Source organism: Clytia hemisphaerica, unplaced genomic scaffold (assembly GCF_902728285.1).
Source record: "Clytia hemisphaerica strain Z4C2 unplaced genomic scaffold, Clytia hemisphaerica genome assembly, whole genome shotgun sequence".
NCBI classification, from domain to species: domain Eukaryota; kingdom Metazoa; phylum Cnidaria; class Hydrozoa; order Leptothecata; family Clytiidae; genus Clytia; species Clytia hemisphaerica.
The window spans coordinates 56175-125874 of NW_027104462.1; the positions used below are offsets into that span (position 1 = coordinate 56175).

The following is a 69700-nucleotide window of genomic DNA, read 5'->3' on the forward strand; positions in this document are numbered from 1 at the left end:
AGAAAAAAATTTACCACCACTGTTGAGGATATTGTTTTTTCCAACCCCCTGGATATCCTCTCTTATAAAGATGCTTACTTCCTGGATATCCTCTCTTATAAAGATGCATACCCCCTATCGTATTTTTTACTTGAAAAGACACTTTACCCCTGGATATACGATATCCTCAACAGGGGGGCACGGACTATTTATGGAAAATCCTAATTGTACACATACCCAGCCACTTAGTTTAATAGCTGCTCTGGGTACGAGACTTACCTGAATTCATATCATGGGACAGGCGTCCGATTTGCGCAAGATGGTCGGCCCATTTTTGCGATTGCGTTTCCAAGGAGACATCGTAAACAAGGGGTGACGTATTCTGATGTAATGATCGTAATTTGTTATGCACGTTCAAGCATAAGTCTGAAGGAGAAAATTCAAAAAAAAAACTTCTCATGAACAAACTAAGCAAAGTTAGACAAAATGGTTATAGATCTTTGAAACGCGCAAAACTGAAAAATACTACAATTACAATAGTACAATAGAATGATTCCATGTGACGTTATTTTCACCCCAGGATCAGCCATCTTTGTAAGAAATGGTAGAGAGAATATGTACAGGTTGATTTAGTAGTACCTTGATTGCTCAAAGTTTTCAAATATTTCCGTTTGGGCCTGTGCATAGTTTTTTATTCTTTTGTCAGTTAGGAACAGATAGCTAGCTTGAGATTTGGTTGAAGATAGCCCCTAAGTGGATTTTGCTGAATCAGTGTATACTCTTATCATATCTGTCAAAATTATCAGGGTTACATTTTCAATGTCACTGCGATAAAAATTACTCAGAGTTTTTCATGGAAATCGTCAGAAATATCTTACTTCTTTCTTGTTGTGTAAGTTGGTAGGAGGCTGAAAAAGTAAAATAAAAAAGAATAGTGAGAGAAAAAGGTAGAGAGAGCTAGGTAACTTTTCCCATCCCGTATTCCTCGGCAATTCCATATAATCAGACATTTTATAGATCAAACAGACCATTAATCTAGATCCTTTAGCATAAAAATTGTTGAGTAAGAATAGAAACGAACTAGACGGCCCCCGTCGCCACAAATTCTGGTTTAGCTTGCTCATCAAAAGCTCTTAGAATGATAAAGATATTAATTTTTGATGCTCTCTAACTTTATTTTGACGTGGAATTTGAATAAGTAATTCCATCAATGACGGGGTACTAGTGTCTTTTTATGCTTTAAATGGAATGGAGAGAATGGGATTTAAAATCTTCACCAAAAACCGAGAGCGTCAACCGTGTGCATTTCCGATGAAAAAAAGAAGATTGTATTGCTTTTGCTAGCCTGAATGATCTCGCCGCCACGGGCATTTTTTATATTTTGAAAAACTTGACGTGTGTCGAAGAAGAGTTCGGTACAGGTTTTTGCTTTTGCAAGATCAGTAGACAGCTTCAGACCCCCGGTGGGGGGGGGTAGCCTAGGGGGCATACTTAGGCAAATGGAGGGTACGGTATGAACCGCCCTTGAGGGTACCTTTTTTGGATTTCCAAGGTCCCGCTAAGGGTCGGAAAAATCAGAAAATCTAATTCCAGTCCCACTAAGGGTAGGAGAATTAGGAAAATTTCAAATTTTTGCCCCCAGAAAGATCGAAATTTGGTAAAAAATGGTCAAATTTATCCCGGTAAGTGTCGTAAAATTCACAAAATTTTCTTTTGTTTTCTCCTTTTTAGTCCCAGTAAGGGTCCGAGGGTCAAAAGTCGGGCGGCACCCCCCCCCCCCCCCGTGAGCTCGCAACCCTAGTACCCCCGGGCCCCAGGGGCTGTAACAAAAAAAGGCAGCAGTACGAACCTGAAACAAGGGCCAACAAGAGTGTTAACACCAAAGCACAATCCATGACTGGTCGAGGCTAATCAATGAGATAATATGTGAAAAACCTTGGGAACTCCCATTTATAGCCTTTTTAAAAACACACTTTCAAATACAGCATGTTTAAATTGCTCGAAATTGTCAAGTATATAGTTGATACAGAATACTTTAAATAAACACTTTATTAAAATATGATTGTATTTTGTCAAATATTTGAAAATAATTGATTTATGTGTGGGTTGTATCTTAATAAAGTATAAATTTCAACGTCTTTTATTTGCCTGGTACTTAAATACAGCTGGCATCAAAAGTGAAGTTAATTTTTTTTACAATTTAAATTTGCTTCTAATTTGTTACACTTTCTTTTATAAGAACCAGTAAAATTCTTTCTGAGACTCAGCTATTCTTATATTTTTGGCACTTTGAACCTCAAATTGTTCTTATATCCTTTTCTTATTTATATGGTGTAATTGAGGTATTTTAGGCGTTGTACCCTACTACTTTAATGCCTAAATTGCTTGAAATTGAGTAATTTCAGGCTCAGCATTGTTCTTAAATTTTTCTTATAAAAAAAGTGTATCACATGAGTAATGACTAAGGTTTCTTGAATACAGCCAGGCACATCCTTGCAAATGAACGGGGTATTTTTCACTTGTGATTGGTGGCAAATGCAAGGGGTCGAAAACAAAAGTGATGTAATAATGCTGAATACCCCACGCAATTGAACCGGGTTTGAAATATTTTGCTTCATTTTGAAGAACTGCATAGATGAAATTTTTTTTCCATGGGTCAATTTTTTCTTCGAAGATTGAAGAAACTTTTAACAAAAAAATAAAGTTCCCAGTTTTCTTCCTTTTTTCCCATTTTCAGTTTGAAGTTCATTTTTATTCATTTTCACGCTTTTAGCCTGAGACGTCCTATCTCATTTACACTGGGTGACGAATACCCCATGCAAATGCTCACCCCGTTCATTTACCAGGATGTGCCTGACTGGAATAGACCCAGATATCAGACTCTATCACAATAGATAGCATAAAATATCAGTCCGTTGATGTAGTTTGACTAAGTTTACTTTCTAGGCTGTTAAATACCAGCGAAAAAATTTTTACAGGTTGATGGGGGTCGCCAACACCAAAATACCGATGTTTTTTCCTGAATCACCGTTACAACAACAGCAAACATTTCTGAAAACCTTATTTTGGCATGGGAAAAAAACTTCATAACGACAAAATAGCCCTTTCCGACTTGTTTCAGTCTTAACTTGCATAACCTATTTTGAATAAGTTACATAAATTTTGAAAATAAAATTCACATGCCGAAAAAAGGGCAAAATAAAGAAGCACAGAAATTAAATCCTCCGAGTTATAAAATTTAACGACCACCTACGCTGTAGGCTTTGGCAGGGATAGAACAACGCTCTCCACCCCACAAGGCCTACTTATGTTTGTGAGAGATTATTCCATACCAGACCTCCTTAAACTTTTGCTCAAAGTTGGAAGCAAACTTTCCTTTTCTATTGCAATCGCAATATGTTTCACAAACCAAAAACACATCTGTCTCAATAATTCAGTGGGACACATCCCCAGTGGAAGAATTTGCCTGTTTTCTCAAAACATTACTACGATTTCGAGAATGACCAACCCCCTTCTCAAAAAAAATACTTAGGCTAAACACGACTTTTGCATGAAAAAAAGACCTAGCAAATATATACAAATATAAAAAATAGGGAAGAAAATCAAGAAATTTCTGAATTTTTTTTACACATTTTTCTTGATGTATATTATCCCTTCCCATCTGGCACACAATGTTGTTTCAACGTTTATCTAACGTTCACAACGTACATATAACGTTAAATGAACGTTAAAACAACGTTGTGTGCCAGCTGGGTTATATGATAAAAATTGTGAAATGGCGAGACGAGATAAACAACTACTACCATACTGTTACTTTCTAGCAAAGGAAACGCGTTGTGGTTTATATGACCGTACACTATGAAGTTATGTAACCGACTGAATATACTATCTTTCAAATGTAATATATACGTAACATAATAATATGCACCGTGTTAGCTATGATACAAGAATATAGAAATATGCGACACTCCCCACCACCGAATGAGTCTAAAGATACCGAAGAAATAAAGTAACAAAACTAAGTTTCTAATATAGATCTATATACCGTAAAAACCGAAATATAAAGGACTGTATAATAAACTACTCAAAATTTTTAATTTCTTCTTTGGCGTTTTGTACGAATTAGACTAGTAAACTAGTCGTTGAAAACAGACCCATATACAAAAAATCAAGCTCTAAATGAAAAGAATCGAAGAGGTGAAGTTGCCTCTCTTTTCTGAATTTCAACGACTAGAAGCTACTTCCCTCAAAAAACGTTGTTAAATTTTAAAACTTTTTTTAGGTTTTTGAGAATCCATTCAACTTTTTTGACTAAATGATATTTCAAAGTAACATTGAACATGGGAACATATAAATAAATGAGAATTTCTAAAAACGCAATAAACAGAAAGAAAAATAAATGCAATCCCGCACGGGTCAGACATACAGAAATCTGTATGTCTCTCCTTACGATTTTAGGTGAAGAAAAAAGGCGTTGGAAGTAGCTTCTAGTCGGTTATTTTCCTTTTCTCTCACGCGCGCTGAATATTTAATTAGTGTTTACATTATTTGATTGACAGTTTTATTATAAGGTTATAAGTAATAACCGACTTAGTTTACTAGTCTATGTACGAATTTGACGCCTTGTAAGTCTATCTCTTGTTTCTCACGCAAAGGGCCATTAATTGTCTTTACGACTGCTGCACGAACTTGATTGTCTTTACCACTAATAGTTTCTTCGACACGACCCATTTTCCAAGTATTTCTAGAGCCCGTGTCTTCGATCAAACAAACGTCACCAACTTTGATAGTGGTATCAATACCACGCTTGCTTTTAACATAGTCCCGTTCTCGCAAGCTGGTTATATATTCGACTTTCCATTGTTGCCAGAAGAAAGTTAAAATACGTTTTAAATTGTCACATGTTAATAGGGGGGGGGTTCATGGTTGGCGGAGGAGCGGAATCGGTCCTTTTTTCGGACGGAGTGGCGGAATTTGGCGAAAATTTAGACGGAATTACGGAAATTGGGTTCTCTGACGGAGACGGAAAATTAGACAATTTTAGTGCGGAAAAACGGAATTTAGCAAAAAAATTTGCGGAATTTCGGAATTGTTAAAAAATATTCAAAATTTGCGGAGTTTTCGACAAAAATATTGAATTTCAAAGGAATTTTCGGTGACGGAATTTTGGTTCAATTTAAGACGGTTTGACGGAAATTGGAGAAAAAATTGGCGGAATTGCGGAATCGGGTACCCCCTGAAACCCCCCCCCTTAATACGTCAGCGTTGTCGTTGATGTCCGTATTTACGTTTGTTGTTTCGATCTTACGCCCGTAAATGAAATGGTTGGGCGTTAATGGTGGATGTCCAACTTCAGAATCGTAAACGTAAGTCAACGGTCTGTTGTTCAGAATGTTTTCAATTCTCTTCAATAACGTTAACAGTTCGTTATAAGTTAGTATCTCTTTTCGTAGAGACTTCTTCAAAATTCGTTTCGTGGATTGAATCATCCTTTCAAACATACCACCCTGCCAGGGGGCGGCTTCGATGTTGTACGACCAACGAATCATTCTCGATTTTGCGAATTCTTTCGTTGCGTTTGACGTGAAGTTTGATCCATTATCACTTACGACTTTGCTTGGAGCACCATAACGATTAAAGAAGCGCTCAAGCATTTGAATAAAGGCGTCGGAGCCGTAATCTTCAGCAATGTCTAAATAAACAGCTCGTGTCGTGGAGCATGTGATCAACGCGATCCATGCTTTGTATGTAGCTTCGTCGGTACCAAATGTGTTTCGAATATGGACGGGACCGGCATAGTCCACGCCAATGTTTGTAAAAGCAAAGTTTTGATCAAGACGTTCTCTTGGAAGAATAGGGATATCAGGATAACGACACTTTTGTCCTTCAAAGATTTTACAAAGTTGACATTTGTTAATAACAGTTCTTACGAGTGAACGTCCTTTTGGAATCCAGTACGATTGACGTAGGTGATTCAAAGTTTCTTTCGTCTTGTTGTGACCAACGCTAACGTGGCTGTCACGAACGACCAGTAGTGTGAACGGATGACGTCTTGGAAGTAGGATTGGATACTTTGTATCGAACGGAACAGGAGCGTTGCCAATACGACCATGACAACGAAGGATGCCGTTGGAATCTGTGAATACGTTGAGTGATTTCTTCGTTTGATCAAATTGTTTGTCATCAAAGTCTTCTTGTACGTCCTTGAGCAAAACAAGTTTTGCTTGGACCATATCATCAATTTCATTGCTATTATTAGTTTCAATAATTGTATTGGTTAACTGTTTTCTTCTTCCTTCTTTCTTCTTTTTAACTTTTTCTCTTAGCTTACGTATGAAGCCAATCACCATGGCCATCACACGAAGCAATTTTGTTAATGAACTAAATCTCTTATATTCGATTATTGCCTGTAAAGTCGGCTCATCGAATTGTGTGTTTAAACTAAAAACCCCTTCCGTTTCTTCTTGTTCCATGTCGCCCTTATACTCACGAACGACATGAAACTTTGTAATGGGGATCAAATCAATACTCTCATCACAAGTTAAACAAGTAATTTTCTCATCAGTTGTCAAATCAGTAAATTGACAACTCCCAGAATAAAAGCTAACAGTGTTCTCAGTAAGTTTTTCAGTAAATTTATCACCAGGCTTCAAGTCAGGCCAGGAAGATTCTGGACCAGACAAGGATGGACCATGGAACCATTTTTCGTTGTTCTTCAATTGTGAGAAGAGAAGTCCTCTCGAATTGTCATCAGATGGATTGTTCGAAGTGTCTACAAGTTTCCAAACTTTTATCGTATCATTTTCACGAATTTCATTAACGCGATTTTGTACAAATTGTTTGTAGAGTTTCTCATTTTTTCAGCCAGCAATAAACAATGCTTGAATCAGTCCAAGCGTAACACGTATCAATAATAATTTTACTTTGTAGCTCGGAGGTAACTTGTTTCAATAATCGAGAAAGTAGTTGGGCCCCTAAAAGTTCGAGTTAGGGCATTGTCTTTTTCTTGAGTGGAGCAACTCTCGATTTGCTCGCGACGAGTGACGGTGTAGCAACGCCCGAATCGACAGTGGGCTTCAGGTAAACACAACAACCGTAGGCGTCTTGCGACGCATCGCTAAAACCGTGAAGTTCATGGGACGTAACATTTCCATTGTTGGAATCATAAGCTCTATTAAAACGAATTTCACTACATTCTCTCAAATCAGTAATCAGTTCTTTCCAAATTTTCAACGAGTCGTCAGGAATGGGCTCATCCCATTGTAAGTTTTGTGTACAAAGTTTTTGAAATAACAGTTTAAATTTCACGACGAGTGGATTAATCAACCCCAATGGGTCAAAGATTGATGAAGCGAATTGTATAACGTTTCTTTTCGTAGGATTTTCGAAATTCACTTTACGTAGAATTTCACTCAAACTAATAACCAGCGAGTCATTAGTTTTATCCCAAGGAATACCGAGTACCTTGGTCAAATTGTGATCAATAGTTTCAAGATCACCCATGTAACAATTTTTAACTTTTGCTTCTAGATTTGCACAGTTCGATTGTAATTTTCGTAAGTTTAAGCTCGCAAGAGCAAAATGAGACTTACAGTTCTTGTAGAAGTCGAAGGCTTCTTGCATACTGTCGAAGCTCGTAGAAAGGTCGTCGACATGAAGCGAATTCAATACCGTGTTTCGAAACAGTTCATTTTCGTGTTTGTTGACGTGATGACGTAATGTTGCGTTGAGCAGGAACGGCGACGATGTCACTCCAAAGAGGACACGACAGAAGCGATACGTCACGAGATCATTGTTGTAGAAATTGTCGAAATTGATGTCATTAATGTTCTTAATCCAAAGGAATCGTACGTAATCACGATCTTTCTCGTTGAGTCAAATTTGTAGAAAAGCTTTCTCCAAATCTGCGATGATACCAATCTTTTTGGCTCGAAATCGAAGTAACGTCCCAAAAAGTGACGAAGTAAGCGACGGGCCAGCGTGTAGACAATCATTCAAAGCTGGACCATCAAGAGAGGAACTGGCGTCGAACACCATGCGTATCTTGGTTGTTAACCTGTCCAATCGTAGATAGAACAGGTCGGTTGTGGGCATTTTTGATAGTACGTTTGCCCTTTTCAAAAAATAGATGTTATCAGAGGGGGGCGACTTCAATGATGCCTTGTCGAAGTTGATCTTTGATGATTTCATCATAATCGTGTAACAATTGTTCGTTAGTCTTAAATTTCGTAAGCAGACTGTTCATTCGACGCGTAGAGTTGTAGAGATTGTCCTTTAAAATTTCATGTTTCTCAATGAATGGAAGCTGAACTTCATAACGATCTTGTTCGAATTTAATTTTACTTTCGAACTCTTGTAAAACAACTTCCTTTGGGCTTTCAGTTCTACCCACTTCTTCGATTTCCCAAAACTTTCTTAAAGTTGAATCAACATCACATGTCTGACAGTTAAGCGTGTGTGCAGACAGAGTAATAGAAGCTTGGGTTGTTGAACAAACTGTGTCAGTAGTGAGTGGGCCTGAGAAAATATAGCCCAGCTTAGTATCCGTTCCAACTACGAACTACGAATAGTTTTATTCTTTACAAATTTCCAGAAGTTATCTGCACCGATAAGAAGATCAACGCGTAAAGACTTTTCACAAACAAGTCCTTTGTCAGCAACTTGTAAATTTTGAATCGGTGGAATACTATTGTTCTTATCAATAGCTTCAGTGAAGGACTCGATAAATGACTGGTATTCAGAGGGTTCACCAGAAAACTTTTTGATATTTAAGGTCGGCAATTTGACTTTCACACCCGTGCTTGAAGAAAATGAGGGATTCGATTGAGAGATGGGAGGAGAGCTTTCAATTTGAGGTGCCACTGAATTTGCATAATGTCTAGCGATAAAACTGTTAATTGAGGTTAATTTAGTTTTAGTTTTTACCTCGTATTCCATACTTTGCTCAATTGCTTTGGTGTAGTCTTCATCTTCCTCACATTGATCAGCTAGATGTTGATCGATTTCCAAAACTTTCTCTAACTTCACACTCAAAGTTTCATTTATTGTTTTTAAATAATCCAAGCTATTTTGGTCACAACTTCTTCCAGTGACATGATCCTTTTTATTTCACCATTGAACAATCTGTCCATGTAGTTCATGAACCCTGCTCTCTGCCTTTTAACATTTTTATCTGCATCTGTAGACATTTTGATTTTTGATTTTTGTTTTATTTCTTATTTATTTTATATCTTATTTATTTGAATTACTAATCTTCACTCACACCACCAGCGAGCACAAGTTAAGGCGAGAGAAACAGAGTCAAGAACCATACATACAGTCAATGAAATTCAATATTGATAATAATCCACAATCCAGGAACATCAAGTTCCAAATAAACAATATAATCAATCAAATTACTTAATTATATGAACTGTCCAAGTTCAAAACAACAATGTGTAATAAACCAACAATTTTGACCATATGAACATTCAAGTTCAAAATAAGTTCACCATACATAAGCTACCAAGCTTACAAAAATCAAAACATTGAACTTCACCCGAGTTCAAACAAGCTACCAAGCTTATAAAAAATCAAAACATTGAATGAACTTCACCTGAGTTCAAACAAATAAATTCTTCAGTGAAAACACGGTTTTCACAAAACTAATTAAAGAAAAACAAATACATAACTTCTCAAATTTCATGTATTTCTAACATCCGGTTCGATGTGGACCATGTGGTTTTATATGACCGTACACTATGAAGTTATGTAACCGACTGAATATACTATCTTTCAAATGTAATAGAAACGTAACATAATAATATGCACCGTGTTAGCTATAATACAAGAATATAGAAATATGCGACACGCGTGTAGGAGGCACAAAACTCAAGAACCATACAACATAAGGCAAATACCATATGTTGGTGAAGGTTTAACTTAAACTTTAGCTGAAATGAGGTGTTTCCGAAATATAGTGTTTCCGGAAAAAATTTTTTTTCTGACCCGGCCGCAGATTTTGTGAAATAGAGGTCAAGCCATGATTTAGACTTGAATCGCTATCAAACGTTGTTTGGTTAGATATTCCCGCCTGTAAATCACGTTTTGTTCGTTAGTAGTTGATACATTAGTATCCAGGGCTTACTTCGTACTGTTTGTACTTAAAAGTTATCTTTAAAGTTCTATTTCAATGATTTAAGTTAACAAAAATAGCAAACAAAGATTTTTTCCAGCCGGTCGCATGAAAGATTTTTTCCTTCACCGGCATTCCGGAAACACTACGTTTTTTTATTTTTGCCTGAAATGAAATTTTTAGATGCATCGTAAGGATCGACTTTTTGCCAAAATTTACTCAAACTTGGCTAAGTTTTCTTTGCACTGTGAGGGCTGGATTTCAAAGACCTAATTTTTGGCCACACAAATACGGTCGTTCTTAAAGTAAGGGTTCTCTCCCAGGCGAATGTGATCTGACCTAGTTGTTCAGCTAAGACATTCAAAATCGCGTTGCCTTTTGCTTGAAGATGAAAGAGAAAGGGACTGGGTTATAATGTTTATGTTTAATACCGGTGTTTTATTTTGGTGCGATTAATTTTGCTCGGATTTATTTTAACCAATCGACACTTCCAAAACCATCCAAAATCTTGATGAAAAAGATCAAAGCTGGTTTGTACGGGCAGATTCTCTTGGAGTTATGGTCTTTAGAGTGAATACGTAGCAGTGCGTAGTAATCAGAATCTGCTCGGAGATATTGTATATTCTATTAAGAATAGGAAACAAATACTCTGAGGTATTGCCCAGCTCTTTAGAATGTATGATCTATTGACTATTCTATACCAGAGTGTATCTCACGATTATCGTAGCGTAGTACGGCAGCACGTAAGTACGTGGTACGTGTACGTGTACGTCTAAAGTTTGAAAAGTTTAGGAAAAACTTTTGAAGGAAACACCCCCTTCTCACAGACCCGGTAAGATCTTTTAAGCCAGTGGGGATAAAATAACGGACTGAAACTCGATTATGATTGATGTTCCCATATTTGTATAGCTTTGTATTTAAATTCCATTGTTTTCGAGCTAGAAAATTCATTGGGGGTAGGAAAAAATAGCATAATATTTTGCAGTGAGGATTGATTTATTTGCTTATTTTCAGTGGGGACAAAAATTGAACTATAATTTTCCACTGGGGACGATATTTTGGCCAAATTTTCGAATGGGAAGGGGTCCCAGTGGGTTTGTGAGAAGGGGGTGTAAGGAAAGAAGTATTTTTTTCTCAGGAAAAGGAAAGACTATAATAACACTTAAAAGACGCTAAAAGGATTTTGATGAAAAAAAAACTTGAAGAAGAAGAAGAAGAAGAAGAAAAAATCAAGCCACTAAAATATTTCCACAAGAAGATTAAAATTATGCAAAAATATTAATAATTGATAAAAATCTTCTATTGTGTGTGTTATTATATATTCCATTGTCTATTCTTGTCAGTGTGAATACGATTATTCCTGAAAAAAAAATAACAATATTATTACAATGGAGAGCAAAACTTGCCAAAGTAGTTATTCTTCTAAAAAAAAGAAAAGAAAAGAACACAAAAATAGGAACAATATATAAATCATACCTCTCTACATCAACAAATGAAGAGTATACCATAAGGTAGAAAGAAAAAAAACACATTTACAAAAAAACAGGGAGGAACCGAAGTCGCAGAGAAGAAGCAAGCTTTCAAAAAAGAAAAAAATTATTTCAGGTGATTGCTAATTAGATTTTCGTTGATAAAGAAGATAAAGGAAGAATTGCCTTCAGGTTGATCTAATTTTTCATACAAAATAGAGAAATTTGTGTACAGTCTGTACGTGACTTTTTTATACCAGCGTGACAACTCAAGGTAAGATTTTTCAAAAATATATTTTTTAGATTCTTAGATTTCGTTTTTACATTAGATTTATTCTTATCTTCGATGGAGCGTTTTTTCATTTGCTTTACATATTAAGCCCCCTGTTGAGAAGATCTAACCTCTTTAAATAAATTCAACACTTTACACGTTTTTTTTTTATTAGAACCTAGTTTATAAGAACATATAGGCTGAATTTCGTCGAAAAATTAAGAACATCTTAAGAACATGCCCAGCCTCAGTTTGGAAAAAAATGACAAGAAACTACAATTTTTTCCTCTTTTTAAGCAGTTTTAACCGAATTTAGGGTTGGATCTTCAAAAGTCGAGAGTCAAATATTGTCCAAATTTTGCCAAATTCAAGTGCTCTTTATTTTGTATCATATTATCGATTTAGAGTAGTCTGAAAAATTAAGAACGCATTTAAGAACATTTTAGGCTGAAAATTGCTAAGAAAATAAGCACATCCAGGCTCAGTCAAATTTTAGGTGTTCTAATAAAAAAAAAAACGTGTATTATTGTCAAAAGTTTGTCTTGAAATTCAAATTCAAATTGAATTCAAAAACATTGAATGTGTTCAAAATGATATGAATACCTTGAGAATAAATAGAAAGTCAATACAAATTTTCTATTGGTATTGACAGCAATGCATATTGAGAATCTGAGAGAGGGATCCAGAGCTTGCACACAAAGTCCATTTAACGGCCATAACGTTTATATAACGTTTAGTGTCAGCTGGGATTGACATGATCTTGTTATACGACAATCAATATATATTTACTTTTAGGCTGCGTGAAAAATCTCTGTGTGCGGTGCAAAGATTTACAAACTCGTTATAAAATTCGAGGATTCAGCAATTCAAAAACAACATTGAACATTATACCACGGTAACAGTATCAACGCATTAACTTAAAAACAATCAGACAGAAAACCTACATCAACATAGAGCACTGATATACCGATGTCGATTCTCAAGCAATATTAATCTCAGCATCGAAATAACTACTTGCAGTACTCTCTGGAAACATGCTTCAAACAGACGTCAAATGGGTCCTATTCTGTCCAATTCAACTCATCATATGTGCAATTGGCATACCGTGTAACATCATCTCTGCAATGGTTTGGTCACGACTTAAAAAAAAGGGACGAAGTAAAAATAAATCGGTATGCAATAATTTCATCTTACTCTCCATTGTTGATATTGGTGTCCTCATCTTCTCTGTTATCTCCGATGCTGTTCCTGTCATGAACAAGAAGTTGATGACCAATGCAGCTAAATGGTTTGGTAAGCTCTATGTCTACTTTATCCATCCTATGCATTTCTACCTGTTGTTTACGTCTATCTTTTTGGTCACTGTTTTATCTATTGAGCGTCTTAAATTTGTCATCAGACCATTATCCAGTCTGACCTTCTCCAAGAATTGGGCTAGAGCATTATGGATGCTTGTTTTTGCTGTCTCATTCGTGGTCAATATACCATCCTTCTTTGAATTTGAAATGGTAACAATCAATGGCACAACTATCGTCAGACCGTTAAGCTACGAAAATAACGTCGCTTTTCGTGATATAGTCTTCATCTCACATTGCATCTTCGGGCTAGCTTTACCATGGTTGGTAAGTCTAGTCTGCAACATCCTCTTAGTCACAAAGAGTTTTAATCGTCTGAAAACAGTCTCAAAGAATTCTGTCAACGCTGATACCGTGCATATTCTGAAGACCACAACAGCCTTAACCTTCTCCAGTCTACTTTTGTTGTCAATTCAATGTATTAGCCGCTGCTTCAAGATGTTTACAATGTATTCTGAAGAATCTTGGGCCCTCGTTAATAAAATCTCAGATATCGGTCATTTAGCTATACCGTGTAATTCTGCTGTCAATTTCATCATGTTTTGTCTTCCTGGTTCGTTTTTCCGTAAGGAAATGTTGACCATGTTTAAAAGAAGAAAAGATCAAATCAATGTCAGATTTACCAGTAAAAGCCCGGTGAAAAAGATTTGCAGCGAAGAAGGCAACTCGATGGAAAAATGAAAAAAGGGGAAAATGGAAAAATAAAAACGATTGTCTTGGTCAGAAGCAAAGTAATTAAGAGTGACAAGAAAAACAATTAGTGAGATAAAACTCGCCATATGAATGATGAAGTAAAATATATAAACAGTTTGAATTATAACTAATTAAAGTATGAACGGACAATGAATGTTGGGGAAAAATTTCATAGTTGTTATATATAACATATCATGGAATGAAATGCAGACATAAATAAAATAAAACTATCGAGTAATATAGAGTAATATCAAGATCTTGATTTCACCCGGGGGTACTAGGGTTAGCGGACGAGGGTTATGTGCGGGCGGGACCTCTGAAAGCCGACCTTTAGAGAGACTTGTTTTTGCCTAAAAAGTGACCCTAAGACATTTTCACAAAACTTTCTTCAATTCTCAAAAGAATTCTCCAATACTTTTGAAAGATTTTCTTAACTATCTTAACTTTTCAGTCTTCTTTGATTCGAGTTTGTGAAAAAACCGACCCTTGGAGAGAATCATTTAAAACTTTCTGGTTTTTGAAACCCCCCCGGATTTTTGATTTTTTCTTACTTTATTGAACGATTTAGCTTGTGATCTGAGTGCGTACAAAGATACCTGATTTGTTAAAAGCCAAAGATTGAAAACCGTTTTTTAGGTCCCTGAAAGAAATAAATTCAAGAAAAAAAAAACTTTATTTAAAATTTTATTGTAAATATTTTAAGAACTTTTAACTTGCATGATTTTTGAGAGTTCTTTAAAAACATTTAGTGTTTTTTGTTAACTTTGAGAAAAAATTTGAGGGTTAGATGCTATGAGTATAAAGTTTAAACCCATTTTTTCTAAGCTAGCCACTGTACCAGACTCTAAAGAACTACGAATTTCTGATTGTTTTGTTAAGGTTTAGCAAAAGTAAATTTTCCAGAAGAGTGTAGTTTGAACCTAGCAGGACTGGGTAGATTATATCCTTCTTGTATTGTAAATTAAATTTATTGTAATTAGATAAGGGGTTATATATGATTAGCTTTTTTTATAATAATTTTCAATTTTACAGACTCAAACTAAAACTTTTAGTTCTGTTACATAATTTGTTGCATTGATCTTTCTCTTCCTGAAACAGCAGACTATTGGGGTATACCCGGTGGGTGGGGGAATCGATTTTGAAAACGACCGTACGTTCGGCCAAAAATCAGGTCTCTAAAATCAGACCCTTTCAGTGCAGGAAAAATGTGGCTGACAATCGACCCTTATAGTGCAATTTTTCGGAAATTTTTGCCCTTTTCAGGGCCAAAACTTTTTGAAATTTCTCAAATTGTACCTCAAAATTTGGTATTTTCTCAAATTTTACACCCTTACAGTGCACTTTTTCCCACTTGCTCACAAATCAACCCTTACAGTACTCTTTCCAAAGTCCGAAAAAACTACCCTTAAGGGCACGCGTCCGGTAGGTCACTTACCTGGAGTCCCCCCCCCCGGGTATAGCTAACACAATCGGACCCAGTTCCTTTGTTTCCCTTTTATGATTTTGATAGCATTTTGACTGGTATTTAATAAAGTGGATTTTGCATGAAACTGCCAATTTCTACAAGATTTAATTTTGACAAAGTTAACCCTTAGACCACGAGGGACGCGTATATGCGTCCAAATCAAGCCAAAATACTGATTCTCAGACTTGAGGCCATAACTCCTGACTACTTGAATTAAATTAAAAAAATTAAATTAAATCTCTTTAAAAAGAGTATAAAAAGAGCTTTCCAATGGTACCAACACCATCTTCTAAATCAAAAGCTACAAGCTTTTATGACACCATAGTATAAGAAAGCCGCGGCTGGAATATGTACCGCATTGTCTTTTCAGTTACACGTTTTTTTTTTATTAGAACACCTAAAATTTGGCTGAGCCTGGATGTGCTTATTTTTTTAGCAATTTTCAGCCTAAAATGTTCTTAAATGCGTTCTTAATTTTTCGGACTACTTTAAATCGACAACATCATGCAAAATAAAGAGCACTTAAAGTTGGTAAAATTTGGACAAAATTCGACTCTCGATTTTAGAAAATCCATCCCTAAGTTTGGTTAAAACTGCTTGAAAAGAGGAAAAAATTGTAGTTTCTTGTCATTTTTTTCCAAACTGAGGCTGGACATGTTCTTACGATGTTCTTAATTTTTCGACGAATTTCAGCCTAAATGTTCTTATAAACTGGGTTCTAATAAAGAAAAAAACGTGTAATCTGTCTCCGATCTTTATAAGAACATCAAGTTGCTCAGTTTATTATTGGTAGATAGTTTTTGAAATTTTTGTCTTATTTTCCTTCACAAAAAGTTTTTTTTTTGCTAGATATCTTTGAATCTGTACCCAATAGAACACTCGAACTAATTTTGGACATATTTTATGGGTATTTTGTGGTAACAATAGTTTTTCGCCAAAATTGAAATTATAAGAACTATATTCAAGATGACAACTTTCCTGTCAGTTTAAATGATAAATTTTGAAGGTGCTGGCTTGAAATTTTCACAGTATTATCTTGATGTACTTTTTCATTGATTTCTAAAAAGATTTCACTGAAATATTGTGAAGGCATTTCGAGGCACCTCATTAATTTTTGAGTTCTTTCAGCCCAGCCATTTTGTGCTTGTTTGAATTTCTTAGAATTGATTTTTCCTTTACATTGATTTTATAATACAAGTGTCTTATCAAGGGCATATCATTAATGTCTAAAACGCACTGAGAAGTAAGTAATAACGACAAACTAATAAAATTTACCATTAAAGATGCTACATTACTGATTTCTTGATCAACAAATAGTCATCAAATACGTCAGAGATAGAACAACAGAAATTCAGATGTTATCATTCCAGCCGCGGCTTTCTTATACTATGATGACACTTTAAAGTTTTGAGTTTCAAAAAAAAAATCAGAAAAATTTCAACTTATTTAAAAAAAAACAGCGCGCGCAAAGGGTTAAGTACTTCAACCCACTGGATACCCCTGTGAAACGGACCCGGTGGGTTCTACAAACACCCACTGGAAAATCTGGTCAAAATTTCGTCCCCGCTCTGGGAAGAAACTGTCCTACAATTTCAGCAACACAGGGAAATAGACTTTGATTTCATCCCCATTCAAAATTCATTGTACATAATTGCACTCTCCAAAACAATCCCACTGGATTTTTTAAGCTTGGAATAATAGAATTTTTATCCCCATTTTGATCCTTATACCTGCTGTAGAAAAAATAAATACCAAATATATTGGCAAATAACACATTGCAATTTTTCAGGACTATTTCGTCACCACTGGAAAATTCATCCCGTACCCATGTGGTTATGCTTTTTCCGAAGTAGCCCATCGACTTCATGAACATTAGCTCAAGCTGAACCTACAGAAGAAAATTCGTTTTTAGATCTTATCTTTAGATTTTATAAATTGCCTTTCAGAGAACGCCTTATTTATCGAATTTTAGGCACTCAATAAAAAAGAATTCCTAGTTTTAGACCATGGCCTACTTAATCTGAGATCAGATTGTCCATTGCTTCTGCACACTGCGCTGAAAATGGGCTGTTCCATTGAATTTTCATACAGGAGGGTGGACGAACCTTTTAATGGCAAAAAAAGATTCTTCGAAACCGCATGGGGATATACCACTGGAAAATGGCAAAATTTTCCAAAGAAGCCTTGGAAAAATTATTTTCATACCTTAAAACTAAGGGGGACGAACTAAAATCAGTCTATACCCTTGGAAGTTTTAGAATAACCTTTTACCTCAAGGAAAATAATAAAAAATACTCTGCTTATACCCACTGGAAATTCTTCTACGGTTACCCCCTGGAAATGTTCGTCCACCCCCTGTATGGATATGAAATGGAATGTCCCAATCTATAAGGGATGTGTAAAAACAAGTGATGTGAGGAATTTATGTTATCTCGAATTCGCAAGGACCGCGATCGTTTCAAAGGACTGTGTTGACAAGAAAATTCGAGACAAGCTGGAGTTTTTACAAGCTCTTATTTGATTTGGTTGGTCGTTAACCAGTAATAAAACAATTTTGTTACTTTTTCTAAAGAACGCGTCATCTCTATCACTTCAAATGACCAATTAGTGAAGTATCTTGTAAAAACTCCATCTCATCCCGAAAATTTGCATGATTTTTGACAAGCGGCACGCAAATTGATTTTTGTTAAAGTGTCTATTTTTCCCTCAGATGGTTAATTTTCAAGCGCCTTCAGAGGTTAAACGTGCGTACTCTTGTCTCCCGAATAGACGTCCCCCCCGCTAATTGCTAAGAGAGAAAAAAATCCATCCCCCCGCTCTTATTAAGACACCCCCGCTATTTAAATTCGAATAATTCAATATTTTATTACAGTGTAGATGGACCTTAAACTTGTTAAAATTGTCCTTTTTGTTAGTATTGGTTCTAATTTTACGTGTTTATTTGTCAAAGTTTCTTTTTGTTGTTGAAATTGATATCAGTTAAAAAATTCTGTCTTAAAATTACCCCCCCCTCTTATTCCATACCCCCTGCTTATTAGTATTTGGAAAATTTTCCTATCCCCATGCTTATTCGGACCCCCCCCGTCTATTCGGGAGACAAGAGTAGCAAACGAGAAAATTATCATCCGTCATCCGTCATCAGCGAGGTGAGCCCTAGTTAGGTTCTGAGGACCAAAGATTTTCTTAATCGATCAATCGATCAATGAAAGATACTTCGAAAGATCATCGACTATATCCACTTAAAAGGCCTCTTTTTTGAGAGCTTTCATTACACGGATTACTAAATTATATCAATGCAGTCAAAACGTGTGATCATTCGAAAAAGTTCACGTGATCTTATTCCCATGTGTTAGTTGCTTTACAACTTACAGCTAATGCACGCTTTTTTATAAGAATATCTTCTATAAGAATATCAAGATAAAAATTGGCCAAATTGTAAGAATACCCTAAGAATAACCTCTAGGGTGAGTTTCACAAAATTTGATAAGAATACAGTCTCATTTTTTATTTGGTTAATAGAAAAAACTGCTTCCTTTGTTAGACTTGAATTTAAACTTTGAGACAGAAATTAATTTTAGCTCCAAATTGGTCATTTCTCATGTTTGTAAAAATTCAAGTCTGAAAAAGTAACAATTCATTAAGAATATTTCACCCTCAATTTTGAGAATTTCTTAAGAATACTTTTATAAAAAGCGTGTAACTTTATTAGCGTCAATAAATTCAAACCAATCAGAAATAAATGTCATGTAACAAGCACATAAAAAATTCGAGTAAAAGCGTGATTTGTCTTCAGACTTTAACTTCACAACGTGTGTATAACTGGTTTTGGGTTTTATTGACTTTGTCAAATTTTTGGGCGGTCAAGAGGTTTTGCCTGTGTTAATCTGAGTCCTAAAAAATTTCCCTAGGCCTTAGTAGAAAACCCCCCTCGCGAAAAACTCTTTGAGTACTTCATTCTACAAAATGGACCAGGTTTAGTTGCGTCGCATAAAAGATGTCACGGGTCCTAAGAGTTTGACCCCTACTATTAAAGGCTGTACTTTTTTTAAAAATAAGGGATTACAAGTCCGTTGTTTGTGTTTGTTTCACATTCTTTACTATATTTTTCAGCTCCAAGTAGCTTTTTTGTTATTTGGATTTTTAATATTTTCTTTCAAAATTGCGACCTCGTCCAAAGCTTCGAGTCTACATCACTGAAAAAAGCAAAGTTCAGCCAGAAGTAGACTTTAGTTTAGAATATCGTTTAAAGCAAAAATATTTTGATGAATTTGAGCTGTGAAAATGAGGGGAAAGTTAAAAATATGCAATATCTGAAAAATTGTCGAAGAAAATAATTTACTTATTAAAATACAATCAAGGTCATAATATTTGAGAAAAAAGGGAAATACACCGGGAAGTTTTCGAACCACAAGCGATTTGTAAGTGCTCTAAAGTAGGTTGGAAGGGTAGAGTTTTAACTCTGAGTTTTAGGACCTTAGGATCTTAGCATTCAAAAGTTCAAAAATAGTCCAATAAGGCTCAGAATATAGCCTGTAAGTCTGCCAACCCCTCCCGAATTGAAATATTCGATGAAATTAAAGAGATAGCCCAAAATCGACTTTCTCGCCGGAACTTTAAATCTTGAAAAACGTTAAAATAACCAAAATTGTCAAAATATTATGACCTTGATTGTAGGTATGAACTGATCGTTGTCGTGGGAGCCAAGTGCTAATTACCAGTGTGCTACCTACGACTTTAACACTTTTTTTAGCACTTTGGATTAATAAAACACATCCCTCATAAGAAGCACTAAATGTTTTTTAGACTCCCCCGTTTTTATTTAGGCTCTATACACGCTTTTTTTTTATAAGAATGGTGTTTTTTCATTTCATCATGGATATTCTTAACTTTTTAGCGAAAATCATCCAAAAATATTCTTATGGTATTCTTAGGTTCTAAGATCGAAATTGGCAATCTACAGGTTAAAATGCATTAAAAATGGCATTGTTCAGGTTCAGTTGCTAAATTCTATGATGGTGATATTCTTACCATATTCTTAATTTTTTGGCCATTTTCATGGACATTCAAGTGTATTCTTATAAAAAAAAAAGCGTGTACACATCTTTCTTTATAAGCAACACCCCCAATTTACGACTCAGGGCTAGAGTTGCTGAGGATTTTCTAGATTTCAGCCAAAAACTTGCTTATAGATTTTGAGCCAAAAATATCTAGCAACTTCAAAACCTTGGCTTTTTATCTCATTTTATGTCCAAAATACTTCAAATTAGGTATTCAAATACCATCGGTAATATAATAAGCATAGACTCTGCCTGGATGTTTTGAAAGCTATGTGTTCTTCTTTACTGACGATTTTCATCGTCGTGCTTGTTTTTATAACCGTCCCAACAAGCATTTGGATTTATATATATTCCCCCCTTTCATGCATTGTAACGCAAACAACTAGTACCCATTCTTCTGCACTAATTTTACAAGAACACTTTTGGAAGAACAATATGGCTCAAAAATGTCAAAAATATGAACAATTTAAGAAAAAGCCAACCTTATTCCCTGCGTGTTATCAGCTTGTTTATGCTTACTGATAGCGCTAGATAATTATTTTGCGTCGATAAGTAACGTAAGTAAAGCCTGAGATACACGGGGACGAAGCTGGGAAAAAGCAATTTCAGGTTCAAAGTAATGAGATTTGGAGAAAAGCCTAAAATACCTCAGTTTGGCTCTAAAATAAAACAGGGCAAAAACGATTTTAAGCACAAAGCACCAAAAAATAATGACTACAAAAATATTAATTGATTCTTAAAAGAGAAGATTTTATGATTTTTCCCTTGACGCGAGAGGGATTCTTGTTTTATGAGACTGCAATTGAAGCTACCAAAAGTATCATTTTGCAAATGCTCGATAGATTTTTAATGTATTTTGGAGAGTTAACGTATTTAACGTAAAACAAATCACACCCCTGGCTCACAGCCCCTATGGAACTTCTTCCCACAGTGGGGGTGAAAATTTCGATCAGAATAAAATTTATATTTTTCTCAGGTCAAAAAGCCAGTGGGGATAGTTTTGGAGTGCGATTTCTTTCCATTGAATTTTAGATGGGAATGGAAATAGAGTTGATTTTTAATTGGGGCTGAGATTGTAGTGTATTTTTCCCATCGGGGATGAAACTGGCAAAGTTTTCAGTGTGACACAGGGGTGTTATATCTTAACGAAGATCTACATTGAGACAAAACCATGGCGAAGTTACTCATCCTTTAACTCAAGAAGTCACAAAATTGGGTAAAGTTAACTTTTTGAAAAATCTGAATGATTCTTTGCGTGTTTGTGTAGACTTACAAGGGCTAATCTAAGGTAACTTTAAAGAGTACACGTTTTTTTTATAAGAGCAAACTATGTAAGAACATAAGGCTTCGATGGAAAAAATTTTAAGAACAAGTTAAGAACATTTTAAAGCTTTGGGACTCAAAAAGATCCGATTTCTTAGGAAAATGGGTAAAAATGGTCACAAATAGTGAAAATAAGAACATGGCTAAGAATATTTTTAAGCTAAAAACTGAAAAAATTCTTCATCATCAAGAACATGCAAATTTGATTCTGTATTCAATATTTTTAAAAACTTTCTTATACTTACATACAATATATCGACAAAAATGTATAAACTATCACAAAACCTTTGCATCTTTAAAAAAGAAAGAAACTTTCAAGGCAAAATGATTTGGACAAAAATCAATTTTGAGAAAACTGCATTTTTCTGATGAAAATTCCTTTCTATCCGGATCTGATAGGAATTTATACATCTACAAAAGATTCTTTCTATAGAGCGAAATATATACTATATATCTTTTATTACGGTATATATTAAAAGTTTATCTCCAAGTAAAATTCTTTTAAAATCGTTTTCTTAAAATATTTGAAATCCATCTTCATATAAACAAAACATACGACCAACTCATGTCACTGCTTCAACGTTCATCTAACGGTTTTTTGACGTTAAGGGTTGTAGGCTGACGTTTAAATTACATTATTGGCCAGCTAGAAAATCTCGGTGCAAAATCCAGGCCGAATTTCTCAAAAATGGATTTCTCGCCGTGTTCACCGTCGCCCCGCATAAGATCCCACTTTCCGCACTAAGGTTCTCCTAACTTTTCAAATTTCCCCGGGATAACCGGCACGAGATTGGAAAGGGTTTAAGGTATGGAACGGAAAATCTTGTATTTGTTTACAAAAACTGCCTAACTTCCCGAAGCTCAATTTTTCAACTACCCCGAGTTCTGGTCTTTTTCCGATAGAAGAGTCACAGGAGAATCTTAGTACGGAAAGTGGAATCTTATGCAAAGCGACTGTATATAAAAATCCTTGACTGTATCGAGCTTCGAGTCATGTCTCTAGGGAATTTATGTTTCAAATATATGTCACTGCACTTGGAGCTTCATTAATAATTGCGTAAGACTCCAAGGAGGAGTGTTCTCGTTCATATCCATTACAAAGACCTCCTACGTCACCATTCTCTTTAGGAGCTCCATCACAGTGGTTTTCTTTATCTGAGCTTCCTCCAGATGTCTCCAAAATATGATCTTCGTGTAAAGTCTCTTGTTTTGGTCCATGGTAACCACTAGCAACCGGAGACTGGGAACTAGAGCCAAGCCCTCCGAGTTTTTCAATTCGGCTAGCGACAAGGTTGGCTTCTTTAGAGATTTGATCTAAAGAGCCGTTATGGACGGTATCCTGAGCATTTGGTTCCGATTTCCGGATAATATTCCCCGATTCGGGAAACTGGGTTGTTTCGTCAATTCCGGGTTGATGATAAGCATCCATAATGCATTGCAGTTGTGATTGGAATGCGTTTGTGGCACGCATTAAGGGTATAACAAGTCCTGGAATATTTGGAGAATTGGCGCACTTATGTTCCAAGAGGCGCGTTTTCTCTCTTAGTCCTGAAATAGTTTCCGTAACTAAATGATTACGTTCCTCGTAGGCTGACTGCATCTCTGTGAGTGTTTCAAGAATTTGAAAATCCCCAGGATATCTTTCAGAGATGAGACGACAAACATCTGTCAGCTTACCACTGAATGTGTCAACTTTCGGTAGTCTTTTCATTTGTAGACTGTCATTTATCAGAAAGTTTTTAGAAGTAGCTGCCGGAGAAGATGATGGGCTTCCACGGTTAGCCTGTGCGCGACGGGCGCTCGGGCTTGAGTGCCCGTTTAATTTCACCGATCCTTGCCGACTACGTCTCGGGTAATACGAATCGGAAACTTCACTGAAAACCGATGAATCCGACTCGGAATATTCTTCAGTTGAATTCAAAGATCGGGTTTTATGACTTCTCGATGTCGTCCGTCCTCGTTGATTGACAGTTGATTTGACTGATCTTTGATTCGTTGGAGAGCTGGTGGCGGCTTTTGTGGCGCCAGGTGTTTGTTTCGTTTCTGCTGACTGCGCGCGGAGTTGTGAGCTTTTGGTACCAACGACTCTTATTTTTGAATTTGGTGATTTCTGTGGCGTTCCTACTGTTGATTTTGTTCGACCAATTGGGTTCACTGAAACGTTTGGACGACCACCTTTTAAACTTTGCGTGCGCCTTACTCCGGGTGTGTTTCCGAGACGTGCACCTTTCGGGGAGCTTGAGGATTGGTGTGTTTGTAGGTAAGTTGATGCTTCTTCTTTGAAACCATTCTTACTTTTAGATCTGGCACGTGACGGTGTCGACGACCGATTGGCGTGACCACGTTGGAAAAATCCTCCATCAAAACCACCTGCGGAGGAGTAGGATCTCCGCATACCATACTCTCCTTCGTTGGAGCTTGATGAACTTTTGGTTGGTTTTGAATTTCTCATATAGTGAGCTTCAAGCGATGATCGTTGCCTTGGAAACATTTTACCACCGTCTGTGGAGGATATAGATGTATTGCGGTTCTCGTCTATATCGTATAAGTCGAGTTCACTCAGAGACGCGCAACTTGATGCGGGCGATAGGCTAATTTCGTCTACGCTTAGTACGTCAGTTGAGTTTTGTTGATATATGCCTGAAAAGAAGAAAATACTAAGTAAAAATAGAGTAATTCATGTCACACCAATTGGCAAAAACATCGTTTTACGGTCCATTAAAGGTCCATTTGAATCTCATAAGCGTTAGATGAATGTTTTTGACGGAATGCGACTGGATTGCCCTTTGCTTGATTCAAATAATTTCAAAGTAAAAACTTTTGCCAATATTAAGAAAAATTGAGATTTTCTGAAGTGTTTACATGAAAGGTGCAATGTGTAGTATAAGAGATTTGTAGTATGTTGAAAGTTTTAACGAAATCAAAAACTAAAAAATTTAAAAGAATGCAAATCTTCTAAAACTAAAATCAATCAGTCATTGCAAGAAACGTGCATAAATTAAGACACTTCAAACTCATCTTAGCAACGTTATTTTCGTTCAGCAACGGCAAGACTCTCCTTGGAAACCGCTAATATTCAAATAGATGGGTCTCAAATATTTGATTGCAATACACGTAATACATATAAAATTGACTCTCTCTATTTCGATTTTCAAGGGAATGGGATTCATGATATGCACCATTGCAATGTCTTCTGACATTACATCATGGACCCAATAGCTGATTGGTTGTAAGTGACGTAAAATCAGTCAATACGTCATTTTTAACCAATCAGCTGCAATGGTGCATATCATGAATTTAATAAGAGAGCGTATCGAATAGTCGTTTATTGTTTATTGAGATTGTTGTCGTCTGTCGTCTGTGACTTTCAATATTATCGAATAATGGAGCGTATCGAATTAGAGAGTATCAACTATAAAATGTGAAAGAAAATATTAAGAATCTTACCTGACGAAAATACTTGTTTTGCTACAAATTTCTTTCCAGCGAGCGGTTGAATTTCTTTATCAAGCGGACTGATGCGTTCATCCGAATAAGACGTCGGGTTCATCATACGCAAAGCGAAAGCACGGTTGCATGGTGGGTAATTATTGATGACACCGTTCGTTGAAGAATTCGTACTGCTCGTTGATTTTGGTGCTTCACGCCCTGGCATCCTACATAATAACAAAAAATAAAATGAGTACTTTCAGGGCGTTTTCAGATTTTGCTTTATTGAATAATAGGTGAAAACATTGAATTTGATACAGGTTTGAAAAACCACTTTTGGGTGATTTACAACCTAGTAGTTTTTCTGATTTCTTAGTTGTGACATTTGGCGCCACTCATCTAGAATGGTTCATTTTCTCTTACGTTGCAGAGATTCCCTTTTTAAACAGAAATCACACCCAATGATGTAAATCAAATGCATATCATTAAAAAAAGATATGGTCAAATGGCCTTTTAAAAATATTTTCCATAAGGGTTGCTACGTAAAACAAAGAGCACAATAGTGTAATAGATCAATCTCAGATGCTTGGGCTTCAATCCACATTCGATGCTGTGAATCACATAGTAAAATTATCTTAACTTGGGCTATTATGACCACAATAATTTTTTAACCATAACCGGAAGAAATTATGTAATGAAGATGCGGTTGCGATTAGTTCATCCGTACAAATCATCATTGACTTAATTTGACCCGAAATTCTCTTCAAAACTTGAAATATGTAAACTATTATTTCAAAAGACTTTCAAAATAGAAATCACCAAAGAGAAAACTCACGGTACATATTTTGACTTTTGACATGTTGTGTTTCCGGGTGAGCAGAAGAATAAATTTTGTTTCATTTGCTGCCGATATAACTCAGAAAACATTATGTAATGTTTTTTAGCGCAAATTTTATTCCATTCAAATTTCATTCAAAATTAACCAGTTCAAGTTGATATAAACCCATGCTTTTACAACTATTGAAAACAAATTTTCCACTCAAAACTTAAAATCTTGAATCAATAACAAAGTTCAGTTTAATCGTAAACATAACATTACGTCATACAATAAGTCATAAGCCAGGGTTCAATTAAAGGAATTATTTCAGGTTGGCTTTTAAAAACAACCCTAACTGAGTTAATAAAATAAACTTTGAACGACTTCAAACTTTATTGTAAATTTCAATCAATATCTAAATCGGGTAAAACTTGTCAATGATCTTGTTTTGGCTGAAGATGTCTAGTTCGAAGCTATAATTACAATCAAATCTCTAATTCGAATCTTGGTCCCCTCAGATGAGGAGTTGAATAAATTTCTCTCCGTAATTCGAATTGGTCCCTTAAAAATCGAACTGAAAAGATCCAACTGTAGTTAGCTTGAATATCTATAACTTGACCTTTCCTTCATTTTTTCTCCGACATTGGAAATTTTATAAAATTCTTCTTGATAAATGAAAATGAATTTAATATTCCATGCCTTTTCTTAAAATGGAAAATTTTCTTTCAAAAATGAACTCATAGGAGAGTAGTTCTTCTTTTTTTATGACTAAATCTTCATATTTATGGCCCAACAAAAGGCTTTTCCGTCCTATATTGGACAGTGAAACTTAGTTAGGAGTAGTTAAAAAAAAGGATAATATCCTAAATTTCACCATAAAAATCCTTTCTCCTATTACACTTACTTAAAATTAAGCTATGAAGCATCCCTGTCTCAGTCATATCAAGGGTTCAAGTTTTTTACTCGATGGAATTAAGCTCGAACGTTTCGAAGTTTCTTCAGGAAAGGGAATAACGAATTAAAGTTTATATTTTGAGCTAGCAGAGACAAGAAGCTTTATTTCCTTATAGCCAATATTTTAAACAAACGTAAATGTGAAATTCAAGGTCAATGGGGAATATAGATAAATTTAACACAGCAAGAAAAAAACAAGGAAAAAAAACAGGAAAAATGTTTCATATTTTGAGCAGTACGGCAGAAAAAAATACATTAAGGAAATCATTTAAACCTCATGAGAAAAAATCTGCAAAAATACACCTGTATTTCGGATCAAGAAAAATTTAACTTCAAGTTATTTCAGAATACTTTCAAAATAGTTTTGAAAGTGTTAAGCTTCACCTTAAAAAATAACCTAGTAAATTAGTAAATCTGTTTCCATCGATTTGAAGCAATGAAAGCAAATGATCCAAGCGAAATACTCACTCTCACTTGATGAAGGTTTCTGTTAGGTTTCTAAACCTTTTCGAAACACTAAGCTTTCAATATCCAAAAACAAATCTAACTATTTTAAACAAAAATCCCATCCACACTTCACTCTCTTAAACTATTCCCCTCAAAACAACCTCTAAAGCCGGCAACTCTATTTAAAAATTATCAAGCTCCAATAGCCTCTATATAATATAATATAATAAAGCTTTACAGGTTTGCAGGCCACCGTGAAGACACATGGGCCTCTATAAACCGCTCGTACTTTTTACAATGATCTTTTTGAAATAGAGTTTTTTTCGCGGGCTCCCCCGGACTTTCCATTTTGTGTTGTCTTCTTTGATTTTAGCATTCATTTTTTCGGCTTCCTTACACCATTCTTTAATTATCTGTCTTTCATTTTTGGTCAAATCCTCTGTCACTCGGTAAGGAAAGCCTTTTTCTTTTGTTATTGCTTGCAACACTGTGTTCTTGTCCTCTTCGTTCGTAAATGTGACTTTAATTGGTCGGTATCTCGCTTTATCTTCTCTTTCTTTCGTAAATTTCCCGATCCGCTGCGTCTCGGTAATCTTTATATTCCTCAGATGGAGCCGCTGACCAATAATTTTGTCATGGATAAATTCTTCGTCCTCGATTTTTGTTTCTTCTTCAGTTTTCATCTGTCGATTCATCAATCCCATGAAAAATTAGGTTGCGTGCTGTAGATCGAATCAGCTGCTCCTCCTGTTTTTCTTTTCGAATCGCATCTCCAATGTTTTTCTCGATGTGTTTGGATGTGATTTTAGCGTAGCTCATTGGTGGTCTTTTCTCTTCTTTCTTTTCGATGATGCTTTCAATCTTCTTTTCAAGCGTGGTTATTCTGGTGTCGATAGTTTCTTTCATTTCGTTGACCATAACATTGACGTCTTGTGCTTTCAAATGGTTTATTTCTTCGTCTTGCCTTTTCATTATATTCTCACAAGCTTTGATTTCGTTTTTGAATCCTTCAATTTTTGATGTTTCATTTGAATTATACCTTTCCATTACCTGTGGTGCGATTTTGGTACAGTTTTGACACTGGAAACTTCTTGATTTGTATGACAAGCATATCTGGATCTGGTAAAGTGGCAGTTCTGTACAAAGATAATGGACTAAACGGTGGCACTTCCTGCATTGTAGGGTATCTTTTAGTGCGTTTTCTTCATTTATGATGCACTTTGACGGGCTGCAAAAGTCGTTTATTGATGGTGATTTTTGATTATTTTCTTGAATTTTTTCCACCATCTTTGTGCATTTTTCAGACGACAACCGTCCAGTTTTGTATTTGACGTCAACTTAATGATGATATCTATAGCCTCCTCAAAATGGCATATACTTAAGATATAAATCAAGAACTAGTGTCGCTAATTAGGTTATCAAACGCTAATGAGCTGATTAAGTTTTAATTGTTTCTGGGTATCAATTAAACCACGGCGGCAAAAAATGAGTTATTTTCTCCCACTGGCCTCAAATTAGCTTATTAGTGACTGTTAGGTTGTCAAATCTATAGATATTCTTAAAGGATTTGATTTTGCAAAAAAAATTCAAATTTCAAAAATTTTTCAAAACTCGTGCCCAGTCCCTTTTTAGCAGTTTTTCTAAAAAATCTGAATTTAAAAGTCAGAATTAAACCTTGAATCTACTTCAGTTACAAAGAGCATAAAATTCTGCGTCAGAAAATGGGGTCACTTTTTATTCTAGGATAATCTGGTCACGAGATATCGTAATTTAAATTTTTTTGGAGACTGGGACGAGGTTGCTAAATATAAAACCATAAAGTATTCAGGGGGTAAGGTCGAAAATTGTTCAAAATTCGTTTTATTGGCTTAAACAACTCGAACTTATCTATATTTTCAGCCAAACAACTTTTAAAGCCCATTTAAGGTTTATTTCTTTCTGAATACTCAGGTTAATATCGAATTTTATGAGGATTTCTACCAGAAATAAAAGTTTAAAAGTCGATTTACTCGAAACTCTAGTTTTTGAAACATGGGGCCCTATTTAAACACCCTCTTAGGGTTGTCGAAAAATCGTCAAATTTGGTAGGTAGGTTCCCTATGATGAAAGAACGATTTTGAATTTTAGAATTTTTGAAATTCCGATTTTCCGATTTTCCGATTTTTAATTAACGAAAAACCCAAATTTTACCCCCGTCTTTTAAAAAAATGTTGCCTAGCAACAAGAAAAATGCCTAAATTGAAAAAGTCTAAAATTCAAATTTTTTATTTTCACTTAGGCTTGCTTCATGCCAAATTTCAGGTCTCTACGATGTCGGAAACATACCGTATAAATACCCCTCCAAGCTTTTTCAAGCAAAATTGCCTGGTCAATCGTTGATTTTTACCATATATGGGCAAAACGAAAATCTAAATATTTTGAGTTTCAGAAGGGTCTCAATAACAATTGACCCCATTTTCGAGCACTACTCATTGAGAGCTATCGAATGGTCATACTACCAAAGAGCTAACTGAATTTTTATTTTTTCGTTCTAAATTCGATGACGTCATCAGCTATCACGTGACAATTCTTTTTTCAAAATTTTTTTGAAATTTTTTTTGGAAATTCATATAAAGGTTGATGGTGGAACAAAAAGTGTATAATGATCAACAAAGTGGTCGAAAATGCCGCAAGTTGTATTAGGTTGCTGAGCGAGTGGGAGAAAAAAGGCCATTTTTTGCCGCCGTGAACCCTTTCAAAACTGTTAGATGCTGTTGATCTCATTTCTTTCGATACTGGGATTTTTCTTGACAACTCGGTGGGTGCAATGGTAGGAGACATCTAATACGAAAAGCTAAATCTTTGACAAGTCTTTTAATTAAAAAATCATTCATTCTTGTTTTCAGTGAAGTTCAAGTAAAGTGTTAAAAAGAACCGTTAATATTAAAATCCGGGGGGGGGGGTACTAGAGTTGGTGGATGAGGGGTATGTGCGGACGGACCTCCAAAAATCAACCCTTGAACCCTTGAAGAGACTGACTTTTTCTTAAAAGGTGACCCTTAGAGAGACTTTTTCTAAATATTTTCTTCCATTTTTGAAAAAATTCCTACCCTTAGAGAGACTTTTTTCACAATTTTTTCCCTCGATATTGAAAAATTTCCTTAAAATCGTAAATTTTCCGACCCTTAGAAAGACTTGAGAGGTGAAAAAACCTACCCTTACCGTCTGCACATACCAAGCACATGGGCTATAACCCCCCGCCCCTTGGGCGTAATATAATGTTGCTTTTATTTTCTACTCGTCCTTGGAAATTAACTAAAACCCGATTTCCTTTTATTATCTAAAAATGTGGCATGAATGAATATAAGGGACTGTACACCGGAACTCCCCCGCCGCTTAAGTGCAGGGCTCACGCCATGAAATTGAAAGTTGTGGGGTGGGGACAATGAATATAGAGTCTCAGGAGGTGCAACCAAAAAATTTCACTTTGCAAAAAAGTGTGGGGCTGGAGTGACAAACTTAAAAGTGATATGGAAGAAAATTTCCTATTGATATTGCGAACAGAATTGGTACCGAACTAGCAAAATATTTTTTATCATCAATTTGCCAACTTTATCACATTTTTAAACCGATAGGAAAGAGGGAAAATCGTAGGAAGATTATGTAGGCTAAAAGTACCCATTAAGGAAATTAAAAAGGCTCAATCTAAAATATTTTAGGTAATTTAACACTTGGGCTTTATTCTCATTTACTACTTAGGAAAAAATAAGGATACCTCCTCATCAAATGGAGGATTTCATTCCGCAAGATATTTACGGTAGAATAAAGCTTCATCAAAAATCACTATCTAAGAAATAAGACCAAAGCCGAAGAAAATTCGCAAACAGGTTTTTTGCCGAAAAGAGTTTACAATCGATAGAGTTTGCCAGTCTTCGAAACTCTCCCGCTGATTTTTTTTCCATATACCGTCCTAACACTTTACCGCCATATTTCCCGCCTTTAGTTTCACTGTAACAGACGATAACATCGTCTACAAAAACACCCACTGGATCCCCTCAGAAAGTTAAACATTTCCAACCACTGAAAAAACTATGATGAAATTTTCGGAAACTAAGCTGAACTACTTATTCCCATAGGGAAAAACACTATAGTTTGGAGAATCCCTACTGTGTGTAAACCGCGATTTTTAATCCCTGTATGTTAGGAAAAGGTAATTTTTAATCCTAATGAGCATCTTTGTTTTCTTCAAATTTTCCTTCACTGACGCTGGCTTTCACCGGGTAATGACTCAATGAAAAAGTTATAAGGTAAGTATAAAATATCCGATTTTACTACAAAAATTTCCACCGGGTCACTGAAAGAGGATATTTGATACTTATCTGATATTCCAATGGAAGATTAGCGGTCACCCCCGGGGGGGGGATGCACTTAGGCAAAATTGGGTACGGGGACGTGCCACTGGTCAGGGTCTCTTTTTTGTGCTTTGAAGATATCTGACAGGGTCTTGAATTTACTAATTTTCAATAAGATGTTTATCTGGCAGGGTCGACTTTTGGTAATTTTTTGACAAATTTTAGGGTGGAAATTACAAAATCTTTCAATTTTTTGCCTACTTTTAGTCATTTTTGTCACTTTTTAGGGTGAAAATAAAATAATTTTTCGATTTTTTGTTCTGACAAGGTCCCAAATTTACCAAGTATTCATATCTGACAGGGTCCATTCTTCAAACTCCAACGGCACGTCCCCGTCGGCCGTCAAGGTTAGTGCCCCCGGGGGGTCACCCATGTAAAAGCTCTAAAGGGACGGGCCAGTTCCTCATCGGAGAGGAACGATAGTCGGCCTAAATGATCTTTAGTGGCATACCTTCGCTGCCGGGTAAGGGTAGGGTTCTGCTCATGTATTATACTTTTTCTATCGAACTAAAAATCAACCTCGACTATATCAATCTATTCAATCGTTTTCTTTATTAATCACTGACCTTTATACATCTATATCTGTGTCTTTGATCGGAGTTTTTTTTTAAGTTGTACCTAAAACCCAGGGGGTACCAGGTTTGTGAAATGACGAGTATGTCCGAGAAAATTTTGTCCGTGTTTTGACGTTTTTGCCACCCTTACATTTTCCGGAAAATTTCAGCCAAAATTTTAAAATTTTAGCTCAAATTTCCAAAATTTATGGATCCTTTGAGGGAGTCGATTTTTAATTTACGTAATTTTGTAACTTTTTTAGAAACTCAATTGATTTTTAATTGCTTTTGTACCCATTTAAGGGACTTTCGAGGGTGTATAAAAGGAACCATTGTCGCTCGCACATACCTGGCACCTGCCTAAGTATTCCTCCCGGGCTAAGATCACCTAATGGCAGCACTACTCGATGTGATTCAAATTGTAATTCAATGAAATTTTCCGTTTAAAAATCTTTCACCAAAATTGAATACACCTTTTCGACCGTAGCCGCCAATTGCCGCACAGGCATTTTTGTGTCCGCTTTATCCCACTAGAACCGTCCCAGTCCTTTTTTCGGACCTATAGACAATAGAAAAATGTGTCAAAAAAGGATTGGATGATCGAGTTTAGTGGGATAAAAGTGGCACGCGTTTGACCGCGCGACTGCGGTCGAAAAGGTGTATAGTGCTACCATTAGGGCACCACTTTCAAAATAAACCGCCGATCAAAGAATATTTTTGTCCCAAGATCTGTAACATAATGTAACATAATCCTTTGCAAGTTTTTAAAATTGAAAAATAAAGAATAGCTCTTCACTTTCTGAACGAATTTGTAATGTAGTAAAAAAAAGTAAATTCTTTTACCTTAGTTTTGTCAAGAAAAACTAATTCATGTTTACTGAAAATTCAAGCTGTGCTCTATGTAGGGCATACACCCATAAATAAGGAAAGGAGAAAATATTTTTTCGAAACATTGATGTTAAAATGGACAGTCTTTAGAATTTTAATGAGGAAGACGGATGAATGTTAAAAACGTTTAAATGATTTAAATTTTCCAGAACACTAATCAGAAACATTTTCATTTTCACCCCCTCCTGGTCACATAATTTAAAAAGTTTAATCAAGATGGGTAAAGAAATAGCTTAGATCTGGCATCAGGTGGTTTCAGGCTTTTTTCTGGAAGTCGCTGTAAAGGTTGGAATAATCAGAGCATCAAATCTCAGTTCTACCGAGTGTCAAAAAAAATAAAAAATCTCAAACTTTTTGCCCCTTGAAAGATCAGATTTAGTCCAAATAGTAACATTCACGATCAAAAGTTGGGAGTCACATACCCGTCAGCATGCAAACCTCAGTAACCCCCGGTTGTTTCTTCTCGGTATTTCGCAACCGTGTCGAAAGGTTCCTAGGCTATGACTAACTTTAGTTCTTGTGTAAGATTTGAAGAAAACCTTACTTAAAACAACTAATTTAGTAATCTGAAAGGAAAAGAGTCACAAAAAATTGGGAAAAAGGAGATTTTCAAGACTTTCAAGAGAGATTTGCAATATGTGAAGAAGGAAAAGAAATGTTATGGAAAAAATACATACTATTTTTGTGTCATGCAAATACACGTGGTGCAATAAAAACCAAATTTAATAAACCAATCAAATTGCAAATGATTTTTCACTCCAAAAACAAAAATATGTTTTGCTTTTCCCTCCGATTTAGCAGGGCATTAATTTGATATCTCACTGCGAAGTGTGACAATTTTCTCTGCATGAAATATTAAATTTCTATCAAATAAAATGAAAAATAATGTGTCGAAAATTTTTTTCAGATAGTTCTTGGTGAATTTAGATTCATTAAAAAATTCAATAATTTTTCATGAAAAATTGATTTAATAACAAAATTTTTCACATTCAACCATTGAAACAAACTCAAGCTCCATTCACAAAAACAAATTACTTGAAATATATCTCTAAAATTTGTGTTTCTCTATACATGCTTAATCTTAAAACGTGCAGGAAGAATTTTCTTCTTTTTCAGGGCCATTTTAAATGATGATAGAATAGATTCATTTTCTATTATTTTTCAAAAGTACTTATTCAAACACACTTAGTTTTTTTTAAAGAAAAAACTATATAAGAACATGAGGTATAGACGGCAAAAATATTAAGAACAAGGTGATAACATTTTAAGAATTCAGGGACTCTAAAACACACAATTTCTTAGGAAATCGTACCAAAATACTCACAAAATGGCGAAATTAGAGCATTTTTAGGCTTAGAACTTTGGACGTTCTTATAAAAGAAAACGTGTATTTTTCATTGATGAATATAATATCTCATTCTCATTCATATTCATGTATTCTTAAACAAGGATTTATTATGTAGCCTACCATCATATTGTATCCCATATTCAATATCCTAATTTTTAAAATACACCTGGTTTTCACATGATGTGTAAGTAATCTAACACTTAGTAAAAGATTCACGAAAAACAAAGGGAAAAGCCTTGATCTTTCATGGCATGAATTTCCCCCAGCCCGCAGGGGGGGGGGCTACAACCAAAATCTTCCTGAAAAAGGCTGGGGGCTGGATTTTTTTTTAATTTCAGGGGGTACCTATGATCTCTGGGGGTATCTAACTTTTATGCAGTAAGGTCTGGGGGCTTGGTAACTATATTTTATATCTTGCTTTTATTCAACTATCATTATTCTTTTTAATTGTAAAAAAATTTTCATTTCTTAACATATATATTATACTCAAGTCACAGGGGGCACCAATCACAGGGGGTACCTACTAACGTCTGTTGTTTGGGGGTACCTAAAATTCAGGGGGTACCTATTTTCTTAGGGGGTAACCTAAACCCCTGGTCCATGCCATGTCTTTCATTACTGTACCTAGCCTGGAGATGCATGCTATGATTTCTTATTCTATATACTGATGGCGAAATATAAAGCATGGTATGGGCTGAGAGTTTGAATTTCCCAGATCCTAATAATGGTTATAAACATAGCCATCTTTTTACTGGTCACACTTTCTTAGAGAAAGCGCAAGCTCCGAAATTTGGTTTTTATCTTAGTAAGTGAGGACAGCGCTAAATTTGAATTTCCCACGATAAATCTTTTGAGGCAGAAATCTGCCTCACAGGTCATACCCGTCCTGTATACATCAGATTATAAAAATACAGGAGAACCTGTCTATACTGTACCAGCCTATATAGTACTATATATCATCCAGTAATTTTAATCATATTTAGTATAGTTAGGGGAAAGTTGGATACACGACTTTTTATCTACCACTTGTTTGCTTGCATCAATGCGATTGCAAACAAACATTTTCAAGGGATATATGAATAATTTACAAAAAAGAGTTAAACCTCAGCGTTAGAGGCTTGTGATGGCGTGATTGGGACTTTTTTCTTGCGTGATGGCGTGATTAGAGATTTTGGCGTGATGCGTGATAGGGCAAAAATTTGAGGCGTGATGCGTGATTTGGGCTATTTTTTGCGTGATGACAAATTTTAGCAATATTCGTGATGCGTGATAGAGAAAATCTTTTTGCGTGATGGCGTGATTAGGGGTGCCGCTGGGGGGGGCCTCCTCTCTTTAACTCAGATTTCCAACTATGGATATAGCTATATTACTTAAAAATCTGGCATAGAAACTGGGCTACAATTGACAAAAACTGTGGTCTGAATGGAATCATAGACATCAATTACAATTTAGTTCGTCCTCTCTCGATTGTTTTAATTTTCTTCCGTCTTTTTCCTCAAAATGGGATATTTTAGAAAAAACCAATTCCTTGAATAACTCATCGACTGGACATTTAACACGTTCAAAACTTTTGATATGGAGATGCAAGAACCTCAGTCGGGAACCGCATCTTCTGAGGAGACACAGCGAAGTTTTGCTTTGCTCGTGAATACTTCAGATTTAGATCCAAAAGTCAAAAAGAACCACCTCTTTTGGTAATCTAATTAATCATGCGACAAATAGTTGAAGGCAAACCCGAAGGCTTCTCTTTCGATAGCTACTACTTGAAAGTAAGGGAAGGGCGCAATATTCTTTCTCCCTGAATTATTCCCACTTACCCTCGAGCCTTCTCTTAAATTGCTAAGTGAATTATAAATTATAAGTGAATAATTATCAAGTACAGTTTTTGGAATCTTTGGTAAACCCCCGGTGGATGGGGTGGCTGAGCTTATCTAAATGCTCTACCTACGCATGCGCACTTCGAAGATAGTACAAGATCGTAATCCAAATGAAATAAAATGTAAACTTGCGGTTTGAGTGTGTAGTGTGATCCTTACTTTATTCATCAAACGCAGGAAAAATGGTCAAAAACAAAGTTCCGATTCGGCTATCGTACATGTATATTTTTCGCACTCTGTTTAGTTTTCTCAGTCTTAATCGCCAATCGCGATAGATGTCACTTTTACGATAGTTTTTAAAAATGACCATGACCGGGTAGCTCAGTCGGTAGAGCATTTGCCTTACAATCTAAGGGTTGTGGGTTCGATCCCCGGTCACCGCCAACTCAGCGGATGAGTAGCTTAGATTGGGTAATCTGATCTAGGCGGTAATTTACTGGGAGCTGAGAGAAGGTGTGGCGCTCCACCTCAGCATTCGATCTTCAAGGTCTAGCGCAAATAGAAAAGGGGATAGACTCCCTCACTCCCGGCTCCGCCGACAGCCACCAGATGAATATACTTACTTACTTACTTTTAAAAATCATTCATCCGTCAGTTGTTAACTTGACACAAATACAATCTCACCAAAACCTGGTACAAACATTGACTTCCAAGCCCAAAGGGCTAGACTTGAGACTCCTGGATGGGAAATATGAAGCCACTTACTTCCCATCCTAAATGCGTGACCCGCGTGGTTTTCACACAAACGCTAGATTTAAAGTAAAACATATCGCCAGATTTCGAAAATTGCTAGATTTAATCCTTCATTTTAATTCCGGCACAAATCCTAAGGCTTCACTTTTTCTTGCTTGAGAAAGGTTGAAGATTCTTATCTAGCTCTTTCGGGTGTTTAAACTCAATGGGTACAAAGTACTCTGTACCACGTGAGTGTATCTCACGTTTATCGTTTCGTAGTATACTCTGTGCGCATTGTCTGTTTGGTAAAAAAATTAGGAATTACCGTACGGAGATCTCTGCGATATGGTACGACTTATAGATAACCACAGTTCTCTAGTAGAGGGGGGCGTACGAGGGTCGCAGACACCGAAATACCGACGCATTTTCCTTGGATTACCGTCAACAACGACAGCAAAATTTGGTAAGATCCTTATTTTGTCACCGCATGGAATGTTTGACACCGAAATACCGTCACTTTTTTCTTTAAACACCGAAACACCGACAGAAAAAAGGGTTATACCGTCACACCGTCAAACCCGTACGCCCCCTCCTAGTAGTCTCCCCTCTATTACCCGCACTCCATCGGTCGCAGCAGTCACTTTTAAAAATCCGCAAAATCTCAAATCAGAAAAGACAATGACAACAGACCTCTACGGTAATGAATTTTGAAATTAGTCATAGATATCAGGTCTGTGTACTGACTAGTAAGTAACCAGCAATCTTTAGTGAGATGGCAAAAAAGTGAGAACAAGTTAAGAACATTTTAAGACTTCATGGGATCTAAAACACCCAATTTCTTAGGAAAATGGACAAAAATACTCATAAAATGGGTTACGATGAAAAATTAATAACAGAAAAACAACTTACTCAGAATCAGAATAAATCATAATTTATTTTTCCATGTAAAGAAAAATCAACCAAAATCTCTCTCTTAAACACGCTAGCAAATATTCTTTTTCACTGCTTCGTGAGACTTTTTCATTTTAAGTTTTCTATTTTTTTTAGAAGAAGGTCAAAACCTTCTCTCTATTTTGAACCATAAAAATAACTTATTAGTATTTGCTCATAACTCCTTAGAGATAGTATTAAAACCCCAATATTTGTGTTAATTTTGATTCATATTTTTGAAAATAATAGTGCGAACAATAGCGCTTATTAAAACAAACAAAAAAGTATCCAGGACCTCGTTTTTTAAAGGTTTCTACCATACTATACGTTTTTTTTTATAAGAACATCCAATATTTTATTCAAAGCCTTGGGATATGCTTGACTTTTTGAGCTTTAAGCCTATAAATGTTCTTAATATGTTCTTATTTTCGCCATTTTTTGAGTACTTTTCTAAGAAATTTAGTGTTTTAGAGAACTTGTTCTCGACATTTTGGCCATCGAAGCCTTATTTTCTTTTATAGTTTGTTCTTATAAAAAAGACGCGTAGATTTAAACAGGCACAAGAGAAAATAATATTTTGAATGTCCCATGTAGTTATTTTCTTTCGACAGGCTGGAAAGGTCGAGATAATTTTCAAAGTTTGCAAGACCGGTGGGAAATCGGCCTACTCCGAGTTCCCCAGTACATGGGTACATGGCCCTTTGAGAAGGTGAAGTCTAGGGGTTTTTTATTGACAAGCTGATGAAGATAAAGTTAATAAGAAATAATATAGTACATACCTCATTTTGAATACCTCGAAACAAAAACACAATTATAACACAATTGGTAAACAAATCCAATAACAAAATGAAAATATATTTTTTATTAGTTTCAATTATTTTTCGTGCCTGAAATTCATAAACTATAAAATAAATATCTTCACTGAAAATTGTGGTGAAAGAGTGCTTTGGAAATAATATACCTCTGTAATTCGAATAAATAAGATATTTCCCGTTCGAGTTCGAATTAGTGAGAGTCAGTTGTAGTTATTCACCACTGAATTTAAAGTGAAAAACTTCATGAATTCGTACGGCTGTTCCCCTGATCTTCATTTTAGAAATGGGGAAGAGAGAGTGCTCAGAGTTGACACTCATCTATTGCAATCTCATTCCACGCTTTCAAAACCCGAACCAAAGTCAATAGAATAAAAAAGAACACATACTTGCAATGTACTTATAACTTTTATAGAAAGCTCTCACAAATTTTCATGGTGCTATTTTCTTTACAAAAAGTAGATTTTCGTCATAAACTTTCAATATATACCGGTGATAATAAGTTGAAAGACTTTCACAGTGGGACTCGACTATTCGTGAAGTAGAGCTTTAAACACACGTTACACACAGTCTCACAGTTTGTCTACAAAAACTCTGTGTAGAACAGTTCTCTCGTTATTCGAAAGCCGACAGATGATAGAAGGATTGGCGAAGTCTCGCAAAAGAGACTTCTAAAAAGTTTATTACAAATTCAACAGCTAAATGATTCTTCAAAAATACCAGTAGCTAATTACATTAGAACTATTGAAAAAAAGGATTGCCTCCCAGCTGGCACACGACGTTGTTTCAACGTTCATCTAGCGTTATATGGACGTTATGAACGTTAGTTAAGCGTCGAAAAAAACGTTGTGTGCCAGCTGGGCTCACAGGCGAAGAATCAGAGAAACCGTTAAAATAAACCTAGCTTCTTCGAAAAATTGCAATGGGGGAATGATACAGGGGTGTAATTGTGTGAAGCATTAGGGATGTGGGCAAAGCTAGATTCAAGTTATTCTCATCTAAATATACCCAAACCATCAACGTGTACCACTTGCAAATTGCACAACGAACATTTAACCCTTTTGGTCTAACTCGTAGGAATTGGGTTGTGCTTCGGGACTTCGGGGTCAAGCAAATAAAATTCAGTCTTTTCAGCGAGATTTTAAGCCAAAAAATCAAAGCCTTAAAGTCTTAAAAACTCTTAAAAAAGCAATTAAAGGGTTAAAAACAAAAAATCAGGTTCAAATGAATGTAAGGATGTGGGTAACCCTTTTCACAAAAATATGTCAAAGTCACTACACCATCAGAATTTACCCCAACTATCACATCACCAACTTAAACACCGCATCACAGCAAACACAATTTTCAAAACAAGAAATCCGTTGTATATACCATCTAGTTAATGAAGATTACAAAAACACAATCACTTAATAAGTTAATGAGATGATTAAAGAATTAAATGATTTCTTTTTTCAATGTCCGTTAATAATGACTGTCTTAATAAGTACAAGAAAATTATTGACGTCACTTAATTGGACTAACGGATTCTTTTGTAAAAGAAGAAACAGGAAACTTTGTATACAGCTAAAATATTATAATATTGATTGATGTTTATTGTCAATTATTTCTAATTCGAGCCTCTCTCATTCGAATCGAACCTTTTACTGGAGAAATTCGGTAGCGGCCGTTGCTGGACCATCTAGTCACGGGGAATTCACTCAGGCAAAATTGGGTACTATGACGTGCTGCTGGTCGGTTTCATTAGATATCTAACAGGGTCCCCGAATTACTAATTTCCAAAATTTGTATCTGACTGGGTCAACTTTTGGTTATTTTGGACAATTTTCATTTCCGATTTTTTGTTCTTACAGGGTATAAAATTTACCAAACATTCATTATCATATCTGACAGAGGGTCAACTTTTCGAACTCCAGGGGCACACTGATCCCGTCGGCCGTCAAGATCTAGTGTACACTCGTATACACGTTTTTTTTTTATAAGAACGTCAAAAAATTTCGAAGCCTTCGGATGTTCTTAGTTTTTTAGATTTGAAGCCTAAAAATGTTCTTAAAATGTTCTTATTTTGAGCATTTTTTGAGCATTGTGATGTAATTTCTTAAGAAAATGCATGTTTTTAAGTCTCCAAAGCCTTAGAATGTTCTTAGAATGTTCTTAAATTTTTGGGCCTCGAAGCCTTATGTTCTTATATAGTTTGTTCTTATAAAAAAAAAACGTGTAGAAGGTTACACAGTAAAACACAAGCCAAGAAATTGGGAAGTTTTGGAAAAAGCACCAAAAAGAGAAGTATTTTTCTTATGAATATTTTTTATATACCTCACATTAAGGAAGATGGAAGAATTCTAAAAATCTAACAACAAATTTCATTGAAAAAAGTAGTTTGTTGTGTTTAAATAGCTTTTCTCGAGTCTTTTCATGTTCCTATGTCTTTAGAGTAATGCCTAAAACCATAATTTCATGTTTGCGACCCCTAGGGGTTTAATTTCGAAATTTGAGCCTGAAACTCAAAACTCAAAACGATTCTCCGATGGTGCCCACTAATTAGAGGTTCCACTGTACTTCTTCGGATATTGGCTTCCCAGAAAAATTGATCAAAAATCATCAAGAAGATTCATGAAATTAGGATCGGATTACAGCATGGTAGACGCTAAAATTGGAATCAATTAGAATGAGGAAAGGGTGGTTATTTCCCATCCAAGAGACTCTGAGACAATCCCCTTGTTTTTTTTAAACTTAGTTAATGCAGTAAACACGAAAACAGCAATGGGAAAATTGCAGACCAAGGGGATAAAGAAAAAAACAACTAAATTATTTCGAAAATACTTTTGAGGATTATTGAACTAGAAAAAATAATGGAATGATTGCAAACTCCTCTATTTTATAGGAACAACGAGGCTTAAAAATGTCAAAAAATAATAGCAATTTAAGAACCAGAGCCAGAGCCTGGGATGAATGACAAGAACAATTTTAGGCCAAAGTACTAAAAGTAAAGAACAACCAAAAATTTACTGGTTCTATTCTAATACACGTTTTTTAAAAGAACATCCACATTTTTTGAAGCCTTCGGACGTTCTTAACTCTTTGAGTTTTAAGCTAAAAAATATTCTTAAGATGTTCTTAATTTTGCTATTTTTTGAGTATTTTTGCCCATTTATATATACAATCAGTGTCATAATATATTGGCACTTTTGGCTAATTTACAATTTTTCGAAAATTGAAGTTCGAGCGAGAATGTCAATTTTTAGGCCTTCAGCTTGATTTCATCGAGTATTTCGATCTGGGAGGGATTTATTGGTTTCTAGGCTATATTTCAAGCTCTACTGGACCATTTTTGAACTTTTGGATCCTCAGATCCTAAGGTCCTAAGTCTAGCGTTAAAACTCAGAGTTAAAACTCTACCCTTCGAACCTACTTTAGAGCACTTACAAATCGATTGTGGTTTCAAAACACCCCGGCGAATTTCCCTTTTGTGCCAAGTATTTTGTCCCTGATTGTAGTTGGTTCTTACAAAAAAAACGTGTAAAAACCCTGAAATACTAGAATACTCCAAGAAAAATCATGTTCTAACTAATATTTTGGTCAAAATACAGCCCGCACGTGATCATAATGCGCTTTTCACACAGATTAAAGAAAATACGTGGGTATGTGAGATTAAAACATTATAAGCGTCAAAATACAGCCCACACGTGATCACAATACGCTTTTCACACAGATTAAAGAAAATATGTGGGTATGTGAGAGTAAAACATTATAAGCGTCAAAATAATATACTCCAATCTCCCCCTACCCACACACATAAACCTCTTAAAAGCGAACGACTCCTTTTTACACATTGAATCCAACGCATTTTTTTTTCAAGATTCAGTGTAAACTCTTTATTTCAAGAGCGAATATTTCTTTCCGTTCTTTCACTTTCAATAAATGAACGCGCACTGTCCAACACATACACACTTTTTTATAAGAAAAATTAAGTATTTTTTGAGTATCGAGTGTTCTTATTTAAACCTCAAAACATTTTGATCCTATATTCTTTCTCCTAGTGTAAAAATCGGGTACCAGTGTAATTAAGGTAGTATACACTTTTCTTACTGATGTGACTTGTAGTTATAATTTAAACATATCCAGGTATAAAATTATTCTAAAAGTGTGAATAACATTCAGCAATTTTGTGATTCTTTGTTCTTATAAAATTGTTCTTATAAGAGAAAACACTATCAGTTCATCAGATTTGTTTGTTAATTCAAGAAAGCAGGAAAAGATATTGACTTGTAAGAAAAATATTTCAAAATGTATCTACGTAAATGAGATGAATGTTAGCTTCCCTGCTGGCACACAACGTTGTTTTAACGTTTATCTAACGTTGTATGGACGTTGTGAACGTTAGATAAACGTTAAAAGAACGTTGTGCTCCAACTGGCTTTCTCTGAAATTTTACCTATGAAGACGGACTATAACAGTCTTTTCGCGCATGTCTCAGTCACATAACTATAACCTGATAACAGCTGGTCATAATTTTCATACGCGCACGGTAAACCTCTTAAAGGCGCTTGAAAATTAACCATCTGAGGATAATAGTCCTCCCGCGGAAAATTCTACAACAAGAATGTTGTTGTGCGCCGTAAAATCAAAAACAAAATTTTTCTAATATAGCGCTCTATTTTCAAAACCAATCACGCAACTTTGTTTCATTCCAAGTCTTTTTAGGCGAGCAAGGTCCTTACGATTTTTAGATAGCATATTCGTCAGATTGTTATGTTTCCACCCACCCATTTAGAGCTTCAGCGTGGTGTGCAGAAAACAACCACAATCTGATCTCAGGTTACATTACTATGAAAAGAATCGAAATTGAGAGCATATATCATCATGTTAGCTTTAAAGCAGATTATATAGTTTTTAGGTAAATGAATATTTATTTTGCCCTCCCTTTAGAAGACCTTGAGCTTACCATTCTGCAGCCAGATGTTTCCATTTCGGAACATAAATCAATATATTGATTCATTCAATTTTTGTGCAGAACTGATTTGATTACAAATTTCATTGCGGAAATGACAGGAGACCGACGGAAGTATTAGATCGTTTAAAAAAACGTCACTTTTCAAAATATATTGACAGTGCATTGCATCAATGCGCTATAAACAATATAAGGCATACTAAAAACTCTTTTCTCTGAAAAGATTCTTTTGTGTTCTTTATATAACCAACCGATTTCCCAGTTTCGCACCGTAAAAAGTTGATAACCCGTCCAGGCCAATCCTTTCAGACGTCTCTTTGTGATGACAATACTTAAAAATTGAATAACAAATAGCCAAAAATTTGTTTCACAGACCCGCTGGAGCCTCTGCTCCCTCCGCGAAAATTGGAAAAAATTATTCCCTGGCAGAAATAGTACCTTCAAATCTTAACTCCACTGAAAATTTGCCCCACTATTTTATCCGCATTGGAAATATAATGCAGCATAAAAACAAGACTTTAGTATTAAAGTGGTTTTAAGATCTGGAATCAATGAATATATATTCTTAATTGCGAAAAGTTCAAAACTTCGAAGGTGATTCCTTAAAGTGAGTAAATTTGACATCCGTAAACAAGTAAACGCCGCTAAGAGGGGAAGCCCTAAGAGGGGAAGCCCTTATTTTGTCCAGGTCGGACCTAACCTTAATATATCGTAATAGGAAAGCAAAAAAATAAAATCAAACCGGTCTTTGAGCAGACTAACCTTTGTTAAAAAACATTTCAGCGCTCGCGAAAAATTGACGACAACAGTGGAACCTCTTTACCTTTCAAAGCAACAAAGCTCATTCGGGATAATATTAAAAAAAGTATCAAGGTTCTTCTTGTCAACAACCTGTCCCGTCGGATCCCTCAAGTTTTTTTTATAAGAGCATCATAATCTTATTAAGCCTTTGGATGTTCTTAATTTTTGAGCCTTAATTTCAGGCCTAGAAACGTTCTTAACATGTTCTTATTTTCACTGTACCTGGTGAAAAATACCATTTCGTGAGTACTTTTTTAAGAAATTGGGCGTGTTAGAGATCGCAAAGCCTTTAAATGTTCTTAACTTGTTCTTAACATTTTGGTCATTTATAAAGTTCGTCAACACTTTATCAAAAACGAATCAAAATGTGTCGTAGATAAATTACGAAATCCTAAAATCAATTTGGAAATAATTTGAAGATTTGTTAAATACTTTAATACTTTCACGAAAGATCAAAAGCTTATTACATTCGTTTTACAAACGATGTTATGAACACCGGGAGGGGGGTGTCGCTTGACTTTTGACCCTCGGAAAATTTTGTGAATTCTACGACCCTTATTGGGACAAATTTGTCCAAATTTTGACCAGATTTCGGTCTTTTCGAGCGTAAAAAGTTGAAATTTTCTTATTTCTCCGACCCTTAGTGGGACTAAAATTTGATTTTCTGATTTTTCTGACCCTAAGTGGGAATTTGGAAATCCAAAAAAGGTACCCTTAAGGGTGGCACATACTGTTGCCTAAGTACACCCGCCCCCTGTGATGAATAAAATCAATCTCTAACCTAACAGCATTTTAAATGGTATTTGAAGAGATCGCCTTAAGAACTCCCTAAAAGCTCATGAAAAAGCCATCACGCAAAATAATCTGTTTTTACGCCACAATTATACTACAACGCCAAACCTATTACTCTCATCGCAATTACGAAGAAAATAGCCAAAAGTGCTATTAGTCGAATGCAAAACAATTGCTAAAATCACACACTACACCTCAATTTATATCAATCTTTATCACGCCGTCACGCAAACCGTCTCGGAGCCTCATACCATCACGCTAGAATATATCATTTACTCAAATACTTCTGTAACATTCAGCTTCTTAAAAATCACTACCTTGCTAATATATGAGACGGAGGAGTGCGTGAAACTCTTAGTTTTGCAAAATTAAAAACGGTATAGTTGCTTATTTACCATCGTCTTCAGTCAGTCAGAATTAGAAAAACCAAAAAGTAACCATCTTCATTCTACTGTAGAAAGTACTGGTCCGTAAACTCTCTGAAAGACGGTAGTAATGAAACAAAAACAATCTAAGCCAAAAATATCTATACGCAGACACATCTTTCGTCCTTCGTTCTTCACAGGACCTACCAGTGCGGCTCTGATAAGCGAGCATAGACTGTTGTTGTCTCCAGAATGCTCAAAACACTAAGTGTCGAGCCTCACTTGATCGTTTGAGGTGAGTGGAGAAGCAGTGCTTACACCTCAACTGATTAAATATAGTGCTCGGAAAGAACCGAAGTTCTGAGACCATGTTTAGACGTTACAATTTCGTGTCGCTTCGAAACGAAATGTTTCAAAATACTGTGTGAACGTCAAAATTCGAAAAAGAAGACGCTACAAAGTAAAACAGATCGGGACGTTGTTGCTCCACTATTTTGTGGAATCAAAATCTGCTTTTTCCGTTTCTTCAAGACGTTCCGAAATCAGTATGAACACTTCCTATCCATAACAAACACTATACCGAAGCAATACAAAAGCGTAACGTCTAAACCGAAGTTCTGAGCGTAATAAATATATATAATCATACCTTGTTTCCTTTGGAGTGTCACTGCTGTTCTTTCTCGAAGATATCTTCAAAATCTCCTTACCATTCTGCATCTGTCGAATTGTTGTCGTAGTATTTGTAATATTCGATTTTGATCCTTTTGAAATTGGTTTAGCAATGGAAGAAAGACCAAGATTCGGATGTTTTCTTTTTTGATCGTCCATTACTTTCTCATGATCACTATTCATCGAGGAGGAAGACTTTGAATGATAGATAATTTCCTTCCGTTCCTTATTTCCAGTGTTAGTGGAGATATATTTTGGAATTTGATGTGGTACATTAGCATTTAATTCAGCATGGTTTTGCCCTTTTAAATTGGCTCTTTCAACATCAATGGGTAATTCTTCGTTAGTATCGAAAGCGGTTTTCTTGGAAACTTCAGGTCCCGTTGCAGTGTTATTATCGATAACCGGACAATTTTTGCTTGGCTGAGCTTCATTATTTCCTGAAAAATTGTCGTTACTAACCTCGTGACTTTCAGACGTCTTGAAATCTTTTTCTGCCTCTTTGAAAAATGGATCAACTTCTGATAAAACGGATAAGTTGCTTTTCCTTCGTATCATGTCCTTTTTTATTTCAGACCATTTATCGCACCAATCGGCACCATTAGCTGATAAATCCTTAATCTTTGATGGTGAATCTGATATCGGTTTTTGGCTACTTTTACTTGGATCTGAACTAAGTGGAATTTGTTGTGATGAATTTCCCAGGATATTGACGAGAGCTGGTGATGAAACAGTACTTTGGCGTGTAGATTCAATATCATTTGTTGGTAGCAGCTCCTGGTTATCTTCGACGATGTAATTTACTTTTATCGTTTTTTCGCCGCCATCTTCGACACGAGTAGTGGTTCCTATATCTGAAGATTCTGGAAATCCATGTGATAGATTTTGTGGGTATGGGCGGATTGAATTACCAGAGTCCATGAAAGAGCCATTTTCTATACCTTGTTTCGATTCCGGTGATGATTCTTCACATTTAGTCATTTTCAACGGCGGTGAAGACACAGTTAGAATATCTTGATAACTATCTGAAAAATGGTAACCACTTATCACTGCCGAGTTCAACGGACTGGACGGTTGTTGGAATCCAGATTCCTGAGGCTCATATATTTGAGATTCAATCATTTGCAACTCTTTATCATTATTATCGTCGACTATAACAGCAGACATCGTATTGTTGTTATGAAGTTTATTTTCGTCTGTAGTAATGTCAGTTGGCTTTTGATCCATATCGGTGACTTTTAATGTGGTATCACTGAGCTCTTGTATATTTTGATCATCTTTGACCAATGCATCGACTTCATTTATTGTGTCTTCAATTTCACCAAGGTCTTTCATCATACCATTCTCTACTTCTTCAATGGTCTGCTCAACCTCTTCCAAGTCTGAGTCTATGTCTTCATCAGAAATTTCTCGTTCAATAACTTCGTATCTTACAATTCCATCTTCTTCTTTAAGGAATTCACTTTCCCTTGATCGGTCATAAAAGTTATTAACTTGAGATTCTTTTTCATTAGAGATTTCATTAAAGTTCCTGTCTTCTGAGTCGTCTTCTGTCTTTGCATCTGACTCCTTTGCAGTGTTTCCAGTGTTTTCAATCTCATCTTTATCTTCATAAAGGTTTTCGTCTAATAATAAATTCTTAGACGGAATGTCAACTTGGTTTATTTTTTCTTGACTTAAATTTTCTTTAGTTAGCGGCTTGTCATGTTTTCTTTGTAAACTTTCACCGTTTGAATCTAAGGTGGATTCTGATAGATCATGTAGGTCAACTTCATGACTTTCATCAGAATGATGGCCTTCCTTTATGGATGGTTGATCTGATTTCAAAGCGAGAGTCATCAGATTTGTATCGTCCACAACAGCTTCACTATTAAGACTAATCGATTCTCGGCTACTGGTTTTCCAAGCATATTCAAAGAGTGATTCTATACTCTCTTTTTGGGAAAATTGGCTTGAAGTTGCATTCTCTTCAATATGATATGGACTTTCGATATCTAATCTTGGTTGGTAAGATTCAGCTCCAATGATTGGGTATTCAGGTGAAGCAAAATCGCTTAAAATTCCAGAATCGTTAAGTCCTTGTTTCTGATTCTCAATTCTGGCAGGTCGTTCAGTTATTGGCGATTCGGATTTGCTGATTTCCAACGCCATGTTTTCTTCTTGTTGTTTATTCTTGTCGAGAGAAGGAAAATATTTCTTATTTTCTTCCGTCAAAACTTCAAATATTTGTGATTTTAATTTCACCTCACTTTTTAAATCATTGGTATTTGAAGAGGTAAGTGACTTCTCGTTTTGGCTTAGAATGCGGTGTCGAAGACTCGGGCTGCAAACAAACGAATTTGTTCGTTTCACCGAGTTTGTTCGTTTCAAACTCAACGATTGTTTCTCGTAATTACCGACTAACTCTGAGACATTACGTTTACTGCAAGTGTCTTTACGTGGTAATGTCGGTGTAGCCATTTGCGGAAAGCTGTCGTTAGGAATGTCATCACTCTCGTTGATTCTCGGTTGCCGAAAACTTTCATCCGCTAACCCAGCATCATACTGAATTACAGTTCCATCCCGAATAGGTTCTTTTTCTGGCGATCTATCTATGCCGAGATGCCTCGGTTGATGATTATAAGAATCTACTTCCCGACTGTGTTCCGATTGCGACGATGTCGCAGCGATCGTAGAGTTATTACGTTTCCAATGATCAATGGGAGTCGCGATAACGACAGGTTTTGATTTTTCGTGTTTCGATTTCCCCGACGTAAGTTTCTTTGATGATCGTTTTATTTTAATGAAAACCATATTCAACCGTTGTATATTTTCCGATTCTTTCAATATTTGAATAAAATCATCTCAAAATTTCAAAATTTTCCTTTTCAGCAGAAGCTTTCTTACTCTTAAACTTCCTCAACGAACGTCTTATGTTCGAGTTATTAGAAATAATTATAGAACCGTTTGCAAATTTCCGTTCCCTTGTGTTGAAAATTTACTAACAATCCTTAGGATTTTTATTTCAAATTTTTGAATAATGAAAATATTTTTCTAGATCTTTATACAAATTGATGGATATGATTTTGAATTCAACTGGCACAGCTTTCAATGAAAACTGATGTAAACTCAGAAAAAAGGACTATCTTAGCATTATTAATAAATCATATTTGATATTTTTAGGATATGTTTTTAGATATCGAAAGTTGTTTTTGTTTTTTTCTTTCAATATAAAACTTTTCATTAATTAATCAAACAAATATCGAAATGGGGAGTCCTTAATTCTTTTGTAAATCCTTGGACGGTTAGATTGATAACTTTGGGATATTGCACAGGACGGGCACTTGTCAACAACCTATCTAAACCCGCCCTAAATTATTGAGGGACGAGGTCGTACGTGATTTAGGAAAAACTGAAGGAAAAGTCAACCTATATTTTTCCTATCACTTTTCAATTTCTATATATGGTGGACCAAATGTTGGCAACACACTGTGCCTGGACAGCAATATTGAATGTTAGTAAACTAAACGTGTGTTGAATTCTGTGAAGGGTTAGATTTTGCTGAATTGGGTATTGAAAAACTCACTAAATTGGTGAATAGCAAAAATTTTGGAGAATCTTTCGTTCGTTCGCCAAATCAAAGAGGTGTACAAGAGATCGAGCACTTCTGATGAAGATGAAAGTTTGAAGAAACAGGCCCCCCTTATATGATATTATTTACTATCTTTGGCTATAGAAATCAATGTACTTCCATTCCCTTCATTGTACCTGTCAATACTTGACTACGTGACATAGCTGTTGTTGCGGTGCATCCACGCTTAAGTTAATCCAAGGTTGCAACCCAGCTGGCATATAAAGTTTTTTCAAAGTTTATCTAACCAGTGCCGTAGGAAGCATTTCCATATTGGGGGGGGCTGAAGTTTAGTGACACCGCGAGGGCCTAACATGGTTTGGCCCGAGGGGAAAAATTTTGAAAATTTGAGCTCTAGATTGCTTGAAAATGCACTCAATTGTGACAATTATGACAAATTAAAAAAGAAAAACTTTGCATTTTGCAAAATAACCATTTTTGAAAAAGTTATTGGGGGGGGGGCATAGCCCCCCTTGCCCCCCCAGTTACCAGGCCATATTTTAGAAAGGCAAGGCAGCGTCCGTTGGTGGCCAAATAGGTCACTTTTTCCAGTGTTTTTCCACTAAAAAGGCTCTTTTTACCAATATTTTAGTAATTTCAGGAGGGGCAGCGTCCGATAACCGGACGCTTAAAGGGCATAAAAAATTGCCTGGTTACTACGGCACTGCTAACGCTATATGGACGTTTTGAGGATCAGTGAAACAACGGTGTGTATCAGCTGGGAACCACATCACAGTACACCCTCACATGAAAGTTAATCACAGAAGAACCGAGTGGAAATTGAAGCCTGACCATCTGAACGAGAATCAAGGCTGATAGGCCGATCAAATATCACTAATTCAAACACAGAAAAGAAAAAATTAGAATTGGAATTTTCAACAAAAACTTTTTTATTCACGGATTTTTGAGTGTTGAAATTCAAACTTCCTTGTTGTCTAATCAGATTTCCACCAAAGTAAAATAATTAGCTTAAAATTCAAAAGATACGACACGCCAAAGTTCGCAAAATTAAAACTTTATAAAAACGGGCATTTTTGGGACTGGACACTGGAAAACTAAACTGGCACGCCAGTCGGGCTGGAATGATCTTACGCGGGGAAGGTAGCGTAAGAAGTTAGGCAAGCGTAGGAAGAAAACTTGTCGGTGGGTTGGACTGAAAGCCAGCTGAAAATCAACACCCTCCCGAAAACATATCCTCGCTCTTTAACATAGATCCTATTGTAGCCAGACGCCCACCACCTACCGCCCTATGATTCCAGACCGATTAATTTAGAGACTATTTTGCTAGCCTACTGAAACACCAGAGATGTTATAGTCAAATACCGGAGGAACGGTCATCTTTTGTGAAAACACTAGTACCTACCGTGAGCATGACATTTTAATTTTCTTTCAAACTAACCTGTGAAGACGGACCATTATATGAATTTAATCGCACTTGTCTAAATCACATTAAAGATTCGAAAATAGAGGGCACATTATCCTTTAAGCTGACGCAAATTATATCATTCGATTCTCTGACTCCAAAGTCTGCAATCAACTGCATTAAAAAGAATAAATTTTCGAGCATGGACCGTAAATCAAAATGCCGCGCTCCTCCCTCCCCATACCTGTCATCTTAAAATTCAAGCATCAATTCTAAGGAGCCTAAAGCGGCATGCGAGATGGCGTGATTGTGCCTTTGCGGCGTGATGGCGTGATTCCAAAAAGCGTTAAACGTGTTTGATAAGGGAATATTTTTCTGTGATGGCGTGGTTAGAATATTACACGCCTGTGTCACAGACCAACTGGGACCCCGGCCCAACTGGAAAATTTGGCCTAAACTTGGTTCCCGGTGTGAAAGCTATCCTACATTTTCAGCCCCGCTGGGAAAATGACTTTGATTACATTCCCATCTAAAGTTAAATGTAAAAATTTGTACTCCAAAACCATTCCCACTGGGTATATATATTTTGCAAAATGCAAAGTTTTTCTTTTTTAATTTGTCATAATTGTCACAATTGAGTGCATTTTCAAGCAATCTAGAGCTCAAATTTTCAAAATTTCCCCCTCGCGCCAAACCATGGTTGGCCCTCGCGGTGTCACTAAATTTCAGCCCCACCCCCAATATGAAAATGCTTCCTACGGCACTGTCGGCGGGGGTAAAACAACGGACTGAAACTTCCATATTTCTTATGGCTTGGCATTTCAATTCTTTTGTTTTCAAGTCAGAAAGTTCAGGAAGGAGGGGAAAAATAGCATCATGTTTTACTGATCTATTTTATTATTTGCAGTGGGAACAAAAAATGGAGGATAATTTTCTACCGGGGACAATATTTTGGCCCATTTTTGCAGTGGGAAAGGGTCCCAGTGGGTCTGTGAGAAGAGGGTGTGTAATTGTTTAAATCACTCACTGTGGTTGCTCTTCTCCTGATATTGACATTTTCCTTCCCTCTCAACAATTCTTCACCATAAAAATGTAAAGGTGTACCAGATTCAAATCCAATCCGAGGCAAACACTGCACTACTTTCTTGATAAAACTTTCAGAAAAAAATCATAAAATTTACGTCTTCGCTTGATTTGAAACTTCTCACACATGAAAGCTTATCAAAAGTCGTAAAGGCTATTATATAGTTGAATTCTTTGGTTTCTGTGCTCTCTTTTGTATGGATAGTAAAGCACACGATCATTTTTTTGTGAATGAAAAAGATTAGAATGTTTACTAAAAGACTCAAAGGTATTATTATTTATAAGAACTTAAATTTCAAAAGATAATGAAATACAGTTCTTACAAGATTACAACAAGGGAAAATTAAAATGGCAGTTTCCTTGATTGAAGAGTTTCTGTAAGTACTCAGCAAACATTCAAAGAGTGCACGATACAGTTGCAGTGCTTCATAAATATGTATAAATATGTTTCAAAATTACGAAAATCAAAAATGAACTCCCTCCAAAGGGTCAATTTGAAATTTGGACTTAGATTTGGTGGCAAAAACGTCAAAAAATTGACAAAATTTTCGATAATTTAGTCTATCTAAGGGTCGATTTTCGAATAAGTTTGGCTTGAACATATCTGTCATCTCGCAAACCTAGCTCCACCGGGAGCTCTACAAACTCTCGAAAACCTTGTCAGTGTGACACGTTGAGTCCAAAGTACATTAAAAAAATTGATTTTAGATGTAAATATTTTTAACTTCGTAATCATCAGCATCATTCCTCTTTTCTGAATAACATGCATGTGTAATTCTTTCAATTGTCTCTTTTTTCATTGTCTTTTTATTTTCTCTGGATATATTTATAAGTTTCTGGGAGCCTACCTCGTCATTTCCGAGAGATTAAAATTCAAAAATATACAGGCTTTGCCTTCTTTGCAATCTTATTTCATTTTCTCTATTGCCGCCATCATTAGCTAAATGAGCACGCATGGATCATATCTCAACATTGTTTCAACGTTCAGGTTCTAATGTTCTCAACGTCCATATGACGTTAGATGTTTTTCTTACATTTATAACCGCCTCAGTCTGTCTCAGTCTATTGATGGATAAAACCACCTCTAAAATCACCAATCATGTCATTTCCAACCATCAGTGTTGAAATCATTTTCATCTACGCACCGATCTTGTAAATTTCTGGAATCTCGTCTTAATGGATTGATTATCCTTCACATGTTTTGATGACGTCATATCTTTCAAAAATTTAACAATATCTTTCCGCCGATTACCTAAATGATCTATTAAATATCTCAACAAATCTTCACGTGACTTTTTCTCCATCTCTGCACGCCACACGACCAACATGCGATAAATTTTCTCTTGATCTTTGTAACTTGAATTAATGATTTGATTAATCTCTTGACGTTTTTTGATATTCAGATCGTTTGGTAGATGTTTCCAGTTCCCGTCAGCTAGCTGGTAAGATATACGTCGTAACTCTCGATCGTCAAGTGTGTCTTAAAAAGAATAGAATCTTCATCAATTAACCAGACATAAAATTTAAGAAATTACTTGTTCCGAGTTTAAATCTGTGCAACAGACTCTATGGGAATCCTTCTAAAAATTCGATTGAAAAATCATCCTAAATTCTTACCCTAATCGGAAATTTCCTTCCGAAATAAAAATGTCGAATTATCTCAACTAGCTTTTTGGTTGAAAAAACAACCCTTCTTTTCTTATTATAATTTTGGTGAAAATTCCAGAGCTTTAGAACGTTGATAAGCCGTCAATCCACTATTGCAATACCAGGCCGATAACTGATATAGCCATTTTTAGATAGAGTGATATATGATCAAAACAAAACAGTTACTGACCTTCTCGTTGATGCTCCAAAGCTTCTTCTGATGAGGAACGATTCAAACAATCTAGAGATTTGGATCGTTGACGCCTTGTTAAGGTATTATCAGCAAAGTCGTCCTGCAAAAGAAATTTATTTGGAATTGATTTTTGGCCTGGTAAACTTTTGGACTACTTTGACTGGACTTTGACGCCCTTTACATTGGTTTGCAGAAACCTTGGTGGCTCAACTCAAATAAGTGACATTTTGGAAAGAGCAATACTTCAACCATCTAAACATGACGTAGGTCATAGCTGATAGAATCGCAATTGATAGGGAATTCTTTTTACGGTACTAAAAGAAACATTATATTCTAATTAGGTTGCAAATGTTGCGCTGACAAGCGCATTATAGACTCTAGTCTAAGCTATATTGTGAATGTAGAGCTCATACTACAGTGCACAAGGTCACGCGTTCCCTGATGGACTTCAAGACTTCAAGATAATACGCGATGCCTCTCTTCTACTTGATGCTCAGCAATAAAGGGAAGTATCAAAGTGAGACCCTTCTCTGCATTCGGGCATTATAGTTAAAAAAGGGAACCTTCGGTTCGCCCTCGACAGTGATGGTAAACTTTCCTATATTGTATAGTTTGAATGAGCAGTGGAACGCTTACATACCATTGAATCATGTAATCTTCCATTTTTTATAGCAACGGGTGGGGTGGTTTCAGGCGATGATATTTCACCTTTGCTGTTATTGTTGTTCATATTGTATTGATCATGCTCTCGTAGTTTGTGAATTCGATCCTCCAATGATTTGATCTGAAAAGAAATTGTTACTCGTTAGTTTTTTCACTTAAATTACCATTAAAACGCTTTTGACACCTACTATATTAAATCTAGACTCTAACCACGGAGTTGTTTAGAGGGTTGAGTTGTTTCCAAACACGCTTTAGCAGTATTCTAAAGGCTAACCGGACAGCAATATAGACAAACACCGCGCATAAAAAACACTTATGTTTTTTTATGGGCTCCCATTGGGCTTTTTCAATCATTACCCCCATGGAAATCCACTTATTTTTGACGGATTTTTTTCTACTGCTATGGAATTCAACTGCATTTCAAACCATACCCCCTTGGAATGGAAATGAACCCCCTCAACAGGGGGTACACGGTTTTTTTCTGGAAAAGCCCATTCAGCAATTCAGGTATTATCAATAGCGAGTTTATGGATCTACCCAATGAAGTATAAGCCCGAAGGGCTAGAAGTCAATCTCCTTGGTAGGATTTGAAGCCAACGAATCCTACCAAAGTTGCGCGGCCTTGAGCGGATCGCCTGGTTTTTACACAAATGACAGATTGAAACTAAAATTTATAGCTAAATTTCGAAAAAAATATCAATCGTAAACAAAGGAATTGCTAGATTCAATCTGTCGTCATAAATGCAGCGCATTTTTTAAGGCTTCACTTTTTCTTGCCTGAGAAAGGTTAGAGGTTGACCTCTAGCCTTTCGAGCTTTAAACTCAATGGATCTACCCATTTGAGTACAATGGAGTGATTAAAACGACCATGAACAAACAGCCTTCCCAGTGCTGATTTACCCTCGTCCTCAGTCGTCAGTCTAGATCTAGTCAAATTACAACCTAACCACCCTTGCCGCTATTTATTGAAACATGAATGGAAAGTACACTCTTCATAATGCTCATTTTCTAAATTTCTCGTCTCAGTCGAATTTCTCGTCTCAGTATAAATAAAACTATTATGGTCAGTTCAAGTTAAAGAAAAAGTATTATAACCTTACCACTTCATTTTGATGTTGTATTTTACTTTCGTACTCTCTTTCCTTTTCTTCGTCATAACGTAACGCTTTTCGGTGGAAGGCGTTCAATACTTGCTCACTCCTGAAAAGATGATGAAAAGTTGTATTCTTGATATCAATGCGGTAATATTTTTCTACAGAAACACTCAGATTCTCGCCAGTGGTGGCAAATTTAAGCTAGAGAAATGTTGCTCAAAATACGGGTGTATCCGTAAAAAAAACACGTAATGAACACGTAAATGACGATTACCCATTTGTATAGACACACAAATTTTTCTACTCAATGATTTTTCCGGACACTCTGTACTATTTTTAAAACTTATTTCAAAATTGAAATCAAAACAAGTCAGTCAATAGTCATCAAACGAGTTGAGTGGGGCGTTTTTGGGGGCGACTCTCGACCAATCATATTTTCACAGTGTATTCATGATTTTCATAACGTTATTTTTTCTACGGAGACATCCTAGTTTTTGCCAGAAGAAGCAAATTCAACCGGTAGAGAGATTTGCCACTACTGGCAAAGTTTTTGTACTTTCGACTTTTTGTACTTCGTTTTTTCCCAAATATTAAAAATTGACTTTGATCAGAGACCTTTTAGTCAACTTACTCTTGTGAATTAAAACTACTGGTAGAAGATGTTTCCGTATGATTGTCTGTGATGAGTTGAGAAGCCGATGAGTAACTCCTCTCCATTTGATTGGCAGAGTAACCTCGATCCATCTGGGTAGATGAGTAACTTCGATCCATTTGGTTAGACGAGTAACTTCGCTCCATTTGTCTTGTAGGCGTGTGTGAGTTAGGTGAATAACCAAAAGATGACTGATGGTTTGGAGATCCCATTCTGTGGAATAATTCAGCCTAAAATATATACAAAAACAAAGCTCAGTCGAGTGTTATAAACATTCGATATTTTACATCGATAGACAAGTAATCCATAGCCTGTCCCAATCCAAAGAGGCGACTTTTATCTCCTGGTGTCGATAAAAAAGCCTTGGTCGTTTGGTACAGGCAAAGTAATCTATAACAGTTCAGTTTTAGAATTTCATCACATAATCGCCATCAGGATTCCGCTTTTACCTCATTTGCTTATAATCCAAATGTTCCCTTAGCAATCAAAAGCACCAAAATGACAAACATTGGGATAGTGCTCCGAAGAAGAGATCCAAACCAAGCCTCTACTTTTTTCACAAAGCAATAAAACACTCGACCAACGTTCCTCAGCCTGCTACTCTTTTTGATTCAATGCAGACTTAGGTCAAGAAAGTGTCGGTCAATCAAATGACAGGATATTCGGACGTCCTCTCGTTGTGATTGACTAAAATGACTTTTTAGTTGTTGAAATTTTGATACCTTAAGGGAAGAAATTTTGGCAGATTTGTCAAATTCCCCTAAATCCAGCTAAATTTAATAAGAATTTCTACCCGTAAGGTAGCATTATTATCAAGGTTTAAAAATGACCACATGTCTGAAATTCAAAGCTCAAAAAATGACTCAAACCAATTCAACACTAGGAATAATGTTTGCAGAAAATCCGAGTAAAAATATTACTTGTAGTTCATTTCGTTCAATAGCTGTAATCCTCAAAATATCTTGAACTTCAACCACTTCTCTCTTCAAACGATCAATTTCACCAGCTCGTTCATTATGCTCCAATTCTTTTTCTGCTGACGTCATCAAGCGGGAAAAACTTTCCTGCTCGGCCCGCTTACGTTCACTTTCAGCTTCTCTAGATTTTTCTTCGAGATCAGTGATGGTAGTTTCACACTTTTGGAGTTGATCTTCGAGTTCGATATTTGATTTTGCGATATTGCTATTCTCCTCGAGTAGAATTTCATGTTCCTAAAAGAATAAGTTAATTGAAAATCCTTTTGCCTGCAATCCCTTGATCATCTTCTTATCACGATTTAAGAAATCATCAAAGCAAGAAAGCTTAAAGCAACCTAAGTAGTGAAAACCTAACTCTGATGTAGACTATACTATAGTCTAAGACAAATCACGATCTAAGAATTATGCCCAAAGCTGAAGAAAATTAGCAAGTGGGTTTTTTTTGCCGAAAAGAGTTTACAGTCGGTAGAGTTTGACTGTGGTATCTTTGAAACTCTACCACCGATTTTTTCCGTAAAACGCCACATATTTTCCCTCCTTGCCCTATAACGGAAGATGAAATTGTATAATCCTGATACTAAAACTAAAACTTTGAGACTTCTTCTTATAAACTAGTGATCGTCGAGCTGATTACCTTTAACTTGCTTGCGTAAAACATGGGGTGACCAAGCTAAAGTTTGACACCCTTTAAAAGTTGTATTTCGTTTTTGGCGCCCCACTCTAACTTCTACAAACTATTGAATCGCGAGCAAAGCGAGCCGAAAAAAAATTAACCAATACAACGCAAGATAAGGGCGTTAGGGCGAAAGGGCGTTATTTTCGTAATAAATAAGCGCCTTTTCGCGTTTCAAAGAGCGCTGCATAAGCTGGGTTTACGAAATTATTACGATTTTCCTTTTTGGCACCCACTTGGTAGCCATCCTCCCCTGGCAGTAGGTTTTATATCATAGATATCTTTACCTGTTCTAATTGTTGGACTTTTTTCTTTAAATCGTCATTTTCTTTTTCAAGGTTATCCATCAATTTCTGTTTCTTGCGGATCAAAAATTTCATTCCAGAATCAGTTAAATTATTATTGTTATCATTATCCAAAGAAATACTCGAAGCTGTCGAAGCTTTACGTCCAAAAAGATCAATATTCACTTTCGAAATTTCAGATTCGAGTTTTAACTCGCTTTCCTCCAACTCCATTTTAAAAGTTTCATATTCTTCTTCGACTCGGAATAACTCATTTTCGCATGTCTCTCGCTTTTCAATCTCTTTTCTTAGTTTAGATTTAAGTTCACTTTTGTCTTGCTCTAGTTGTGTAATCTCAATCATATTTGTACCAACGAGTTCGATAGACTTCAGGTGCTCATAGTCTGTTGTAAGTTTTTTATGGTCTGCTTCAAGTGCGTCATTTTTCTGTTCCATATCTTCCATTTCTTCTAAGTATGTCTCAAGTTTGACCGATAGATCTTTGTTCTCTTTGGTGAGTTTTGAGATCTTGTCTTCGAAATCTTTGAACTTGTTTCCTGAGCCTTGTTGAAGAGCTGGATTGAAAATAAATGAATTTTGAAAATCTTAATTAAGTGGTCGATAGATTTTGGTTCAGCTCAAAGTTCCTTTTATCTGTTAATTTCCAGAAAATTACACCAGCTTGCACACAACGTTGTTTTGACGTTTATCCATTGTTCACTACATCCATATAAGGTTTTATGGTGAACGTTGAAACACCGTTGTGTGCCAGCTGGAATGGGTAGATTAAATAGAAATATGATGTTCTTGCATCAAAATATTTGAAAATTTCTCACATCCACTTCTGTTAACTCGAGACAGGGGTGTAGACGAGTATCCAGTATCAGCATTTGTATTGATAGAACATACTAACGGATTTCTATGCTGTATTCTTTGGCATTTAAAATAGACTCTTTCTCACAGTCCCGTTGGGACCCCTTCTAACTGGAAAAATTGTAAGAAAATATCGTCCCCTGCAGAAAATTATGCGAATATCAATCCCCATAGAGTCTGCGTTCGTTACTTTTACCCCTATTGGCTGAAAAATCCTTTCGGGTGGTCTGTGAGAAGGGGTACAAACAAAGACAAAAGGCCAAGCAAAAAAGTTAAATTAGGACAAAAGTATATGAACTTACTTTCGATTTCATCTTTGAGCTCTTGTACTTTATCATTAGCTTTTCGTTTATCTTTTTCAAGCGTATATACCATATCCTCTAAGCTTTCACTGGCCGACATTTTCTCTTTCATCTTTTGAAAACGTTTTTCAAGTCCATCATAACTCATTTTTTTAGTTTCAATTTCATTTTCAAGATCTAGACATTTTTCCTCGAGTGTCATCTTTTCCCGCGCTTCCAATTTATATTGGTCCAAGAGCGTCCGGTTTTTTTCCTCCAAAGCAATTGCGACTTTCTGTAACATTTTATGAGTTTCTAAAACCTTTTCTAACTCTTGTTTTATATTTTCTAGATCTTTCTTCAAGGCTTCTTGATTCTCCAATTTATGACGTAATTGATTACATTCTTTTTGGAGTTTGATAGGGTCTGGAACCGAGCTAGCTACGTCATCATTTTTGTAAAGCACAGTTAGAACTTTTTGTTGCTCCATAGTTTTTGTATGATTTCTAAGTTTGGTGATTTGATTTTGGAATTTCTAGAATTAAAAATGATCAATTAAAAACATGAATTTTTACCAAAGAGACTTTCCAGAAGAATCATATACCTCCCGTTTGAAATTTTCGTTTTATTGAGTTTCAAGCCCAGTTTCAACTTTAATCTTTCTCAGGCAAGAGAAATTGAAGCTACTTATTTCCCATCCAAAACGCGCATAGAACGCGCCGTAATCATGACGACGCATTGCATCTTACGGCTCCTTTGTTTTTTAGGGCTTTATTTTTATAAATCTAGCAATAGATTTTTTAGATTCAATCTGGTGTTTGTGTAAGAACTAAGCGCGGGCGTTCTGGATGGGAAATAAGTGGTTTCCCATTCAGGAGGCTCACCTCTAGCCCTTCGGGCTTGAAACTCAATGGTCTATTTCCTTTCCATGGCAGAAACTCTATTTCTTGTCTCCACCACTTCACCCGGGAAAGATTTCCTGTTCAGGCAATCCTTACCTCATCTTGATATTGTGTTGCCAACTAACTTCGCTATCATAGTTTTCATTCTTACGCTGTGATTCACGGTAATCAACACAGATAATCGAAAACATATCATCTACAAATTTCAAACATGAATGACCTACTACAACCAACGGAAAAATAAAATTAGAGCGCCGAACTTGATGCCATAGAATACACTCTTTCTTTTTCATAAGAACAATTTATAAGAACAACGAGGTTCGAAATCACCAAAAATAAGAGCAATTTAAAAACAATACTGATACTGAAATTACTCAATTTCAAGCATTTTAGGGGTCAAAATAGGAAAAATCAATAATAAGAGCAGAGGATAAGAACTTTGAGGACAATTTGAGGCTCATATTGCCAAAAAAAATAGGAGCAGCAAAGTTTTACTGGTTCTTATTAAAAGAAAAGAATGTAAAAAATAACACACGACTGGAAATACTTCCCTTGCTATATCATGGGACTTTGAATGGTATTTTTCTCCATCTGATATATCTTTTCCTTACAAACCCAATGTAGTAATTAGCAAGCTGGTAATAAATGATAATAGCATTGGGATGTATAAGTTCAACTGATTTTTTTTATCCCCTTTCACTTAATTCATTTCTCTGTAAATAAGATTTTAAATGACTCATTATAAAGGGAGAGATTCTAATTAACTATGCTGACGAAAAATAACTTTTTTTATTAGAGTATAATGACTATATAATGACATTCAACATCCCCCTAGAAATAAGTAAGTCTTATGGATCAGCAAAAAAGCTTCAACGTTCACCATCCAACGTTATACTGTACGGATACTTGGATCGTTGGATTGACATAATTTTAACGATTTGTGTCAGCGGAAAAAGGGAACCATAAAGGCTATTTAAGGCTGTTCCACAGTTCTTAAGAAATTCTGTTTTAAAAACATCTTACGAGTCGACGCTGTAGTTTTTTATTGTAATGAAAACCTTGTCGTTTTCTTAGTGTCGTCATGGGTACATTGATTTTTATAGAATTCCACATTACTTTTTAAGCCGTAAAATTTGAGTTTGTTTACGTAATCCTTAAACCCACATCAATCAGGTTCTGACACTTAAACATCACTAAAGAAATTATTCGTCGCTTATTAAATGTCGTGTTTTCAATGCGTGTGGGCCCAACGGGGGTCACTTTTCATATAGCCGGACCAAATATTTCATACTTTGCGATTTTATTAAGATCGACCTTGTTTTAAAATCTGGAACCTATTTGACAAAGTTCTTGATTTTAGAGACATCCCTGTGTCACAGACCCGGTGGACCCCCACCCCAGTGGAAAAATGGGCTAAAAAATCGTCCCCGGTGGAAAAAATATCCTACAATTTCAACCCCACTGTGAAATTACTCTATGATTTTATCCCCATTGAAAACTGAATGTAAAAAATTCCACTCTAAAACCATCCCCACTGGAATTTTCGAGCTGGAAACAATAGATTTTCTATCCCCAATAGCATTTTGATAGAAATTTTCATCCACACTGAAGGAAAAAGTTCTACCGGGGCTGTGAGACAGGGGTGTTTAGAGTAATTTACCTCTTCACAAAGATCTAACATAAGTTGTGAAATCTGGACACTCTATTACCATTAAAAAAAATCATTTTGTTTTGGATTCTAGTACTGAGAAATCCGATGAATTGTGGGATACTTGTACACATTGGCACCGTTTAAAAATTACACTGATAACCCATTTGAAATAAACCTAAAACTTGTAAAGATGCTAGATTCCTGCCCAGTAGGTGGCTTCAAAAGTACAACCCTGTTATTATTTATCTTACATTTCCGTATAAGTCAATATTTTTTATGATAGAACAAGGATAATAAAATGCTAAGACGGAAAAGTATTTATACTATTAATTCTATAGAAACAAAAATTCAAAGCTTAATAAAACACTGCCGTCACTTACAGTGACCTACAATGAAAGCCGTAATATTTGTGACGAGGGGTTTTTCCTTAGAATAAAAACAATAACTCTCAAATTGAAGTACCGTCGTTTTGTATAAAATTCCCATTTCCGCATTAAGATTTTTGTCACTTTTCCGAAATCGTTCCACTATTTTTCTCGGGATAACCGGCAAGAGATTGGAAAGGATTTGCTACAGTTTTGGTACAGAAAATCATGTTTTTACTCACGAAACTGCCTAACTTTTCCTACGCTTACTTTTCAACTAATCGAAGTCCTGGTCTTTTCCCGCCTACAAAAGTGGCAAACAAATTTTAGTGCGGAAATGGAAATCTTATATACAAACGACGGTAACGTGGAAATACTGAAATCATATTTGTCATCTAAGATTTAAAATCTGGAAAAAATATCGAAACACCATTAATGTCGTGGGAAATTTTTAGCCAGCGAGCGAGAATAATCAAATGGAAACATTTTAAGCCGTTCAGAAAGTTAAAACACATAAAAGTCGGAAAAAAGAAACTCACAAAATGCTTAAAATTAGAACACTATAAGAATACTTCTAGGTTTTAAGCCCAAAAGAACATCTCCGGAGGCTTCAAAAGTATTGGACTTTCTTATAGAAAAACAAATGTGTAACCTAACGTATCTAGGCAACAAACTAGGCGCCATAACTCCAAAAATGATTCTTTGATTCTTATCTTGTTAGATTGAACCCACTCCTAATACGTGACTTATTCATACAAGATTCCTAATCTGGCTGACTAAAAACTTTGTATTTCCTCAATTCACGGCTTAATGAAATGTACAATGATAACCAAGAGTATTCCCGAAATTCTCCAACTACCTTCTTTACACGAAACTAAGCAATAAAATCAACAAAAATCAATGAAAACCAAATCTATTATCCACTAATAATGTAAAATGTATATTTGTTCAAAATTGTCTTGAACCTTACTGGTATTAGTCTAAAATGTTCAAAACCTTGTTTTTGACTTTTTGCTCCCTCCAGCAGATCCAGCAGTCTTTAACCAACTATTAAGAAGAGCAGAAACAATACCTGAAGTAAATCATAGAGTAAGAACTATCTATGCAAATTATAACCCAATTATCAAAATTTAGCGTTGATATGAAAATTAATTAAGTTCAATAGACACTTAACAACTGACATCATTGGGGTGTAATTATGCTATTTCTCATGTGTATCTATTAAGTTTAAAGCACGGAGGGTAGAGTGGACACTCTTGGAAGGAAAATGAAGATACTAATTCCCCATTCAAGACGCATCTTAGGGCTTGAAAGTTGAAGATTTCATTATAGCCCTTCGCCATAATGTCAAAGGTCAGATAGAGAAAATTAATGATTGCAGGATACCCATGGCTCAGTAAAGTAAAGTAAGAGTAAAAAGAATATGATCCAATGTTTCCAATCTCAGAAAACTCTTTAGATATTCCAACATTTAATAATCGTCCAAAATGTTGCCGGTGAATTCAAATCAACCTATTTGATCCATAGTTTTGCACAGTCTTCACCTTGAACATGACAATGTTGGCTACGTCATATCTTCCTTACTTGAAAGAGCGAAAAACTCCTGCTAAGGAGGCCTAAAAACCTTGAGCAATCTATCTATTGAGTAGACTAATAGCAATGACATTGTCACGAGTTTTCCTTCATTTCAAATGATTGAACAATAAATGACTCCGCAAAGTTTTGACGAATTTGATGATTATTTATTTACCACATGTAAATGTAGACTGGAGTCATTTATAATGCGTGTAATACTAATAATACCAATACTACTACTACTACTACTACTAATAATAATAATAATAATAATACGGGATATAGTTTGTATAAACGACTGGAAGAATCCGGTGTTCCAGCCTTATAGATACAGGGGCTAGCTACGCAGAAACTTGCGTAGCGAGAAAACAATTTATCAAGCAATAACAAACTCTCAAAACAAAATCAACTCAAATGAAAAACTTTCAATACACAAATCCACATACATGTTTTTCTCAAAAATTATTTTGAGCGGGTAAAAATTATAATTGCAAATATTGACACTTTTCTTTTGTTTGGAGTTAGTGCACAAAGGTTTCTAGACGACTAAAATTGTTAACTTTATTACTTTTTGCTTTATTTCTACTATGTATGAATTAGTCGTCTAGCTTGCTAGACTAATGTAAATGTAAAAACACAAGCAGCCTGGCGGCATGAAGGCCCAGCATCAGAGATTGCTGTTAATTTTGCACTTCAAAGAATAAAGTGCTCTAATTGTTTGCACTCGTTGGTGTTTTTTTTAGTGGATGCTTTAACTACTTTGTGAATCGTAACAGGGCCTGGATTAGTTTCTATATCACCCGACTGAACTAGTATAATGGAAGAGAATAAAATAACTGCTAAAAATGGGAGGGGTTTTAGAAATGGGGAAATTTCATTACTATAGAACGAAGGTTAAATTGCCTGGTAGAATCAAAGTTGCCGATCGAAATCCGATAAGCTTCGATAGATATCATCTTATTAAACGGTGTATTAGGGATGTAAAATGCAACAGAAATTTCGTAGAGATTTCAATTTATATTCAAACAATTATAATAAATTATGAATTAAATAAATTAGACAGTAAAAGGCTTTGGCTTTGGCTATGGCTTTGGCTGAATGAATAGGTGGTAAACAATCCACGACGAGGGCTTAATCGTAGATGATACCGAAACGTTAGGTGATACCAACACGTTAGTTGTCGAATCCTAAAAATAAAGGAAGAGTAATAAATTGAATAAAATTTAGTATTTATATCGGAGGGGGGGGGGTTTACACCACCCTGTCAGTTTTTTGCTTATAATTCCCTTAAATTTTTTTTAAATCTCATGAAACTTTGCGACTTTTAACATAATCACATAATGCAAAGGTATACCAAATTTCAAAAGGGATCTCCAAGAGCTAGTACCAGGGCCAAGCTTTTTTCTAACAGTATGGCAGTATTTCACGAAAAAATTGATAGTATTGTGTATTTGAGCAAAAGATTGATTAAGTCTTAAGTCACTATTATGGGCATTGGAAACAGACTCTGCTATTATTAAAACATAGTCACAAAATACCTTAAGTGTATTAATTTTGGCGGGGATTAAATTTGGCGGATTTGGCGGTTTTAGGCGAAATCCGCCAAATTAAATACCCGCCAAAATTTTCAAAATCGGTCAACTGCCAAATTAAATACCCGCCAAAATTAACAAAAATCGCTAACCGCCAAATTAAATACCCGCCAAAATTTTGTGAAAAAAAATTTTTTTTCCCATATACAACTCAAAATTCTTTTCTTTTGTAAGGCAAAAATTGAATGGTTACAAAGTAAAAATACAAGACTCAATTTTTAGTCAAAACATATTTTTTCTATTTCTTCTATGTTTCTTTTCTTTGGGACATTCCTTGTTGGGCGACTTCTTGTACTATTACCAAAAAAGGTTCTGATATCCTTTTGTTCAGGGTGATTATCATTAGAAGCTGAAGACTTTCTACTCTTCTTTGTCTTTATTTCATTATTCAAGAACATTTTATCCAAGCATAATTTTAATTTTTTTTTGTCATCCGCCAAATTAAATACCCGCCAAATTTAACAATATTTCGCATCCGCCAATTAAATACCCGCCAAAATTTCCAAAATTGATCAACCGCCAAATTAAATACCCGCCAAAATTAGCCTGTCGCTCAACCGCCAAATAGTACACGCCAAAATTAATACACTTAAGGTAGATATTTTTTCAAAAAGGACGTTCTGTTGAATAATAATGTAGTCCAGCAGAAATTACATAATGAAAAATACCTTACATCAGCTGATCGGCCGCAGTGACGCATGCTAAGTTTTTTTCTGTATGGCTGTTAGCTATATAAGTGTCTGCACGGCAAACTAGAAAATGGAGATACATCATCAGGTCTCGAATTCAAAACCTAACGAACGCATATGTACTTTTAAGTTTGCCGCACGGACACTTGTATAAGGTAAACAGTTGTAAAGAAAAAACTCAGCTTGTGTCGCTGCAGCCGACCATCTGATGTAAGGTATTTCTCATTGCTACTCACCTGGAATCAAGATAGTTAAAGGGATCGATTTCTTTGTAGAAAGTACCACGTTTGATAGGTTGCTAATCTGAAAAAATAAGTGAGAAACAATAAACACCAGCTTTTGTCTCGATCAACCATGAACCTGTGTACTCTCAGGTGCCTAATAAACGTGCCCCCACGCTTATTAATTTTTCAAAAATTTTCCAACCCCCACCGACTATACATTTTTGAAAAATTATTAAATTTCCAACCCCCACGTTCATTTGTACCCCAATTCTGCCATAGCAACCTTTTCGTATTCGGATGTCGATTAGACTGCTTTAATATAATATGGTCTGTGGTTTATACAATATAAATAGCCGTGAGAAACTATAGTCTGGCATGAATCCGTGGTGCAGTGGATAAGGCATTGGGTTTCTGATCAACAGAACTTTGCATTTAGTGGGTTTGAATCCCACCGGTGGCGATCTTTCGGTAAGTCATTCAACAAGCATTCAACAAGTTGAAAAACATAGAAAATAACTCACAAAGTCCCAGAACATCAGAAAAATATCAAATCAGAGACTGGAAAATACGAAACAAGTCAAGATGTGACTTTCGAGGTTATGAAGAAGCCACGACCGCATCACACATGGGAACATCGTTTGGATTATTCGCGTGTGCGTATAGTTACTTTTTACATGATTAGCACAGCGAGCGCTATCGGATTTATATCGCGGAAATCATGCACCAAGCACCGTGAACGTTCCGGTGCAGCTCGATCCGGAGAATTCTTCCACCGGAAGCACCGGAACGTTCCGGTGCACGAAAAAAAATGGCACTTTTTGCACCGGATGTTTCCGGAGCGCCGGGAGGATCCTTCGATTAGTACCGTCTGGAACAAAGCATCTTAATTCTTATGATCGACTTCGGTCACTTCAATTGACATCCCCTGGGTTTGATAATTTTAAAGTCTCAAGGGCAACATCACTGAAAATTGGCCTATTTTGTCACTTTTTCGGGCTTTTTAAGCTTTTTTGAGTGGGTTCACAGATTTTAGGGGCAGGATTTTAATGTTATAATTTTTCCTTGGGGGCAGCCATGACATGCTCTGAAAATTTGGTAGCCGGGAATTATACAAGATGCAAGAATTAATCGCAGAATTTGATTGGCTAATATCTTATTGTTATGATTTGATAAACAAAAGTATGACGTCAAACAGCTCTATTGTTTCAAGAAGTGGCGCGAGCTTTTGAATTGTTTTGAAAAAATAACGGTTTTTTCTTTTGTGATTTGAAGTGATTTGAATCGAGTCAATAATTCCATACTCTGTATTTCAGTGAAGTTGTTGGGATTTTAACAGGATAGAAATATTTTTGTACAGAGTATGGTCTCCAGACTAAAAATTTAGTGGCAGTGTATCTAGGTAAAAATTGTTTCCTTGCCACACCAAAGCAGTTATACTTTTACAAAGTTACCAGTAAGTAAAAATTAAGTTTTAAAGGGAACGACGCATGGTATATTTATGAAATGCTGATCTAGCATTGGCACAAACACCCATACGGAGGAGTATTTAGGAGTGCTGGATCATAACAAAAACCAAAAGTGACTTTATTCCAAAAAATATATTCAAAAAAGTGAATATAATTTACTATAATGTTCAACAACAACACAAAAAGACTTACATAAAACTGAAAGAAAAAAAGAATGTCTTTTTCTTTTGAATGAAATCGAGTGTTTCTATTTTTAAATGAAGACATTCTATTGTGAATTTATTCGAAAACTTCTTTGCAATCTTTTTGTTTACATTTTGTCTTCATTCACTTTCGTTTACTGTTGTAAACATAACAAAGTTTTAGCTATACTCTCAAACCACGTATAACTGTCGGTTAAGCCAATCAGCTTTCGGGCTGACATCAGCATGTATTTCAGAGTATACCATGGAATTACCAGCAACTCCGACCCCTACTATAAGTATAGCGCTATTCCCTTTAAATTTACCTTTTGTAATGTCACAGTTGTCAAAATATGTTAGGTTTTTCCTGAGAGCTTCTTCTTTTCTTTTTTAAAGTTCCAACAACCAAGATTTGTGAGGTGGCTAAACCACACAGAACTTCACATGAAAATATCATAGTACAGTAGAGAGATTTTGACCAACGTTTGAGTATACTTTACAAAGATCAAAATTTAATTTCTCCCAACCAAATTTCAGAAGCAAGAAGTTAAAAAGATAGAACGTACGAAGGTGCGCACAAAAATACTAGTTCTTATCCGCTAAGCGAAGATTTTAACTAGCTAGCCTGTAAAATGTGCTAAGTATATTTTGAAATCCCGTCTAGTAAACAAATGGTAACAAACACACACCACAGCGCTCTTGAAAGGCCCGTTCGCTTGCGCTGGGCCAATAACTTTCAACACAAATTTCAACATTCCTTCTTTATTCATTGTTTTGGATGGGAAAAGAGTAGCTTCATTTTCCGTCCAAGAATAAAGTTATTCTCTACTTTATATGGAAATGTTTGTAAAATTCCCCAGGTCATGACCAAAACTGCCTCTCTCTGAAATAACTTAAAAAAGCTGATACTATAAAAGTTTGTAATTTGTTCGTATGTATACATCCATGAAACCAAAAAATAGCCGAAATCACCCATCGCGCCTCGAACCTTTGTTGTATCGCACGCATTAACCTTAAAACTTTGAACACGCAACCACGCCATAACGCAAGAGTAAAGCTTTAATTAATCACGTACCCCATATGTCACGCTGTCACACAAACTGATATCATCAAACAATGCTGTAAGAAAATTACCTGTTAGTTATGGTAAGTGTCTTAAAAGTTTTTAAATCAAAGAAAATAAAGTACAGCAAGCCAAGCTAAAATCTTTTAAAGTCTATAAGTGCAAGTACAAAGTT

The 69700-nt window shown here is 35.8% G+C and overlaps 4 protein-coding genes across 4 annotated transcripts in view; 1 reads left to right on the forward strand and 3 right to left on the reverse strand.

The window, feature by feature from the left end:
* Positions 1-1937, reverse strand: part of LOC136821108 (Golgi-associated plant pathogenesis-related protein 1-like) — a 5621-nt gene extending 3684 nt beyond the window's left edge. The window contains exons 1-3 of the mRNA XM_067077334.1: positions 1829-1937; positions 858-887; positions 259-405 (exon numbers count right to left, since the gene is read on the reverse strand). Of these exons, the coding sequence (XP_066933435.1) occupies positions 259-405; positions 858-887; positions 1829-1874 (223 nt within the window). The 5' untranslated portion in view covers positions 1875-1937. The remainder of the gene's footprint in view (positions 1-258; positions 406-857; positions 888-1828) is intronic.
* A 10930-nt stretch (positions 1938-12867) lies between these two features.
* On the forward strand, positions 12868-13869 carry LOC136821103 (probable G-protein coupled receptor 139). Its single transcript, XM_067077330.1, has one exon. The coding sequence runs from the start codon at positions 12868-12870 to the stop codon at positions 13867-13869; it is 1002 nt and encodes a 333-aa protein (XP_066933431.1).
* Positions 13870-21878: 8009 nt separating this feature from the next.
* On the reverse strand, positions 21879-49216 carry LOC136821104 (putative leucine-rich repeat-containing protein DDB_G0290503). Its single transcript, XM_067077331.1, has 3 exons — positions 46401-49216; positions 25174-25382; positions 21879-24366 (listed from the first exon to the last, which is right to left on the reverse strand). Exons 1-3 carry the CDS (start codon positions 49214-49216, stop codon positions 22742-22744), a joined length of 4650 nt encoding a protein of 1549 aa, XP_066933432.1. The 3' UTR covers positions 21879-22741.
* A 3512-nt stretch (positions 49217-52728) lies between these two features.
* Positions 52729-60347, reverse strand: LOC136821109 (girdin-like). Its single transcript, XM_067077336.1, has 8 exons — positions 59838-60347; positions 58666-59237; positions 57649-57939; positions 56708-56958; positions 56083-56182; positions 54960-55103; positions 54317-54419; positions 52729-53959 (listed from the first exon to the last, which is right to left on the reverse strand). The coding sequence occupies exons 1-8, from the start codon at positions 60304-60306 to the stop codon at positions 53613-53615; spliced, it is 2277 nt and encodes a 758-aa protein (XP_066933437.1). The 5' UTR covers positions 60307-60347; the 3' UTR covers positions 52729-53612.
* Positions 60348-69700: the final 9353 nt, after the last annotated feature.

What these genes read in the sequence shown, in the direction of transcription:
- LOC136821103 (XM_067077330.1), top strand. Translation starts at nt 12,868, where the DNA reads ATGCTTCAAACAGACGTCAAATGGGTCCTATTCTGTCCAATTCAACTC.
- LOC136821104 (XM_067077331.1), bottom strand. Translation starts at nt 49,216, where the DNA reads ATGGTTTTCATTAAAATAAAACGATCATCAAAGAAACTTACGTCGGGG. An exon ending in GACACTCCAAAGGAAACAAG is followed by an intron (nt 25,383 to 46,400) that starts GTATGATTATAT and finishes GTTATTATGTAG; the next exon opens with GATGCCAGGGCGTGAAGCAC. An exon ending in AAAACAAGTATTTTCGTCAG is followed by an intron (nt 24,367 to 25,173) that starts GTAAGATTCTTA and finishes TCTTCTTTTCAG; the next exon opens with GCATATATCAACAAAACTCA.
- LOC136821109 (XM_067077336.1), bottom strand. Translation starts at nt 60,306, where the DNA reads ATGGAGCAACAAAAAGTTCTAACTGTGCTTTACAAAAATGATGACGTA. An exon ending in AAGTCCAACAATTAGAACAG is followed by an intron (nt 57,940 to 58,665) that starts GTAAAGATATCT and finishes TTATTCTTTTAG; the next exon opens with GAACATGAAATTCTACTCGA. An exon ending in TTGAACGAAATGAACTACAA is followed by an intron (nt 56,959 to 57,648) that starts GTAATATTTTTA and finishes TATATATTTTAG; the next exon opens with GCTGAATTATTCCACAGAAT.